Source organism: Papaver somniferum, chromosome 5 (assembly GCF_003573695.1).
Source record: "Papaver somniferum cultivar HN1 chromosome 5, ASM357369v1, whole genome shotgun sequence".
In the NCBI taxonomy this organism is placed as follows: Eukaryota; Viridiplantae; Streptophyta; class Magnoliopsida; order Ranunculales; family Papaveraceae; genus Papaver; species Papaver somniferum.
The window spans coordinates 8,666,259-8,738,347 of record NC_039362.1 but is presented as its reverse complement, the minus strand read 5'-3'; the positions used below and the strand labels follow the sequence as shown (position 1 = coordinate 8,738,347).

General features: G+C 36.8%; 2 protein-coding genes across 2 annotated transcripts in view; one reads left to right on the top strand and one right to left on the bottom strand.

Annotated features, from left to right (window-relative positions):
- Positions 1–49,018: 49,018 nt before the first annotated feature.
- On the bottom strand, positions 49,019–55,441 carry LOC113278727 (cyclin-B2-4-like). The gene is made up of 14 exons (XM_026527487.1): positions 55,283–55,441; positions 52,804–52,861; positions 52,388–52,446; positions 52,208–52,289; positions 51,988–52,104; positions 51,436–51,500; positions 51,164–51,283; positions 50,879–51,055; positions 50,659–50,787; positions 50,242–50,331; positions 49,925–50,152; positions 49,673–49,768; positions 49,393–49,571; positions 49,019–49,115 (listed from the first exon to the last, which is right to left on the bottom strand). The coding sequence occupies exons 1-14, from the start codon at positions 55,439–55,441 to the stop codon at positions 49,019–49,021; spliced, it is 1,656 nt and encodes a 551-aa protein (XP_026383272.1).
- A 15,204-nt stretch (positions 55,442–70,645) lies between these two features.
- LOC113277249 overlaps positions 70,646–72,089 on the top strand; it is a 2,843-nt gene continuing 1,399 nt past the window's right edge. Inside the window, exons 1-2 of the mRNA XM_026526392.1 lie at positions 70,646–71,138; positions 71,231–71,302. Of these exons, the coding sequence (XP_026382177.1) occupies positions 70,833–71,138; positions 71,231–71,302 (378 nt within the window). The 5' untranslated portion in view covers positions 70,646–70,832. The remainder of the gene's footprint in view (positions 71,139–71,230; positions 71,303–72,089) is intronic.

Below are 72,089 nucleotides of genomic sequence, written 5' to 3'. Positions count from 1 at the left end.
GTATTTCCAGACTCTATAACCTGACCTTCAGGATCCTGCCTTTGAGGAAGTCCACCCGATGAAAACCTTTTATCTAGACCCAGTTATAGAACCTGAACCTGAACCACAACTAGATATTGTTGTCTTAAAGTTAAATAATGGTATGTTCGGTATCTTCATGATCTGTTGTGATTATATCTTCTTTTGGGTAACACTTTTTGATTCAGATGACCCGCAATTATTCCGGCTGTTGATATATGATTCTTCGTGGTGACTAATCCTTGATTAGTCTGGCTGAAGACTTTAAAGTTAGCACTTCTTGGGAGGTAACCCAATATTCATGCGACATGGTAAAATATTTTCTTATCTCTTTTGCTTCAATTGGTAACAGTTTCTCCTTGTTCATGCTTTTAATTTCATCTTTAGAACATTGAGGACAATGTTAGATTTAAGTTTGGGGGTATGGGAGAAACTTATTAGTTGCAATAAATAAACTCTAGAGACTAGAAATTTATGCTTATTAAGGTTGGCACTAACTAATCTAAGTGGATGGGAACATCTTGGTTGTAGGAGTTGAGGAACCAATCTGATTAGATGGAAACATCTAGAAGAGTATGTTCATAAAAGCACAGAGCTCAGGTGTTAGAAAAGAAAACATGGTATTTTCGCCATATCCTCGTGATGGAAACATCGAAAGAATCCTGATCACTTATTTATTTTCCTTTTTACTATTGCTAGGGTGACATAGGGTGACTTAGATACAAAACAAAAATTGAGACCAGACCACCAGACCAACCGGGATAAATACAATAAAGTCGACCACTGGTACCCTTGTATATGCCAGCTGAGTTGACCTAGAGTTAGGATTATCGACCACTGGTTCCCTTGTATATGCCAGTGTGTTAATATTAGTCCAGACCAGTATCTTAGTCCATTAGGATAGGTTCACCTTAGTCAACATTATCTACGTTTTTTCTCTACATCCATCTAATTAATCTATCCATGTGATTGGTTGACTCCGGTTTATGATGTCCAGAAACTATCTGAGTAGAGCTCTGTCACTTTATATGAATTTTAGTATGCTTGAGTGCAAACTCGTGTACAACAATTGGAATTTCGCATCAGGGTACTTTCTCCTGTAGTCAATGATATTATGCCAATCAAGGAGATTCTTTAGTGCCGTCCAAGGTTCTGCGTAGATAGCTAGGGTCTGGAGTAAAGGTTTTGTGGGTACACCTCTGGTAAACCCTCCGGAGACAACACTCCTCCACTAGGGCCACCTAGGGGTTCAAATGATTTCTATTTTCTAGAATAAATTTGCTCGAGGACTAGCAAAACGAGAAAAATACTAATCAATCAGTCACATTCAGCTAATAAAGGGTAATGTTGGGGGTATTTGATATACACATTTTTGTGTCTAAGTTGTTCTCAATTTTCTATATTGTTAGCACTCAATTTTGTACTAATTTTGGTATTTTATGTGTTTGTAGGCATTTTTGGGAAATAAGCATTTTTGGAAAATTCGTCTCGAAAAGTTGATTTTGGCACCCGGAGGGCGCATGTTATTCAGACTCTCACTTTTGGATAAGGGCAACTCAATTACCAAGGGGCACCTTAGTTGGGCACCTGCTAATCGCACCCCGTCACTGGTTAAGGGGACTCCATCTTCTTCCTTGATTTGAAAAGAAAACTGGCGGGAAAATCTGGCAGCAACGAACCAGAATTAGGGTTGAGTTTTTAGTAGTGATTTAAAGAAATTCAATCACTGGAATTTACTGTGGTTATTCTATTCAGACAAACAGGGTTGGTAAGAGTGATAGAAACAGTTAAAATTGGCTGGATATTCAGATAAATATAAACAGAGGAGTACGAGATATAATGGTTCAAATTTTCGTGATTTTCTGTGGAAGATTTGTTGGTGATTCCGTGAGATTTTCTCGCGGATTTTAATTGGAGATATCCTGTTACGCTGAAACAGGATTGGTAAGTCAGTTGGATCAAGGAAAGAAGAATATTTTCACGGTTGGAGAAAAACATGACACGAGGATATCTCGAGTCTTCCATGAGTCAGTTGAGATATGTTTGGAGGATTTTTTGTGCTGAGACGACTTATAATGGATAAACATACGTGCAAAATCTTGTTTGGAGTGTGCTGAGCTGTAGAAGACGCGTGAAGATAAAAGAAAAAGAAAATTATTCCCATGCAGCAGCAGAAAAGGAAAGAAGATCAGATAGAGTTATTACGCGTGATCTCTCAGCCCTGTTGAGTATAAATAAAGTGTTGAGGTTCAGAGGAAGAAGATGGAGAGTTTGGGGAGTTGAGGGGACCGATTGGGAAGTTGCAGTGAAGAACAAAAGGAGTTGCAGAGAAGATAACCAGAGAACAGCGGGCAAAGACAATCGCATAAAGTGTTACCTTATCTTTCAAATTCATTATCTTTGTAACAACTTTTGCAAAAATTATTTCGAATTTAGTACTGCTACGGTTTCTCTGTAACAGCTGGTTTTGTAACAGTTATCCCTGTTACAAATTCGCTGCATTATATTATTTCCAATAAAAACACCTTTTGAGCCATGTTTCTATCTTTTGGGTATGTTTGCGACATGAGGAGCTAAACCCCAACACTGGGACGACGGAGGAAGCCATTCTTCATGCGTGTGGTAATTCTATTTAATTCCTTTATGACTATTTGCACTATTATAATTGATTTATGATTTTTTTTTGATTATTTGTGATTTCGTTAGATGTCGCATGCTTAGTCTTAGGTACTTTTGATGCGTCATGCTTGTGATTTACATATAATTCATTACATAATCTACCTTGGCAAAGATTTAGAGTCGATGTTTATTATTTTATGAGCTTTAATTGTCCGGAATTAATATTTGAACCACATGAATGTGAGAATTGGTGGAATCCCGAGTCCCAGTCATCTCTTCATCCCGTCACGATTTTTGTATATAATTTCCTTATTTTTTTTATTAAGTCTTAAAACAAATTCTCAACAAGTCTGAGTGAACGACAACCTTTACCACTATATAAAATTCGATCAATAGACTTTTGAGTGATAGATAAGTTCAAGTCTCCACATACCTTTTTGTTGATGAAGTTCTACGGTTCCTTGAGTAGATCTTCGTCGTTGTATGATGAATCGCCATGAAGTCCTTGAGCTCAACTACACTTTTCTATCCTAGTCCGAGACTTAGCTATGTAGACTAGAAATCAAGACTCATAGTTTTGATCACTAACATTGACAAACATGCTTGAGATAGCAACGCATGCAAGGTCGACCGAGCTATGCTCTAACAGTCTCCCCCTTTGTCAATTTTAGTGACAAAACTATTAATACATATGGAATACAAAAAAGATAAACTTTAGTGGCTCCTATTCCATAGTCTAATCTTCAACGTTCCCTGAAATCTTCGTCCTTCCAAGTACTCCAATGATCCCAAAGGTTGTAAGTTTAGCATCACCCTTGTTGAAGATCCGTAGCTATAACAATGAGAGAAATCGAAATTCTCGATCATCATTATACAGTGACATAGTATTATTAAATAACATCGAAGTCCAATTGCATCACGACTTTAATAATAATACTACGGTGATATGTACCACTCCCCCTTAGTCAATACTCCATCTCACATGGAAACCACTCCCCCTTACACAATGATCCGAAAACCATATGTATATGTAGTAGAACTACACATTAATTCTCCCCCTTTTGTCAAAAAAAATGGCAAAGGTACAAGAACGGGATCCTAATGAAATTTCCTAGAAGAGACGTTTCATTGAATAAAAGAAAAAAATACATACCAACTTAATTTAAATGCAATCATAAAGCCGAAGCTAAATGCATTCATCAAGGAGTTTTAAGATACAAGATAACCCCTATAAAATTCCACAGCCGCACACCCCGCAAGATATTACCATTAAGCACAAGTTCAAAAAAACTCTCCCCCATTTGATGTCATTCCCGAAAGAACAACAAGAGCAACCTTAATTTCGAAAGAAAAGAAGGATTTTTAATTGGACACCAAAAACCATAGAAATGATTTTCTATATCCAAAACTCAATCAAATTAATCACAAGTAAACTCATGATTAATTTAATTGGAATAAGAAACTAAATCAAACCAAAAAAGTGATCAATTTGATTGAAAGTGCTCAATATAAGTAAACTTACGGAGCTACGACTAAGGTAATCATACGGAGATGACTAACTTAATCGTTCACATACTCAACATAAGGAAAACCTTACGGAATATACGACTATATTAACCAATAGAACATGATTAGTATAGCCGTTCATATACTCAACACAAGGACTTGTGGAATATATGGAAACTCAACTAGACTAATTACAAGAGAACTTATAATTAATCTAATTGGAAAACAAACAACCAAACTAATCATGAAAGCAATCAATTTAATTGTCAAAAGTTTTGCTCAACAAAAGAAGACTTTCGAAGCAAATAACTGAATAACCAACCAAGATGATTAATTTAGTTCATAATGCTCAACATATATCATCTTATGGAACAACCAACAAAGTCAATAAGAATAATCGACTTAGTTGTATCGTGCTCAACATAAGACACACAATGGAGCCTTCACGGTAGTACAAAAAGAATGGATCAATGAAGATTAATACCGTGGAATACATACAAGGATCTATTCTATTTTCCATCATAGCGACATAATAGACTTTATCCTTGTCACACAAAAGATTTTATCCTATTTTCCATCAAATACATGACTGCATAGGCATAACATTTGTAATTGTCAAAAGTCCATTCGTCCTTTCATCAATACGAATACCAATTCATGAACGACTTTACTTTTGACAGCATATGGGACCTTCAAGTTCACGGACGTAAACAATACATATCCCATAAAAATATTGCAATATCACAAAATCATAAAGATCAATACTGCAGTAACATCATCCTCCAAATATTTTTAGAATTTAAAACCAACAAACCTAAAAGATAAACAAGACAAGATGAAAACAGAAATAGCTATGTGTAGTCACAATCTTTGCTATTAAAAACGCTAGTTATTCTTCCAACTAACCAAAAGAAGACATACTAGGTAACAAACTAGAACCAAGATCAGACGAAAAAACTAAATCTTGTCTGCAACCAGGGATTGAACAAGAGCGAGTTCCTCAGTTGCCTTCCTTAATTCGCCTTTTAGGTAGTCTAGATTCCGTGTCGCGATACCAAGTTGTTCGCGTACGACCTTAAAGTATCCAAGAAATTTCCTACCAGTTGTGAAGAAATCTGAACTGGCAGTTTGTCTTCATTTTCATGATCAAGAGCATGAAAGCATGAGATATCAATAGGACATAGATCAACATCATCAACCTTGTTGATTCCCTCCATTGTGCACCAAAAAGACTTTTAGAAAATCTTTTTGCACCTCTGGAACACATTATATATATAAAGAAATCCATCAAACCCTAGGAAACAAGACGTTCGTGAGGGTTGGTGCGTGTACTAGAGAATCGGGACTATGATAGAGCAAAGAAGCCCAAAAAGAAAAAGAAATAGATGTTGAGGAGCAAACGGAATAATGTAACATCGAATGTAGTACAATCCTGACAGCTTTCTCAAGATGAAAATCCTGAGAATCATGAGCATCCATTTTTAACAAGACAAAAATTAAAAAGAGATGCAACATGAACATGTCAGGGTGTAATAAGATGAGCATCTTGCTCATCATTATTCACATCTTCTTTTTCCTTTTCATAGGTATTTAACAAACTACCTGGTTTAGTTAAAGAAGCATTATCAAGAGAAGATTTAGAAGTACCTGGGTTAACAGTATTCCATGTTTTCTTGAAATTCTGTTTCAGTCTTTTGTGGATCTTCAGATCAGAGGCTCGATTGTTGACATGTAAGAAGTCTGAATTGGAAGTCTTGGATTCACAGTCCTATTTGAGAAAATTAGAGGAACTTAACTCGTTTTTCTTTCTCATGTTCCTTTTTCTCCTTCCAGACTGATTTACAACACCTGTCACACTTTTGATGTTTTTCCTTCCACCATTGTAGGCATCCTTCGGTTTGAATACATAATTAGGACAAGCCTTATCACAGTGTATCCCTTGAGGCCGAACAGGGTTTATTCCAATTTGTGATATAGGTTTAACAACTTCTTTAGACATCCATGTAAGAATGTTGTGAAGTTTTTCATTCCTTATCCGAAGTCGACACCTTCGCTCAGAGTGTCCTTTGTTTCCGCGGTAATAGCAGTTAAAGGACTTACGATCAGTAGTTCTCTTTTGAGCAGATTTAGAAGAAGTAGAATCCTTGTTTTTGCAAGCTGACACAAGTTCTTCACATGGAGAAATATTAACAGCTTTAACAAACTTAATCTTACCACTGTTAGGAGTGACTATTCCTTTATATCCCATACCACGTTTATCATGGTGTTCTTTATAGGCTCCCAGCATAGAAGACAGTTTTGTAGAGTTAGAACCGAACCTATTTATATTCTCTTCCAGTGATTTTACCTTATTAAGAGCAGCAGTGAGTTTGGTTTCCAAGGATTTATCTTTGGTAAGAAGACTACGTTCTTTCTCATGGAAATATTTCTATTGAGATTCACATCTTGCTTAAGTTTCGGCAAGCCTCTCTTTTAACATACAGAGGTTACGAAGAAGATTATCACATTCAGATTTTTTTTAGTGAACCTCTTCTTCAGGATCTTTAACGGTAGATTATAACAGTTTGTATCCACCATCATAACCTTTGAAGAGTTTTCTCAACTTTCTGTTTTCTTGAAAAAGAGGACCCATGTACTTTCTCAAGCAAGCAGTTATCCTTGTTTCCTTCAATTCACGATTAAACAACCTGATTTATTGAGAAAGTTCCTCATCAAGACTTTGTCCTTCTTCAGAATCACTATCGTCCAAGAGATCATCCAACTGTTCATCAAGATATTTTCTACAGTTGAATGCAGATTGGGCTGAAGGAGACGAGAAGGAGTTTTCCTCAGTGGTTTCAAATCTTTGAAACTTATCTGAGCATCCCTGAACTGATGTTGCGTTGTCAGAGATAGTACTTTTGTCCATAGAGTCAGATCGCTACAAACACAGACTGATGAGGTCTTTAATGTGTTTGCCGGCTCTGACACCAATTGAAAAAGCGGGGGTCTAACAACACCACCCAATATTTCGCTTAGAAATATGTATGGACTAACTCCGAAATACTTTGCTAGAGAATCAACTAGACAGTCAGACTCAATCTAGATAAAAGTATCTCAAGGAGTTAATATCTCTCTCTTGATTTGATATTTACTCAATCTAAAAACAATAGCGAGTTTTTATCAAATACAAGGAATAACTTGGACGGTACCAAAGACCAATGTCCAAGGATCAATCAATATCAATCAACAACCGAAGGTCGGATTTCCAATTGATGATCCCGAACGCGCAACCTGCATTATTTCAATTATATAACAAATATAATGCGGAAAAGAAATAACACAGACACCAGAAATTTTGTTAACAAGGAAAACGCAAATGCATAAAAACCCCGGGACCTAGTCCAGATCGAATACACACTGTATTAAGCCGCTACAAACACTAGCCTACTCCAAGCTAACTTCGGACTAGACTATAGTTGAAGCCCAATCAGTCTCCCACTAATTCAAGGTACGGTTGTACTCCTACGCCTCTGATCCCAGCAGGATACTGCGCACTTGATTCCCTTAGCTGATCTCACCCCACAACCAAGAGTTGTTGCAACCAAAAATCACAGACTTGATAATAAACAAATATGTCTCACACAGAAAAGTCTATCAAAGGATAAATCTGTCTCCCACAGAAAAACCCTAGGTTTGTTCCGTCTTAAGATATAAAAATCAAGGTGAACAGGAACCAATTGATAATTCGGTCTTATATTCCCGAAAAACAGCCTAGATTAATCAATCACCTATCAACAATCTTTCTTGACTACACAGGAAGCTGTCGAGGAATCACAAACAGTGAGACGAATATGTTTGTGACTTCTTTATCTTTCCTATCGGAGAACTCTCACGATCTCAAGCCAATCAATAGATTGTACTCGTACGATAGAAGATGCAAGATCAGATCACACAACTACGATAAAAGTAGTATCGGTCTGGCTTCATAATCCCAAAGAAGTCTTTAAGTCGTTAACCTGGTTTTAGAGAAGAAAACCAAAGGTTAGAAGAGAATCGACTCTAGCGAGCGCACTAGTATCACACAGACGTGTGGGGATTAGTTTTTCCCAATGCTAGATGTCTCCTATATATAGTCTTCAAATCAGGGTTTTGCCTTAGTTACAAACCAATCAATATTCACCGTTAGATGAAAACCTGATTTAGATTCAAGCTAATATTTCTCAACCGTTATATCGAAAACTTAGCTTTTCACACACACTTGAGATATACGTTTACTGGGTTTATGAAAACCGTGCCCAAACGTATACTGTATGTTGGTTTAACATAGTAACCCAAAAGGTTAACCATATGAGCATTTCATATTAACCTTGTTCTTCTTCACCATAACTAGTTCAATTGACTCAAAATAACTAGTTAGAGAGTTGTTCAATTGCTAGATACAATTGAAACAAAGATGATTCGATTCGATTGAACAGGCTCATGAACTTTATAGCCACGGTTTGCATACTGCATTCCTTAGTAATTTAAGTTTCATGTTCAGAGCACATCTTTAGATCATACCCCACTCAAATACGCAAGAAAGTTCGCGGACTTAAGGCAACAGGAAGAGTTTTCCAAACTCAGCAGAAAATATCGGCAAGGTGACTTCCGCCAGTTTGCAGACTAGGTTCGCGGATTGAGTTCACGGACTAAACACGCAAACGAGTTTTTTGGAAAATCCCAGTAGTAATTCTCGGCAAGAGAACTTCCGTCAGTTAGCGGACTGGGTTCGCAAACTGAGTTCGCGGACTTGGCAAAGCCAATTCCTCCGGTTTCTCTCAATCAACAAGGTTCGCAAACTTCGGATTAAGCAACAAGACTTATGCACATATGTGTTACCACATAATGCTTATATCCATCATTGGTTATATTGACATAAACTCTCATTCCAACCATTGAAACATTCTTAGAGGACGTTATATAGTTGTTACACTATTTCTCGTCAAAGCGATTTTCAAAGTGATTGAAATAATATGAATTTCGTCATTAGGTGAAGATAAACCTGATCAAAGCGAAATGCTTTACCAACATATGATTTCGAGATATAGATAGGCGAGATATACTCGGCTCGAAATATCAAATGTGTATGATCCAGTCTATATAGCATACGACTTTTGTCTCATAAGAAGTAGGAGATAGAAGAGATACACTTTTGAGTGATAGATAAGTTCAAGTCTCCACATAAATTTTTGTTGATGAAGTTCCACGTTTCCTTGAGTAGATCTTCGTCGTTGTATGATGAATCGCCATGAAGTCCTTGAGCTCAACTACACTTTTCTATCCTACTCCGAGACTTAGCTATGTAGACTAGAAATCAAGACTCATAGTTTTGATCACTAGCATTGATAAGCATGCTTGAGATAGCAACGCATGCGAGGTCGACCGAGCTATTCTCTAACAATAAAGTATATCTGTGAATGTATCTTCTTCTCCTCAGATTCCTGTGTGTAGCGAGGGCTACACAGTTATCCTACATGCGATTACTAAAACCGTGACACGTGCTCCGCAGAATATTGATATTCACAGTTTGCCCCTTTTCTTTCATATTCTACCGTTTGGTAGGATTGGAAGTAAAAACTTCTATAACACCGCCATTTTTGCACGTACGGGTTGGGTGGTCCCCATGTGTCCTTTCATGCAATAACTTCCCCTTGAATTTCGGGACATTCAAAATTTTGGATTCTCTAGCCACCTACAAGAAGAGAACGAAAGAAGGATATTCATTAACTTTTCCTTCTCTTCACGAACTGTCGCTATCTATCCCTTTCTCAGAGATTTTTTCGTCTATTTCTCTTCTAACTGCCGGTTTTCTCTTCGACTTCCAGAAGTTCTTGCTCGTTCTTCATCAACAGGTTAGTATGTGTTGTTCTTCGGCTTTACTGCAACTCTTCGCATTCTCCACGCTTGGCTCTGTTTTTTATTTCTTTGATTGTTGAAGTCACTGTTAACCTTGCATGTGAGAATTTCGATTCCCATTTGCCTCTTCATGTTGTATGAGAACTTGGGTTTGTTTCCATTTCTCGATTTATCATGATTGCATCGTGATTACTCTTTGCTTGTGAATTTTTGAATGTGGTGATCAACCGTACTCCATTTTTCTTCTTGGAAGGATTAAATCGTTTCCTTTGGTTGGTTTTGTTAAACCCATGCCCAAAGTACTATTATTTTTGCTTCAATCATGATTTTTGAATCGACTGTAATTTTGGTCCGCCATTGTTGAAGGATTGTTCTTTCTGCTGGTGTTAGGAATTATGAGACTTCCGAAGAAGCCTGCGCGTAAAGATCTGAGGCCTAGATCTTCTACTAAGCCACCTCCGCACATGGATCATCCTGATGCTACGCCCTATCCACTCCCTGAGGATACTGAGATACCTGTGGGAGCTGAGGTGGATGTGGAAGCAGAGGTAGAAGAGGTCACTGTTGAGGATCTTCCTCCTCCTACGCCTCACTTTGAGCTCCAAAGGCTGCAACTGCGTGACAAAGATAGATATACTAACTTATCCTTGGATGAGATCCCCAAGTCTTTCCGCCTGCATAAGTTTGAGATTTTCTTTGTGAATGGCCCTGATGTTCATACTGAATCCTTGATCCGAAGCTTCCCCTATGATGAGAACAATCTCTTGATCAGTGTTGGCCAATTGGCTGCAGGTATGCTTATGCCTTTGTTTAGTAGAAAGGATCCCTTCTACTATGATGTTTTGTCTACCAGGGATGACCCCGTGAACAAAACTTAGGTCCGAGGGATCATGAAATACATTGGTAATTATTGGCGTGCCCTTCGTGAGTGTTGGTATCGTAGCAAGGGAAAGACTACTCTGAAGTCTTATGACCCTTTTACTGCTGGGAGATCTAAGCAAGAGAATTACACCCCTACCAACTTCAATTCTACTTATGTTGATTCCATTCAGAAGAGCAACCTTCTCCCTTGGTGTGTTGGTCCCCGCCGTATCCATGTTATTGCTAATCAGATTAGGGAAGGCAATAGCCTTCGGTTGTTGAAGGTGATTGACAAGACTGGGTTGACAGTCATCCCTTATTCTGCTAAGCTTTCTTGCCGAAGTCTGATCACATTCGTATGGACCATGATGATCATTGGCGTGTACTCCTCTTGGTGTTTTGGGTCCCTGAACTATGGTTTTACTACCGCATATTCCAACGTGTCTCGTACAACTTCATCTCTACCTGCTAAGTATGATGGATATTAGCTTTTGGTATTCAACCCTATATAGTTTTCAAATCATGGTTTGCAATCTAAGTTACCTTGGTAATAAAGCATTCAATATTCACCGTTAGATGAAACCTGATTAGATTCAATCTAATATCTTTCAACCGTTAGATCGAACTTAGGTTGTTACATACAAACAAAATGTACCTTCATTTAGGTTTGTGTTGCCGTACCTATACGTGTACACCATGTTGGCTCAACCGTAGTTAACCAAGGTTGGCTATATGAACACTCTCATATCAACCTTATTCATTTCAACCGTAACTAGTTCAAATGACTCAAATGAAACTAGTTAAAGAGTTGTTAAATTTTCTATATTCTCATAGAAGTATACAAGAACACACTTGAAGCAAAGTCGGTTTGATTCACTCGAATCAATCCATGAACATTATAGCCACCGTTTGCAAAGAATGTGTTCCTTATTATATAAATGTATTAGTTCATGTACATAACCGATTTTAGAATTTAACCTTCAAGTATGTAAACGAGTATGCATACTTGAAATACCCCGAATGAGTTTGAGTTTCGCTATTACGCGAACGGGAACGCATACCTCCAATCCCAGCAGAAAATCTCGGACATGAACCTTACGCCGATACGCATACCGGTACGCATACTTAGGTTGCCGGACTTCTCAAACCAACAGGTACGCATACGGGTACACATACTATGGTTCCTGGAAATGGATTACATATGTACAAGAGTACACAACATGTCACAATACAATAATGATAAAGTGTGTTAAACTCTTATTTCAATCATTGAAACTTTGTTAGAGGATGACAATAGCCATTTTCACATAATATTAGCATCAAAGCAATTTTCAAGTTATTCAAATAATCATAACGAAACATTCCAAGTCTACACCAAATGATTGTATCACACAAACCATGTAAGGTGTTACTCGGTAATTTTTACATGATCATATTTTGACTTTCGTCAAGAATATAAGATGAACTTGGTCGAAACGAAAGCTTTCCAACACATATTCCGAGAAATATGTAAGCGAGTTAAACTCGGCTCGAAATCTCAAATGTGTATAATAGAAAACCATATCGTAATACGACTTATGTCTCAATATAGGAGATAGAGTAGAAATAAACTTTCCAGGTGATAGATGAGTTTCAATCTCCACATTCCTTTTTTTTTGATGAAGTTCTCTCCTTGGTAGTTCTTCGTCTTCAATGATGATCACCGTGAAGTCTAATGATCAACTACACAATCTATCCTAGTCCGAGATATCTATAAGTAGACTAGAAATCAAGATTTATAGTTTTGATCACTAACATTGACAAACAAGCTTGAGATAACAACGCTTGCGAGTTCGACCGAGAAGTGCTCTAACAATAGATAATATATATTATCCATATGTCAAAAGGATTATCGAAGGTTCTTTGATAAAAATCAGGTCTCATGAAAAAACTGCATCTCAAGAAATTCTTGAAGTTCATGAACCTCCTAATATGATGGTAATCAAATCTAGTCTATATCACGATGAAAATACAATTTCATTTTCTCTCGAAACTGAATCTTAAGAATCTGACAATGATCAAGTCGGAAAAGATCTATTAGTTAAGACAAGGACATTTGATCCTAATTCGCTGAATCTCTTAACTAATAAAAAACATCTTGATTCTAATATTTTAACCACTTGCAAGAATCAAAAGAGATGTGTTTCAAAGGATAATCCTATGACTAATATCTGGTCAAGTAAAACAGTAATTTATTGTGACAAGGATCTTTGATAATCCGGAATATCTTACTGACTGTGGCAAAGATCACCATAAATGCACTCAAATAAATGATTTCAAATCATGTTGTTTTGTTTTTGATCAATTGTCCAAATCAGAATCAAGGAAACTGTTAGAGCACTGCTCGGTCAAACTCGCATGCGTTGCTATCTCAAGCATGTTTGTCAATGTTAGTGATCAAAACTATAAGTCTTGATTTCTAGCCTCTTATAGCTAAGTCTCGGACTAGGATAGTAAGTGTAATTGAGCTCAAGGACTTCATGGCGATCATCATACAAGTAGAAGATCTACTCAAGGAACCGGTGGAACTTCTCGACAAAAAGGTATGTTGAGACTTGAACTTATCTGTCACTCAAAAGTCTATCTATTATATCTCCTACTCTTTGAGACAAAAGTCGTATGCTATATATATATACTAGATTATACACATTTGGTATTTCGAGCCGAGTATACCTCGCCTATCTATATCTCGAAATATGTGTTGGTAAGCTTTTCGCTTCGACCAAGTTTATCTTTACCTAGTGACGAAAGTCATGAATGTTTCAATCACCTTGAAAATTGCTTTGACGAGAAATAGTGTAACAACTATATAACGTCCTCTAAGAATGTTTCAATGATTGGAATGAGAGTTTAAATTACATGACCAATGGATTCTTTGAACCGAAGTTTTCGAACTTTGTTGATCAAGAGAACCGGAAGTATGGCAAGTGCCAAGTCCGCGAACTCAGTGCGCGAACTGCCGAAGTTCTCAAACCCGAGAATTTTTGCTGGAGTTGAAAAACTACTTGCGTGAGCCAAGTCCACGAACCGGCGAAGTTCTCGAACCCGAGAATTTCTGCTGGAGTTTGTAAACTCTATCCGGTGTCTAAAGTCCGCGAACCTAGTCTGCGAACTTGAGAAGGTTATATATCTAAAGATGATTTCTGAACTTAATCTTATAAGACTAAGGAATGCATTTGCAAACCGTGGCTATTAAAGTTCATGAACCGATTCGAGTGAATCAAATCATCTTTGCTTCAATTGTGTCTTGTGTAGTTACATAAGATTTCCTTGCAATTGAACAACTCTCTTAACTAGTTCATTTATGGTGAAGAAGAACATGGTTGGTATGAAACGCTCATATGGTTAACCTCTTTGGGTAGACTATTGTTGAACCAACAATCTACACGTTTGGGTGTGGTTAAGAAACCTAGAAGCATACAGTCATTTGTGTATGACAAGATAATTTTTCGATCTAACGGTTGAGAAATATTAGCTTGAATCTAAATCAGGTTTTTATCTAACGGTGAATATTGATTGCTTTGTAACTAAGGCAAAACCATGATTTGAAATGCTATATAAATGAGACATCTAGTATTGTGCAAAAATAATCCCCACACCTTACGTGTGATACTAGTTTGCGTACAAGAGTCGTTTCTCCTTTAACCTTGGGTTTTCTTCTTCTAAAACCAGGTTAACGACTTAAAGACTTCATTGGGATTGTGAAGCCAGACTGATACTAATTTTATCGTAGTTGTGTGATCTGATCTTGCATCTTCTATCATAACAGTACAATCATATTGATGGCTTGAGATTGTTTGATTTCTACGATAGGCAAGATATAAAAAGTAATCACAAACATCTTCGTCTCATCGTTTGTGATTCCGCAACATATTGTTTCGCTACCATATGATTAAGATTGTTGTGAGGTGATTGATTAATCTAGGCTGTTCTTCGGGAATATAAGACCGGATTATCAATTGGTTCATGTTCGCTTTGATTATTATCAAAAGACGGAACAAAAACTTTAGGGTTTTTCTGTGGGAGGCAGATTGATCATTTGAATAGACTTGTCTGTGTGAGACAGATTTTTTTATTGTTAAAGCTTGCGATTTTGGGTGAGATCACCTAAGGGAATCAAGTGCGCAGTATCCTGCTGGGATCAGAGGCGTAGGGAGTACAACTATACCTTGGATCAGTGGAAGACTGATTGGGGTTCAACTATAGTCCAGTCCGAAGTTAGCTTGGAGTTTCCTCGTTAACAAAATTTATGGTGTCTGTGTTATTTCAGTTTCCGCATTATATTGTTTATCTTTATAATTGAAATAATACAAGTTGTGCGTTTAGATCATCAATTAGATTAATCCAACCTTTGGTTGTTCATTATCATTGACTGATCCTTGGACATTGGTCTTTGGTACCATCCAAGTTATTCCTTGTGTTTGATTAGGACTCGCGGATTTCTATTAGCTTGAGTAAATCAAAACAAGAGAGAGATATTAACTCCTTAAGATACTTTTACCTAGATTGAGTCTGACTGTCTATTTGATTCTGTAGAAAGTGTTTCGAAGTTAGTCCATACAGATTGCTAAGCGAAATATTGGGTGGTGTTGTTAGACCCCCGCTTTTTCAATTGGTATCAGAGCAGGCAAACACGTTCAAGACCTTATAAGTCTGTGTTGTAGCAATCTGAGTCTGACAGAATCTCTTACGCATACCAAAACGCCTCCTAAAGCTTTCAACTCTGTCAAGTGTCTCGGAAATACCTCAAAGGATTACTCCTTAGTTGATTCTTCCGAATCCCGAGGTAGGAAGACTGTTTCATCTTGTGTTGACCACTCTTCCTCCAATGAGACATTGGACACAATCGCAAAAGCTGAAATGGAGCTCACCAGAATTACAAAAAATTCTATTGAGTTTGTTGATCTTCAGAATCATGAACAACTCATTGATGAATTTGAAAAGTTTATTGATCGTGAACATGTACTCTATAACATCATAGAGTCATTCTCTAAGGATATTGAGAAACTTCTTCAAGTAAATAATCTACAACGTGATAAGATTTGTGATCTTGAAAAGATTGTCAAAGAAGGCTCAATTAGAGAAAAACATTCGATCAAAACGCATTCATCTGATCTTGACAGATTTCGTGTTGAGAAAGAAAAGCTAGATGCATCACATTCACTAGACCATGAACAGTGTATGACCTTGGAAAAGGAAAACTCTGTCTTAAGGAAAATTTCTTATGTTTCAACTGTTCCTCTTGACATACAGTACATGGAGAAATATCCTCCAAGAGAAGGTTGTGTCGAGAAAATTTTATATAACTTACAATCTTCTCACATGGCTGAATAGTTAAAACAGATACCAACTGTTGCGTCTTCTCCATGAACCTGTACCTTCTGGGGAAAAGGAAATCACTATGTTGTCCATTGTTTTGCCAGAAAGAAAAAAATTTATACACTTCGTAATTTGCTTCTATCCACTGTCAATGGAGCAAATAGTCAGTCGACTATTGCAGTGAATAGAATACCCACAGAAAACCAAGAACCTTATAAACATGATGTTCTTCCTAGAAATCATCACAGGGCACAAGTACATTCGAGACAATTTAATTCTTGTATTATTAATGAAAGTGTTCCCTGTGTTTATAAGAATGTTTTTGTTAAATCTAAATCTAGAAAATGGATTCCCATCTATTGTGATCCCCTTGAACCAATTTCAAGAGGTCCTAGATTTAGTCCTCAGAGGAAGGCTTTAGACAGATACGCTGAACAAGCTATGTATTATTGTTCTGAACTGAGTGATAATCAAAGGAAGAAGGATAACCAAAGACGATGGTCATTTAATGAGCTGAACTCTCATACTTGTGTAAATTAATCACAATGTTGATATCTCACCCACCGAAAATCCTAGTTGTGTGAGAATTGAATAGGTACACTCTTGGTAAAGTAACTCTGATTATATAGTATTTTCTTATCGTTCTTAGATGGATGATCTGTCATAAACTTCTACATGAGTATTTTGATTTCTTCTTTTTATATTTTGCTTGTTTTTTTTTTTTTTTGCTGTCAAACTTGGTTTCAAGAACTACAAGTTTTATGGGCTTTTAAGTTATCCATGTTCGGGTACTTATACAAGTTTGGGTTTCATCTCATATACCTGTCTCGTAAACCTTGTTTCTCTCAAATCATTTATATATCATTTTTATTGAGTTAGATATTTCACTCTAGGTTTCTCTTCAATGGCGTCTTCTTCTTGCTCGTGGGATTTACCTGAAGATTTCGTTGACAATGGTATATATGTTGAGTTTGTTAAAGAGAAAGGAACCCTTGTTAAAGTTGAAAGGTCATTTTCCTCAATCTCCTGATTCTTACTCAGATATTGGGGAAAAGATTCCAACTAATCCCTCTCTTGTTGCTCTGCAACTGGTTGGTGTAAAGAAGTTTCTTGGTTTGGTAAGATCTGAGTTGAAAAAGGTAAATCTGGCAAAAGATCGTCCAAACAATGATACTCTCTCTAAGGGTGCACTGGATGCTGTCTTTCATAAGCTCAAAGACCCCATGACTCGTGAAGTTCCTGAACCTTCCATATGATCTTAGTTCGTGTTCGGAAAGTGTACTGGAGTCTGTTTTCCTTTAGCTTGTTGATTTACTATTGTTGCCTAGTATGTCTTCTTTTTGGTATAGTAGGAATAATAACTAGTTCCTTGAATAGCGATGATTGTGACTACACATAGCTATTGTTTTTCATCTTCTTGTTTTTAGGTTTTTGGTTTAAATTCTAAAACTATTTGGAGGATGATGTTTTGCAATATTTTTGAATTTTTATATTGCAACTTGTTATGGGATATTTGTGTTTACGTCTGTGAACTATGTTGTCCCATATTTTGTCAAAAGTAAAGCCGTTCACGATCGATATTCATGTATTGATTTAAGGATGCATGGACTTTTGACATATACAAAAGTTAAGCCTATATTGTCAATCTTTGACGGAAGATAGGTTAAAATCTTTTGTATCCAAGGATTATTGCTATTGTATATGCTTGTGCAAAAGAATGAATCCTTGTGTATTCCACGGTATTGATCTTCATTGATCCATCCTTTTTGTATTACCGTGAGGCTCCGTGATGTATCTTATGTTGAACATGATACAACCAAGTTGATTATTCTTGATTAGCTTTGTTGGTTGTTCCGTGAGGTATGTTATGTTGAGCATTTAGAACTAAATTAATCATCTTCTTGGTTATTTAGTTATTACTCCACAAGTTCTCTTGTGTTGAGTATATGAACGATTAATCCAATCACCCTCTTGTATGGTTATCTTAGTCGTTGCTCCGTAAGTTTACTTATGTTGAGCACAATGAATCAAATTGATCACTTTTGTGTTTAATTTGATTATGTATTCCGATTGAATTATTCATGGGTTTACTTATGAATAATTTGATTGAATTTTGGATATAAAAATCATTCTCATGGTTTTGGTGTCCAATAAAAATCCTTTTTTTCTCTTGAAATTAAGGTCGCTCGTTGTTGTTCTTTCGGGAATGACATCAAATGGGGGAGAGTTCTTTTGAACTTGTGCTTAATGGTGATATCTTGAGGGGTGTGCGGCTGTGGAATTTTAGAGGGGTTATCTTGTATCTTTAAACTCCTTGATGAATGCTGTTAGCTTCGGCTATATGATTGTATCTAAATAAGATGATGTGTGTTTCTTTCTCTCAGTCATGAAATGTCTCTTACAGAAATTTCATTATGATCCTGTTCTCGTACCTTTGCCAATTTTATTGAAAAAAAAGGGGAGAATTAATATGTAGTTCACACTACAAATGCATATGGTTTTCAGATCATTGTGTAAGGGGGAGTGGTTTTCATGTGAGATGGAGTATTAACAAATGGGGAGTGATACATATCACCATAATATTATTGTTGAAGTTGTGATACAATTGGACTTTGGCACTGTGTAATAATACTATGACACTGTATAACAATGATCGAGACCGGTGCTTTCTCATTGTTATAGCTACGGATCTTTAACAATGGTGATGCTAAATTTACAACCTTTGGGATCATTGGAGTACTTGGAAGTGATGAAGATTTCAAGGAATGTTAAAGATCAGACATGTGGAATAGGAGCTACTAAAGTTTCATTATCTTTTTTGTATTCCATATGTATTGATAGTTTTTTCATTAAAATTGACAAAGGGGGAGATTATTAGAGCACTGCTCGGTCAAACTCGCATGCGTTGTTATCTCAAGCATGTTTGTCAATGTTAGTGATCAAAACTATAAGTCTTGATTTCTAGTCTCTTATAGCTAAGTCTTGGACTAGGATAGTAAGTGTAGTTGAGCTCGAGGACTTCATGGCGATTCATCATACAAGTAGAAGATCTACTCAAGGAATCGGTGGAACTTCTCAACAAAAAGGTATGTGGAGACTTGAACTTATCTTTCATCCAAAAGTCTATCTATTCTATCTCCTACTCTTTGAGACAAAAGTCGTATGATATATATATAGACTAGATTATACACATTTGGTATTTTGAGCCGAGTATACCTCGCCTATCTATATCTCGAAATATGTGTTGGTAAGCTTTTCGCTTCGACCAAGTTTATCTTTACCTAGTGACGAAAGTCATGAATGTTTCAATCACCTTGAAAATTGCTTTGACGAAAAATAGCGTAACAACTATATAACGTCCTCTAAGAATGTTTCAATGATTGAAGACTTTAGATTACATAACCAATGGATTCCTTGAACCGAAGTTTTCGAACTTTGTTGATCAAGAGAACCGGAAGTATGGCAAGTGCCAAGTCCGCGAACTGCTGAAGTTCTCAAACCCGAGAGTTTCTGCTGGAGTTGAAAAACTACTTTCGTGAGCCAAGTCCGCGAACCCAGTCCGCGAACCATCGAAGTTCTCGAACCCGAGAATTTCTGTTGGAGTTTGTAAACTCTATCCGGTGTCTTAAGTCCGCGAACCTCGTCTGCGAACTTGAGAAGGTTATATATCTAAAGATGATTTCTGAACTTAATCTTAAAAGACTAAGGAATGCATTTGAAAACCGTGGTTGTTAAGGTTCATGAACCGATTCGAATTAATCAAATCATCTTTGCTTCAATTGTTTCTTGTGTAGTTACATAAGATTTCCTTGCAATTGAACAACTCTCTTAACTAGTTCATTTGAGTCAATTGAACTAGTTATGGTGAAGAAGAACATGGTTGGTATGAAACGCTCATATGGTTAACCTCTTTAGGTATACTATTGTTGAACCAACAATGTACACGTTTGGGTGCGGTTAACAAACCTATAAGCGTACAGTCAATTGTGTATGACAAGCTAAGTTTTCGATCTAACGGTTGAGAAATATTAGCTTGAATCTAAATCAGGTTTTCATCTAACGGCGAATATTGATTGCTTTGTAACTAAGGCAAAATCCTGATTTGAAAGGCTATATATAGGAGACATCTAGTTTTGTGCAAAACTAATCCCCACACCTTACGTGTGATACTAGTTTGCGTACTAGAGTCGTTTCTCCTTTAACCTTGGGTTTTCTTCTTCTAAAACCAGGTTAACGACTTAAAGACTTCATTGGGATTGTGAAGCCAGACCGATACTGCTTTTATCGTAGTTGTGTGATCTGATCTTGCATCTTCTATCGTAACAATACAATCATATTGATTGGATTAAGATTGTTTGATTTCTACGATAGGCAAGATATAAAAAGTAATCACAAACATCTTCGTCTCATCGTTTGTGATTCCGCAACATCTTGTTTCGCTACCATACGATTAAGATTGTTGTGAGGTGATTGATTAATCTAGGCTGTTCTTCGGGAATATAAGACCGGATTATTAATTGGTTCCTGTTCGCCTTGATTATTATCAAAATACGGAACAAAAACTTTAGGGTTTTTCTGTAGGAGACAGATTGATCCTTTGATAGACTTGTCTGTGTGAGACAGATTTGTTTATTGTTAAAGCCTGCGATTTTGGGTCGTAGCAACTCTTAGTTGTGGGTGAGATCAGCTAAGGGAATCAAGTGCGCAGTATCCTGCTGGGATCAGAGGCGTAGGGAGTACAACTGTACCTTGGATCAGTGGGAGACTGATTGGGGTTCAACTATAATCCAGTCCGAAGTTAGCTTGGAGTAGGCTAGTGTCTGTAGAGGCTTAATACAGTGTGTATTCAATCTGGACTAGGTCCCGGGATTTTCTGCATTTGCGGTTTCCTCGTTAACAAAATTTCTGGTGTCTGTGTTATTTCAGTTTTCGCATTATATTGTTTATCTTTATAATTGAAATAATATAGGTTTTGCATTTAGATCATCAATTAGATTAATCCAACCTTTGGTTGTTGATTATCAGTGATTGATCCTTGGACATTGGTCTTTGGTACCGTCCAAGTTATTCCTTATGTTTGATTAGGACTCGCTGATTTCTATTAGCTTTAGTAAATCAAAACAAGAGAGAGAAATTAACTCCTTGAGAAACTTTTACCTAGATTGAGTCTGACTGTCTAGTTGATTCTCTAGAAAGTGTTTCGGAGTTAGTCCATACAAATTGCTAAGCGAAATATTGGGTGGTGTCGTTAGACCCCTGCTTTTTCAAAAAAAATCTCATCAAAAGATGTTGTCATATTCCAAGAATTTTTGGGGTCGATATAAGAGTTTTGCTCAATTCGTGACTCAAAAGAATTCTTGTCACACTTATGATCTTGTTCGTCGAACTGATCCTTCTGTTGAATCAGATCGCTCAAGTTGTGACTTAATGAAATAAGCTTAGAATACTTTGAAAAGGGAAGATGTCCGAAAATATCTTGGTGGATCATATTCCACAAGCAAAGATGAGCCATCAAGTGCTCACATCAACAACTAGGTTTGCTGATCGGAATTTCCGAATTTTGTGCTCGATTTAAATAAATTGGAAGTTCTTAAAAGAGCACTGGAATATGAGAAAAGTATAATACTATACTCAAGATATCTATATCATGAACATCTAAAAGTATTTTTCTAGCTATGAATTACTTTTTCTATTTATTAAAAAATACTTTCGATCTTCAGAAAATGATAATATTGTTCAAGGAATATTTGGACTCTCTTGACAATAATGTTTCGGAAAAATTCTTCCTGATTTTATTTCCGAATATATATATTTTCACAAAAAATTGTTCAAATAAAATACCCTATTAGGTATTATAAAACTTGGAAACCAAGTTCTATTTGAAATATAAAAACATCTTTTGAATCGATTCTTTTTCTACTTCTAGTCTGTGGTTCAAGATGGGTGAAAATAATATTGATATTCATTCACATTTATAGAAGCTTGAAACATGTCTTCCTACTGAGATTAATTGCTAATTCTCAAGGGAACATAAGAGGAATCAAATATCACTTGAGCTTATGTTCTTTTTAATAAGAGATTTCAAAATTGCTCAAGAACAATTGGAAAATTCTGTAAAGACTGAGAAGTGGCTCGAGTCAAAACTTTTAAAGTTGATTGTGGAGGTGAATCTCTTGAAGAGGTGACTCAATCATCTGAAAGAAAAGAGAAGACTCAAGAACTTGAACGCTGAAGAAACTTCAGTAAACAATCAAAGCACTTCTAAGGATTAAGTTATATGCTATAATACTTATTCCAAGAAAAATAAACATCAATATTTGATTTATTTCGATTATTTTATAAGGTCTATTTTTGAATAAAACTATCAATTATTTATGAATAAAATTATTATTTTATAATTTTTCTTCTGATAGTCAATTACATAGCATGTGCTTGAGTTTTATATTATTACTATGTGTTTTCGGTTTATGGGATGTCTGATTTTGGTTTTCATAACCTTAATATTCGATCTCATATGATGTGAACCCTTATGGTTTTGTGTGAATTTTTTATTTAGAGAGATTAAGTTCTAGCCCATGTTGGTAGGCTTTATCAAAGGATCATAAGGTGTTCCGATTGAAACTCATATGTAAAAAGTCACAATGCGTTGAGTCAATTTGTGTTTACATGAGTTTTGTTTATCATAAACATATGTGTTTCGGGTTTTCAACTTTTTCTATTGGCACACATTAGTTAAAACCGATTCAACCTTTCTTTGGTAAAGGTTGCTCTTGTTGTTGTTCTTTTGTTCTTGCGAGAGGATGACAAACATACTGGAGGAGAGTTCTAACTTGAACTTGCACTTAATAATAGATATTTCTGGGGAGAACAGGATGCGGAATCTGAGGTAACAAATTTTTTAGTTAATCATTTTCTTGTTTAAGAAAAGCCTGCTTATATTGCATATATTTTTCTTTTGCTTAACAAAATTTCGGTACAATTGATATATATTCCATTATGTGTGTATGGATGTGTGTGTGTGATTCAATTATTTCCGGTTAAGAAAAACTGTGTCAATTTATTTTTCTTATTGTTTGGTACCTTCTTTTTTATTTGGTATCAAGTGTTTTTTCTTCACAAAATTTCGGTGCAATTGCGGTGCTATAAAGTTTATGTTTGCTTCAATTGCTTCCGATTAAGAAAATAATTGTGCAAGTCGATTTATTTTGGTTTGTATGTATTGTTTATTGCTTACCAAAACACGGGATCATTTGTTTAGTCCAATTTGATTCTGGATAAGAGAAACTGAGTTAATTCTGATCTTAGTTAGACTTATCAAATTAAAGGATTCGATTATTCAAGTCTAATCGAATGCCTTGACAAGAAATACTAGTTAACTAAACTAGTACTTGTCTTGTCTAAAGTGAAAGGTCTAAGTTATTGTCTGAATAATTAGAACCTGATAAGAGAAATAAAGTTAATTCTGATCTTTATTTTGGTCTTATCGGAGTAGGAGATTGTATGTTTACGATCGGTTTAACAAGGAAACTAAGTTTCTTAGTCACTTTGTTAAACTATTAGGGAAAATTGCTTCGGGCAATTGTTTTCTTGATAACATATTAAAAATAAATTACTTGTATTTTCGGTTTTAATATTGGTTATCCAAAGTGGTATGTGAAACCTTCGTTCTTAACAACTATAGGTTGTACAAGTATTTTAGATTTGTAAAATCCTTTCGGTTTAACCTTTATTTGCTCGAACATTTGTCATTTTATGACAAAAAGGGAGAGAAATATATGAAGTAAACAAGTAATTTGCAATCACCAAGGATAGGATAAATGTGCTTAAACGTTATATCTAACGAAAGATTAAAGCATTGACTAAGGGGGAGAATAACTACACAACATACCTTATGTGATTTTTGCAGTTATCTTGACTACAAAAGGGGAATGACAAAGATGTTAGGATTGAATATCTATCCATCTTACCTTTAGGGGGAGTATAAGCTTTGTTATTCAGATGTGAACAACAACATTTATTAATTGAATATATGCAAGTTATTGTGTTGTTGAATTTTGGAATCAAGCTTATGTATAATGAATTCTTGTAATTTGTTTATCCATATGTATTAAGAGTTTTGTCACTAAAATTGACAAAGGGGGAAATTGTTAGAGCATAGTTCGATTGAACCCACCAAGGCATCACCAAAAGAATTCTTGTCACCAAGAAATCGCAATGCCCATGGTGAGTTCTAAACACTGTTTTTTCTACGTCACTGGGATGCATCTTCACTTGACGATAACCAGAATGTAGATCTAATTTCGTAAAAAATTGAGCGCCGTTTAATTCATCCAAAAGCTCGTCAGTCACTGGTATATGAAATTTATCCTTAACTTTGATGTGATTTAGAGCCTTATAGTCGACACACATCCGCCAAGAACCATCAGGCTTCTTAACCAAGATCACTGGTGATGAGTATGAACTGTTGCTTAAGCATATAACCCCTGTAGAAAACATCTCATTCACCAACTTCTCTATTTCAGCTTTCTGGAAATAAGGATAACGATATGGTCTGGTGGAGACAGTACCATGTCCATGGTACAATGGGATCTTATTTCGTAAAAAATTGAGCGCCATTTAATTCATCCAAAAGCTCGCCAGTCACTGGTATATGAAATTTATCCTTAACTTTGATGTGATTTAGAACCTTATAGTCGACACACATCCGCCAAGAACCATCGGGCTCCCTAACCAAGATCACTGGTGATGAGTATGAACTGTTGCTTAAGCATATAACCCCGGTAGACAGCATCTCATTCACCAACTTCTCTATTTCAGCTTTATGGAAATAAGGATAACGATACGGTCTGGTGGAGACAGTACCATGTCCATGGTACAATTGGATCTTATGGTCTTGTTCACGTTTTGGAGAAATCTCTTGAAACTCAGCCAACACAATCTGATATTTAGCAAGGATCTCCTTTACTTGTGCATTAAGTTGGTGGGAAGAGTTAGTGGAAGCGGCAGTTAATGAATACAGCTTCCGAAATATTCCTTCCTTATTAGTCTGGCGGTTTACAGCGTGCAACGCGCCATCACAAGAACGTGTCAGGAAGACACGGACGGTTAGTAATGATGGGAGAAGTGGGTTTATACCTGATCGTGACACACTAACACGACTCCACTACTCCATCACTCCACTTCCTCTACTTCCCACGAGAGACGAGGGATAGGCTCAATGACTTGTATAAATAGGGTCTCCTCCCTATTTCCAAAACAATAAACAAGACAGAAACCAAGTGTTGATACAACGTATTCAAACACCTAGAGATGATTGCTTACATTATTGCAAGCCAGTTCGGTATTCTGATACAAGTCATAAACAACCAACACCTCCACAATCTCAACACCTTCTTCGCGTCCCTCCCTAAGATCAACCCCATCTCCTTCACTTTGTGACCGAAGCAAGTCTGGAATGGCCATTTTTTGGTTTAGGCCAGAATTGTACAGATTGATCTCTCGAATCAAAAGCACTCCCGTGCAGTGCATTTGTTTAGGGTTTAGATTCATTTCTCATCCACACACCCCAAATTACCAAAACCAGCAGAAATAGTTTTCACCCATAAACAATTGACGACCACATTGGGAGATTAATCTCTCGGTTGTGAAGTCAATTCCTTCAATACCAATTCAATTTTACTGATTTCGAAAATGGTGGATCTTAGGTCTGGATCGACAACCAATCCTGACGGGACTAGCACTGACAACACTCTCGGTGTTAATATCCCAATCAGTGGTGTCACCGTGCATCCAGTCAATACCATCAATGTATCTCATAGAATTAATTCCTCTACTACCAGCACCAGCGGAGCAAGAGGATATATTTCATTGGGCGTGACACCTCCTATCACCAGAGAAGAGCAGCCGCAAACCCTGGCATCTCTTCAAGTGTAACGCCTCCAGCCGTCACCAGAGAAACTGCCACTCCTCCATCGGGACGAGGAGCTGGAGAAGACAGAAGAGGACAACCCCTATTACCATGGTGGATTTGATGGAGAGACAAGAAGTTATCGCTAGGGCCCAAACGTACATGGCTACAACTCATAAATAGGTACTCACTTTTCTTAAGACATTAACTGATCGATTGCCACAAGAGCCGCGACATCCCCTGGAGCCAACAAGGAACGCATTCAACGCACCCGGAGAAGGTACTTCAGCGACGCGGGCATACATGGACCTGATCAAAGAAGCGATGAGCGGCATACTCGATCTCCTCATCAAGATAACATCATATATGAGCGGTCCTGTCATCGAGACTCCTAAACTGGGGACTGATCCTCACAATGATCCTCCTCAATTCAATAGTTTCACTATGAACTAGAGGCCGGTGGATCAGGAATCGGCTTCAGTGGAAGGCTTATGCGAACTCTTACACCTCTCGAAGAATCAGCGGGCGGAGACATTTGATGCAATCAACCAGAGGAAGGTCACAATCGTGCCCTACATGTTACCGCACGCATCAAGGATTCAGAGTTCAAGAGGGCCCTTATCGACACAGGAGCGTCTTCGAATGTTATTACTCTTAAGACTCTCAGGACAGCCAAGGTTCGCCCAGAAAAGATCGTACGGAAGCCTACTACAATGACAGACTTCGAGGGAAACTAAAGCAACACGTACGGGTGTCAACCTAAATTTATCTATAGGGCTCGTCCAGTCAAAGGTGAAATTCGAAGTCATAGAAAAAGATCCAGACTACCACATGATATTGGGGAGACTGTGGCTTCATGACAGTAGGATTGTCCCTTCGACATATCACCAGTGTCTGAAGACTATGCTGAATAAAGAAGTCGTTCGTATCCCTGCATCGCTGTCTCCCTATGCACCGATATGGGAGTGGAATTGTTTGAACCAATAGAATCTCCACAAGAAGGATTATACAAAGTTCATTGCATCCCACTCCCCACGTGGGGCGTCAATTCAGGAGGAGGACCGACTCGCATCATTGAGGGCTAAGCCCCACGATGCATCTTTGCTAACAAGGCATTCTTCTTCATCCGGTGAAGCCGCAACCCACACTCACTTTAAGAGGGAACGAACTTTTGTGGAAAGTCTGACCAGAAAAAGAAAACCGTATACAGACGCCGCTGTTAGCAATGAGCAAGAGAGACTGTTACCTAGTCTCCCCGCCCAACGGAATGCTACAACAACGACGATCCACAGGAAGAGATGCTGGATGCTCCACCACAGCTGCAAGACGGCACCAACTCCACAACTGATGAGCTCAAAATCGTTAACATCGGGAATGAGGAATCTCCTAGGCCTATCTCCACCAGCTCAACCTTGTGTACAGATGAACGCACGAAGCTTGTACAACTTCTCAAAGAATACCAGGACATATTCGCTTGGACGTATGAAGAAATGCCCGGTCCAGAAAAATTGGTCACCCACCATATACATGTCATACCTGGAGCCAAGCTGATCAAGCAATCTCCAAGGAAATTCAGACACCAGTCAGAAGAGCAAATCAAGACTGAGATTCAGAAGTTTCTTGCTGCTGGCTTCATTAAGCTCATCCATCACCCGACCTGGTTGGCTAATGTGGTCCCGGTGAAAAGAAAGACTGAAAAATCAGGTGTTGCGTGGATTTCAAAGACTTGAACAAATGCTGCCCCAAAGACGATTTTCCTCTACCTAACATTGCATGTTAGTAGACTCCATCAGCGGACACGACATGTTCTTCTTCATGGATGGATGTAGCGGGTACAATCAGATAAAAATGTACGAGCATGACACAAGTAAGACAGCTTTTCTAACTCCTCTTGGAAATTTTTATTATACTGTAATGCCATTTGGTTTAAAGAATGTCGGTGCAACGTATCAACGCTCTGTGACGGCAATCTTCTACTGGAGCCGATACCTCAAGGGAGCAGCCTCAAGAAGATAACGATGTTTACACGTCATGTCGAGAAAGATCCGGGCGAATCACTCTATCAAACGATGTTGCATCTATATCGTGCTATGTTGGGGAATCTGCGCTTTTGGTCATCCTATGGACTTCGTGAAGCTATTGAATGCTCATATACAACAGCATCTGCCCTGCTAGAAAGAACCAGTTTCGCTGAAGCAACAAGAGGAAATCCACCGAGATACAAACATCCTGCGCGTCCAAAATTGCCAACTTTAACTCTAGTACCACATGCGCGACTGCCACAATAATGAAACAACGTCCAAGATATTCCATATCTGGATCGACAGTAACTACATCAGTGAGAGACGCTTTCAGAATTTGTCTCCCGTGGAAGAAGTAGTTGCGTTACCAAAGGAGATTGCACCTGGGACTTAAGAGGGTGCCAAGTTCGTGCAAGTTTCCACCACGTCTCTCCCTGCCAGTCTCTTCTGATCATAGCTGCTGCCAAGAACCCTCGTCGATTGATACCATCCAGGGATACACCATATCAACGACCACTACGTACAAAAGACCCATCGGGCATACAAGATGGAGCTACGTAGACCACGCTTGGGGACTGAGGCTCAGCATGAAATTCCTTCGCCCGTCAGCCAAGAACTTCTTCAACATAAGAGAAATGGTCAATCAAGAAGCATGTAATTCGCAAGGGGAAACCAAATTGAAGAAGAGGCCGCTTCAACACTCTCTCCAACAGAAGCCGCTTCAACGCTCCCTCCAACAGAAGCCGCTTCAACGCTCTTCAGGACCTGCTCACTCCAGAAGCTGCTTGAACGCTCTCCAGGACCTGCTCGCTCCAGAAGCTGTTTCAACGCTCTCCGGGACCTGCTCTCTCCAGAAGCTGCTTCAACACTCTCTGCAAAGAAAGCACGCGGTGGGTCCCACGTTCGAGCGAAGCAGACAACAAGGCCAGTGTTTGGTCAAGGCAGCAAGGCCGGTGTTTGGTCGAAGTAGCAAGGATGACACTCGAGCAAGCACATCCACCGTACGAGCAAACCAAGCACGCGGTGGGTCCCAAGTTCGACCGAAGCAGGCACGCAGTGGACCCACGTTTAACCGAAGCATGCACAGCAAGTCCACGTTCGATCAAGCAGGAACATAATGAGTCCCACGGTTGAGCGAAGTAGGCGGGCCCACATGCCTATCAAACAGGTGCAACATGGCCGACTCTTGACCGAAGCAAGCTCGACTGAAGCAGGCATAGCAAGGACGGTCGAAGCAGGCAAGACCGACATTTGAGCGGAGCAAGCCTGAAGTATGATCTCGACCGAAGCAGGCATAGCAAGGTCGATCGAAGCAGGAAAGACCGACACAATGCTAGGGGAACGCTCGCCTGGACGCCTCTTAAACGTGACATGCTCCAAGGACAGGACGACCTGTCTCTCCTGGTAATATCTAACTTTGTCTCATAAGTTTTATCTTTATTTGTCACCATCTAATGCCTACCCCAGAATAGTGTAACCATTATGTGCTAGGCAGGGGACTTAATGTTGATGGTGGATTTTTATTTAAGGCTAAAATTGTAAAAGCCAAGTTTAATATGCTGACATCATGTAAAGGATAAAGCTATTTTGAGTGATGAATACTTCTTCACTTTATTCATTCATCTAGAATGGAGCATGTGGCAACAATCCCTGTGAATTAAGTACACCCAGAACGGAGAATGTAGCAACATTCCTGATTTTCTGTGGATTTATAGCATTATTAATTAATGATTCATTAGCCTTGTATTTCCTGTGTTGTTCCCGGGAACCCTCACTATTGGTGCGGCATGACGACTGAGTGTTGCTCCTAACAGAGTAACATGAATATCCAAGTGTCAATAGTAAGGCATGCACGAAATACCCGTACAGGCTATCTCTCGGTGTGTTATACTAGCCCGATTGAGCAAAGTCTCCCGGTGTGTTATACTAGCCCGATTGAGCATTCCTCTCGGTGTGTTATACTAGACCCATTGAGTATAAATCTGGACTGCCCGTATCGGTCTCAGAAATAATCACGACCACGCAGGTTGGCCGCATGATTTAACCAGCCTAGACGATCCTCAGCAGGAGCAGGATACCACCACAGTGACCACCAGCGGGTCCGGTTATGCCCTGGCTGGTCGAACGCATGCATTTCCCCCAAATATCCACCAAACGCCATCCCTGAAGAGGGATGGTCGAGCAGGTGTGGAGTGGTTAACATGCGCAGGACTGTCAAAACACATTCTCAGAGAGGTCGTGACCGTCCAACTTCGCAAGCACGGTTGGACGGCTTGGATCGCCCCGCGATCGATCGGTGAAGTGTTGGTACGCACATTGGCGGGCCCGCTTTCCACCTACCTGATCGGTTCTCTCACGGCCAAGCCATGGAGCAATAAATGATTTCCCAAACATGGATGGCGTGATGCTTTAAGAAACCCTGGAAATCCAAATTGATCACAACCATCCAACTTCGCAAGCATGGTTGGATGGCTTAGATCAAGCCCATGACCGGGGAGTAAGCATACACATGCTCACCGTCGGCCCAATGTGGGCCCCACAAAATCAGTCTCCCCAAGGGAGGAGCGCAACTCATGAAACCGATCGGTTGAAGTTGCCAGCTCACGACCGATCCAAAACCCTAATTAGGGTTTGCGACACTACATAACTATCGCAGTTCGATCACAACCATCCATCTTCGCAAGCTTGGATGGATGGTGTATATATGGACTTAAAAGGTCCCAAACATGTCAACACGGTCACCGTGGGCCCTCCTTTGCATGGAGCCGGTCGACCTAGACAAACTAGGACTCGACAGACTCGAAAGCGTGCCCAAAAGTGGCATGTCGTGCGCTTCCAAATCCTTTGCGGCATGGGATTTCTGTTGCAAATCAATCTCAGCCGCTCCTCTTTGCCTGTCAAATTGAGTGGCTTAGATCATATCTTCATGTGACAGTGAGGTATGGACGTGTAAACCGGCAAGCCGTCTACACGCATGCCTGGTCGGTCCTGCCTAAAACACCTCCCATGCTTGGTTTCGACCAAGCTAAAGAGTGATGCTTGCGCACCTCTTCAAAACCCTAAAAATTCATCAACGGTCGTAGATGAGCGTCATAAGATCATCTCGTCCGTCCAAGTTTACCAGCTTAGTTGGGAAGCCCTGGCTAGGAGTTAAACGACCAATGAAGCATCCCCATGATCACCGTTCGCCACTCTTCCACATAGAGTGATCGGTCAAAGCATGGCTCGCCCATGCAGCCTTCAAACGATCACTCGAAGATGGTTAGACGTGATGCTATTTTAAGACGCTTAATCGTGACTTACTCCGTTAATCTTTAAAAACAGTGATGCTTCATACATGATGGATATATTCGATGCATAGAATACACACGATATTTCATAAATATCGATTTCCCAAATAACTTAGTTATTTAACCTAGCATTGTATGCTATCTTCTGTGGGTCCCACGATCCACACAATCGAGACATCAAGTATGTCACAAACTGGGGGATACTTACTGGGGGTATTGGTCTGGCGGTTTACAGCGTGCAGCGTGCAACGCGCCATCACAAGAACGTGTCAAGAAGACACGGACGGTTAGTGATGATGGGAGAAGTGGGTTTATACCTGATCGTAACACACTAACACGACTCCACTGCTCCATCACTCCACTTCCTCCACTTCCCACGAGAGACGAGGGATAGGCACAATGACTTGTATAAATAGGTTCTCCTCCCTATTTCCAAAACAACAAACAAGATAGAAACCAAGTGTTGGTACAACGTATTTGATAGACACATTTTTGTGTCTGAAATTGTCCTCAATGTCTGTATTGTTAAAACTCGATTTTTGTACTCATTATGGTGTTTTATGTGTTTGTAGGTATTTTTGGAGAAATAAACTTGTGTGGAAAAAGTTGCTCGAAAAGTGCTATTTGGACCCTTAGAAGAGATTTGCTATTCGGACCCCTACTTTGGATAAGGGGCACCTCAACTGATAAGGGGCACCCACATGATATTCACACCCAAGCAGCTGGATAAGGGGCAACCCTATCTTCTTCGTTTGAATTCATTTTTTGGTGGGAAACTAGTTTTTGAAACCCGAGAATTTCCAGTAAAGATTTTTGCGAGTTTGAAGGAGATTCAATCGATGGAGTTAGTTGTGAATATCCTGTTTTGACTAAACAGGATTGGTGTGTGTGTTAGAATAGCAAAAGTTGGGCTGTGTGCGTGGGAATGAAGTGAAACAGAATTGGAGAGACACACGGGATTCTGTTGGAGTTTTTTCGGAAAGTTCGAGCGTGTCTACAACATGTTGGCTCACCATTGGACGTGTAACAGAGTGTATTGGAGTGTGTCTGCATCAATAGAATGTATGAGAAGGCAAGAATGAAAAGAATATTATCCCGAATTATTTTTATTTACTGCCGAATGATGGAAAGATTTTCGTCAGTAATGAGGTGTTATTCTTGGACCTGTTGAGTATAAATAAGAGGTTGGAGTAGCAGAGAGGGGGGATGGAGAGTCTGGGGGATTGAACAGAGGCTTAGAATCGAGTTGCAGACAATCACCATTGTTGCAACGAAGAAGAAGAGGAAGAACACAAAACAGCACATATAGACAGTCGCAGAAACCGTTGTTTTTACTTTCAAATTTGATATCTTTGTAACAATTTTTGTAACACTTAGTCCAGTTCGCAACAGTCTGTTAGTGTTTCTTTGTAACAGTGAGTTCTGTAACAGTTATAATTGTTACAAACACACTGCTTTATACCTTTTCTCCTTGCAAACACCTTTTTGAGCAATGAAGAATTCCTTTGAGAGTGTTTTCACCATATGGAGCTAGAACCCATCACTGGGACGACGGAGGAAGCTGTTTTTCACCCATGTGGTAATTCTATTTAATTCCTTTATGACTGTTTGCAATATTATAATTGATTTATGATTTTTCTTGATTATTTGTGATTTCGTTTGATGTCACATGCTTAGTCTTAGGTAATTTTGATGTGTCATGCTTGTGATTTACATATAATTCTCTATAAAATCTACCTTGGCAAAGATTTAGAGTCGATGTTTGTTATTTTATGAGCTTTAATTGTCCGGAATTAATAGTTGAACTGCATGAATGTGAGGATTGGTGGAATCCCGAGTCCCAGTCATCTCTTCATCCCATCATGATTTTTGTATATATTTTCCTTATTTTTGTTATGAAGTTTTAAAACAAATTATCAACAAGTCTGAGTGAACGAATCATCTTACTACAACATCATTGAAAATAATCATCAATTTTTGGCGCCGCCGACGCGGATTTGTTTATAGATTTGTTTTTAGGTTTTATTTTCTTTATTCTTTTTTACGCGTTTTGGTATTTTTGTTTGCTTTTCAGATTTGGAGCTAAGCTAAAGAAAAAGAAAAAGTGTTGAAAAGCCCAAAAAGGAAAGAAAAGAGAAATCCAAAAGGAGTGAAGAAGAAGATTTTGTATATTATTTTATTTTTATTTATTTTTTTAGAAATTGTAATTAAGGTTTTTATTTTTGTAATCTTTTATTTTTGGACATTTTTTTTTCGGACATTGAACATTGGACTTTATTTTTAAAACCCTAAGGAAGGGTTGGTTTAAATATAAACTGCACAGGGAAGGACAACAGTTACGATACTATCTCGGCCCCTCGGGTTCGTACACTGACATCGGAGTCGGTGGCCCGAGTCGAATTCAATGGTTCATCCCCCGTCTGGAACGGGAGGTAAGAATTCTAAATAGCCGTGAATCCCCTGTCAGCGGGTTTACTGGATGATTTTGTATGTATATATGTTGAGGACCTGAAATCGGATTTAATTTTCTAGTAAAGGGTAAGGCCTGGACAAATCAAGATAAGGACTCGGATTTCATCACCGTTTCCTTCTTGCCCGCCTTAGGAAAACGTAACCTACGCGAACCTAAGCCTTAAAATTTGGACTAGAACGAGACCGATAGGGTAACGAGCTTAATAGGAAAGTCGTTCGAAAAATATTGGTTGCTCTATTGAGCATACTTCGAAGTTCATGATGGTTTCTGTGAGTTGAATACGCCTCCTTGTAACGCCGATGGGGCCTTGGGTATCAAATCTCCATGCAGCTTCCCTCGTCTCAATTCAACTTACTTTAACTCGGATTGATTCCAGAAAGGTTTGCTCAGATTGTAACGAATTTCTTTTCAAAAGAATAGAAGATGGTCTAGAAACAATCTAAGGGAGCCATCATGCTTTTTGTTTGCTAGATAAAATAGGCTTGTTGTGGTCGAGTCAGCCTTCTTTGTGCTTGTTTAGAATTCCCTTGCAGTTAGGATGCCAAACTGGTATTATAATAGCCTTCAGAATGAATATGATTATCCAACTGAACAATATGGACATTATTCTTTTTATGACCATAATGTGAATAGTGGTTGGGAACGCCAACCTTTTGAAGGTTATGGGTCATACCATGGTGATCCCAATTACTATCCACACGTGCATCAGTCATACGAGCAAGAAGATTATAGTACTAGTTCTTCGTCTCTAGGGGATACAATCAAACTTTTGAAAAGTAGTCCTTTTTATGATCCATCTGTTCCTATTCCTTCTTTAGAAGAGTCCCTCAGGGGTTTAGCTGAGTCGACATGTAAGTTAGCTTAATCGACATGTAAGTTATTTGAGGTGAATAACGTTGTTATGGACGAAAGAACTAAAACAACGACTGAATCCTCTTTAGAAGATATCCTCAATAGGTTAACTGAAAACTTAGATCCAACACTAATGGATCTTTCTTTGGAAGAGACCCTTGAGAGGATAGATGAGTCGACACTTAGACTTGAGTTAGAGATGAACGAAAGTATTGCTCGAAATAACTTGAATTGCCAATATAGTGTATCCAATAATACCCTTGAGAATGAAAATAGTTATTCACATAATCAAGATAAAGAGGTTAGAATTGGTAACACTACTTGTTTAGATGAGGTTCGATCATTTTCATTTTATTATGACGATGATTGTAATGAGGATAGTATTGATGAAGAATCTGTAATATTTAGGCATAGTGATAAGGAATCTGTTACTCCCAATGAGCTTTATAATGATAATGTTAATTCTAGTACAAATCCAAATAATTTTAATAATTATTCACCTATTCAAAAGGACGAGGATTTGACTAAAAATATCCCCGTTTTAGACAATGCAGTATTTCCTTTTCACGAAGCCAACGAAGGTTTAGAGGAACGAGTTTATTTTGAGTCTAGCGATTTAAAAACAATAGTGTTAGACAAAGAAAATGAACCCGTAGAGATGAGTGAGGATGAACCAGACTTAGAAGAATCAATTGACTATTTTCAGGGATCTGATGACCAAGAAATTAGGGAAGTTGTGACTAGTCTTTCTAGAGACACAGAAAACTCTAAGTTTGGGGGTGATTATCATTCTCCCTGTGCTTTAACTCTTAGAAAGTTCCCTCGTGTAGGAATTGACATTTGTGCCTCAACCATCTTACAATATTATCTTCATACACGTTTTCCCGAACCTAATGATGTCCAGAAAGAAGCTCAGTTGTTAGAAACCCATCCTATGGTTGATGTGGTTAACCCAGGCTATGAATACCAAGATTGACTTTGTTTTCCCACCAAAAACTTTCCTTCCAATTGTGGGAACTTATGATTTTCAGATGTGTCGGTTATTAAGTTTTGAGACTAACCTTAATTACTTTAGGAGAATAGGGTCGACATATTTGCTTAAGGAAGACCACCATCTCATTGTGGTCAGCTGTGTGATTCAAATATGATTGACTTAGAGGATCCCCAATTAGTCAGGTTATTATTTTCTTCTAAGTTTTTACTTGAGTTTTTCCAGACTCTAATACCTGAATCGGATCTTAGCTACGAGGAAATGCAGTCCACGAAAATATTTTATCTAGACCCAGTTATAGAACCTGAACCTGAACCACAGCTAAATGTAGTTGTATTAAACAGGAAACTAGACAAGGGTGTGCTTTATTCGTTAATTTTCTTGGCATGTTGCAGTTTCCTTTTACTTGTGATAGCCTTATTTGGTTTTGGTGATCCGCAGTTATTCCGGCTATTACTTTATGATTCTATAAGGTAACTAATCCTTTCTTAGTCTGGCTGAAGACTTTAAACTTAGCACTTCTTAGGAGGTAACCCATGCTCATGCAACACGGTAATATCTTTCCTGAACTCTTTTGCTTCAAGTGGTAACAGTTTCTCCTTGTTCATGCTTTTAATTTTATCTTTAGAACATTGAGGACAATGTTAGATTTAAGTTTGGGGGTGAGGAACAACTTTTTAGTCGCATTTATGAAACTTCTAGCGTCACATAGTATCCGGTTAGATAAGTTTACATACTATTTCTCACCGAAAAGATAGAAATTGGAATGCTAGAGATAACAATCTTTTGAGACATTAGAGAAAAAGACATTGAGATCTTTAAAATTTTGGAGAGAACTTGTTCCTTTTAGAGGGTAACCGTGATAGACCTAACCATCCATGATGGAAAGGCGAGTAGGTCAGGAAATTCCAGAAAGACAAAGCAACCTCACAATGTAGTCTTAGTTACTGGAATACGACTCTCTCTCAGTAGAAACTTATCATCATCAACAAGCGGAGCGACATCAAAATCTATGAAGAAATTTGAAGACGTTTAAGGTTTAGAAGCAACAATAGAAAATAATAATTCAAAAATCAAAGTTGAAGACTTAGTTACAAGAAGTTATAAGAGCAAATGATATAAGTTGTTGGAATTCATGTTAGCAAGACATTACAAGTGAGAAGATCCAAGATATAAAGTCATTCTCTCATGTCCATGTAAATTTTGTCTCGTTTTTTTTGTTCAAAAAAAAATGAAAAAAAGAAAAAAAGAAAAGAAAGAAAAGTCATCATTACATTCTTTTTGTTCTATAATTAGGTTTTTCTTCAATAAGGCCATAGGGAAGTAGAAATCTATAAGGAAGTTTCAAGCAAGAAATTAAGGAGAAAAGTTAAATTGTCAAGGTTCGAGAGTTTATCATCAACAGTTGAAGCCGAAGAAGACGTTGTTTCTACTGAGCATTATGAGAGAGTCGAAGAAAGATGCATATTGGTTGCTTTGTTAATCCGCTTTCCATCTGGCACAAGATCTTTCTAGCACTGGTTCAACTCATCACACGTAATTAGTCCAGCTGTGTAGCAGATGTCCCTCTCATCTTTATCTCTCTCATAATCTTATCCAGCTGTAAAGCGGATGTATCTTACAATGTTTATCTAGCTGTGTAGCGGATATCTCTTTATCTAGCAGTGTTGCGGATGTGTCTCCCCTTTTCTTTAGTCAGCTTTAGAGCTGGCACCTTTAATTTCTCTGGCAATTCTAGTTACGTGGAGATAGGTTGAGAATATGTATGTTCTCATAGCTCTTTGGATACTTGTGACCAATTAGAAGTCATGGTTTTGTGGGTACACCTCTGGTAAACCCTCCGGAGACAACACTCCGCCGCTAGGGCCACCTAGCGGTTTAACGGCTTGCTGCACGTGCTAAGTGTAGTAATTTTATTTTCTTGATTAGATTTGCTCGAGGACTAGCAAATAATAAGTTTGGGGGTATTTGATAGACACATTTTTGTATCTGAAATTGTCCTCAATGTTTGTATTGTTAGAACTCGATTTTTGTACTTATTATGGTGTTTTATGTGTTTGTAGGTATTTTTGTAGAAATAAACTTGTGTGGAAAAAGTTGCTCAAAAATTGCTATTTGGACCCTCAGAGGAAATTTGCTATTCGGACCCTGTAGGATCAGAATCTCGCAACGACAATATTTCAGCGAAATTATCAACAACAAAACACAACAACGTCGCAGCACAATTTCAGAAATGATATAATAAACGACGTCAGCTAAAATCATGAGAAAGATGTGATGATCCTGCGAAAATTAGAGAGTTTGCGAGATTAACATTTGTAAGATTGCGAGAATGTCGCAAGCCATATCCGAAAATAAAGGACAGATTAGCTGTCATCCACTATGTATTTCCCTATAAATAGTCGTTCAAGTTGTAAAGAAAAGAGAGAGGGATCTTTTTGAGTAAGAAACAAGTAAATAGGAGAGAGAAAGTCTAGAACAGAGGTCATTCTTGATTCCTTTATCTTTTCTTGTAAGAACATTCAAAGATTGATCAATAAAATTAAGAGTGTAAATCTAAAAATGATTTGAGTAACAATGAAATCATATGAGGGGTGTAGTGTAGGATCTCCTGCAACTACATAATGACGCTAGAAACAGGGACGCATCGAAGATTATTCTAGAAAAAATTGAAGATTAATATTGAGATTTGTAAAGATTCGGAGTGATTGATTAAGAATTTTACATAATTTCTTGCAATCCGTTAACATTGAAGAAATGGCTAGGAGAAGAAATACATCAGAACAACCAACCACTGTTAGAAGAAGCAAGAGAATTGCTGGAAGAGAAAGAAGTGAAATGGGAGAATCTACTAGAATGGAGAAAATAAAATTCAACCACCAATTCAACAAACACTAGTACAAGGGAGGAATACATATTATGATAGGGTGAGTATACACACTTGGCAATCAAATTCGGCAGAAGAAGTAGACGAAGAGCAACAAACCAGAAACTATAGACATGCAGAGAGAAATCAAGAAGCATATGAAGGAATAACTCATGGAGATGAAGAAATTGGAGCATTAGAAACGTTGAGACGAAGAATACATGAAGAAAGAAGAGATGAGGCAGAAGAACGTGCAAATCTAACAAGGCAAAATGACGAATTGAGGATGGAAAATATGAGACTACAGAATAGAAGATCGAGAAGCATTACAAAATCATATTCAATATCGACTAGAAGAGAAATGAGGAGAAACTCACCCACAATCAATGCTGGAAACAATATTCAAGAAGAAATATCAAATCCTAATGAAGAAAACCACGAAAATAGAGAAAGAGCTGATGATCGTTGCGTTCCATAAAATGAAACTTTTGATGATAGGCAAAATGATAGAAATCAAGAGAATGGACAATGTCAGGGACGAAATGATCAAGATGGCGAAGGAAATCGAGAGGAAGGAAGAAGAATTTTACATGAAAGAGAAACTCAAAGAAATCAACAAACGATTGAAGAAGAAATTGAAAGACATTATGCTGAACAAGCGCGTTTAATTTGCGAACGTGAAAGATTGAGAGCGGAAATGGAAGAACAAGAGCTTCAGGAGACAATTCGCCAGAACAATCACGACAATCAAGAAAGAAGGCGTACACAAAACCGGAATAACGGTAATATCAATGAAGATTACAATAGAATAAAGAGAATGGATGAAAGGCAGCGAATGGAATTAATAAGGAATGAACAAAATCATGAAGGGGAAATGAGAGACATAATCATTTGCGAATTCAAGATAGAGATGAAGAACAAACTCGCAGAAGAAGACGAGATGAGAATAATGAAGAAGAAATGCAAAATTTCGCGAGAGAAGAAAGACATGAACGCAGAAGAAGAGAGGCGAAATTAAAAAGACCAATGGATCAAAATTCAGGTGTAAATAAACAAATCCTTAAAGAATTAGAAGAAATTAGAGGAATGCTAAATAATAGAGGAGAAGTAGGCAGAAGACAATTGGATGAAGCAATAGAAGAAGCTGCGAAAACTCCATTTACAAGGGAAGTACAATTAGGAGGAATACCACCGAAATGCAATTTGCCCGCATTAACCAGCATTTTTGATGGAACAACTTGTGCAATTCAACACATTAAAGCCTATGTGAGGTGCATGTTGCAATGGGAAAATCATGATGTCGTATTGTGCAAATATTTCGCATCCATCTTAACAGGAGAGGCGTTAAAATGGTTTGAAGGTCTACCAAAGAATACAATAACATCCTTCAATCATTTGAAGACTACATTCCTAGGGGCATATATAAGTAATAATTCTTCGCGACCTGGTATAGAAGATGTGTTTGGATTAAACCAGAGGATTGGTGAAAGTTTGAAACACCTGACTAAAAGATGGAGAACAATGTGTAGCGAAATGGCTGGCCGTGTAGATGAGAGATATCTTATATTATCAGTTATCAATGCTATGTTTGCAACAAACCTATTGTATGTCCAAATTTTTAGAGTCAAGAATACGATCATAATGACTGAATTGCGAGAACTTCAAGAAGAATACATTGCTCTAGAGGAAAGGCAAAATTAAATGGAATCATATCCAGTTGCGAACACCAACTCACAAACAGAGAATGCAAGCTTATTACCCAAGCTAATAAACACAGTAGCGAATACTTCACAAGTACAACAGAAGAAGGTGACGGGTAACAATCAACAGAAACTGGTGGCTATGGGAAGCCGAGATCAAGAGGAGTATGAAAGAGAAAGAAATTTATACAATCGTGGTGGAAATAACAAGATTCAAAGACTCGATCAACCACAAGAAACTTATGGAGGTGAAAGACAAAATAATAATAGAGGACAAGGAGGTTACAAGGTTGTATGGGAAGAAATCAAGATGCCGCCTCTAAATGCAAGTGTGGAGAAAATATGGGAAGCTATAATTTTGATGGAGAATATACCAACACCATGGAACATGGGAACGGAACCACCTTCAAACCACAGAAGTCATGAGTTCTGTTCTGATCATAATTTTCATGGACATACAACAAATGATTGCAGAAATGTAAAAAGAATTATTCTGAGAATGATAGATCAAGGAAAACTAAACCACTTTTTGGTAGGGCCCCCATAATCTCAACCATTGCCACCACCACCACCAGAGCATCACAGAGTAAACACGGTGAAAAAGAAGGAAACATTCTTCATAGAAGTTGGTGCAAAAGCAAAGAATCTATTCTGTCACTCTATCGTACATTCGCACAAGATAATTGAAGATTTTCATGACAATGTTTTAAGTAGAGTGTTCGCAAGAGATAATGATGGAAGAGAAGTTATGAATATCGCGAAAATCTCACCACTAGAGGAATGGCAGAAACAGATCATTTCTTTTACCGCAGAAGAAATCCCCGAAGGTGAAGAGGTACATGATAATCCATTGGTAGTAAAATTAGAAATTAATCCAAAACCGAAAGAAGATGAGGATGATGAAGTTGAAGATTCATGGGCAATAAATAGAATTCTAATCGATACTTGAAGCTCTGTGAACATCTTATTTTATCATACTTATAAAACTATGGGAGGAAGAGATGATGATCTTATACCATCAACATATAAGATATATGGTTTTAATGGTACTGCTAACAAGCCTAAAGGAGAGGTTACTATGTGAATTCCATTGAAGGGAATATCTTCCGAAATCTTATTTTGTGTCGTTGACGTAGAATCACCCTACAATGTGTTAATTGGTCGACCTTGGTTACATGGGATTCTAGGTGTAGCTTCAACTTTCCACCAATGCATCAAATTACCTCACCCCCAGTGGTGTAGGAATCATAAAGGGAGATTGGATTGAAGGAAAGAGCTGTTACGAAACTGAGATAGAATCTTGCGAAGGAAGAGCAAACAAGAAGGAAAACTGGTGACACAAAACCAAAGATACACATAGAAGTGAGAGGTTGATGGTGGATGCAATCGAAAGAAAAGAAGAAAAGATGTTGTGAAACTAATGCTAGCTCTGAATAAAAATTATGAACATACCACTACCAAGGAAGCAGTAGCAGAAAATAATAAAGAAGCAGAGGATGGCAAAGGTAATAAATACAAGAAATGTATGAATGATTAAGTTGTTGCGACACTCTCGCAACAAGTAAAATTCTCAAAAATACATTTTATTGAATGACAAAATTGAGATTGCGAAATCCAAATACAATATGATGATGTGCGAGACTCTCGCAGAGATAATGAATTTTACAGAAGACAATCAGAGAAAAATGACAAAAGAGAAAGGGGCAAACCTTTATGGCGTACACCCTAGTTCGCGAATGCAATTTCGCAAGAGGCAAATGTAAGACCTAAAGTACGTCATATAAGGGGGTACATGTTGCATGGCTCGGGGAAAGGCTACATCGCCACCGGAACCTGAGTCATGGAGATTTGGGGTCAATAAAGCCCATCAGGGAGAGGCACCTTGGATTCTCATCTTAAGCATATGACTTAGGTTAGGTGACTAAGGTAATAAGGACTCTCCCAAGGAGTGCAGATCTGATCAAGGCACCGAGGTACACGGTTGAGTCAAGAGTGCCAGGGACGTTTGAAGTGTACTTTTCCATTCTTGACAAGTCTTGACTTATACTGCACTCGGCCTGAAGAAAACCCCACTTAGGGTGCAGTCTCGTAACCATAAGCCCTATAGGTAGAAGGGATAAGAGGCTGCAAAAACAACTGGTTGTTTTTAAGACTGGATGGGAGGAGGTAACCTTGTATGGTAGAAGTACGCCTCCTTGAAGGGGCAACCAGGGGGGAGATAAGGGCGGCACCCTCCATTAGGGAGCTGATAAGTGTCTTAAGACTCAAATGTCATGAGGCTTTTTATTCGCAAGGGTATTAAGTCTTGTCATATTTGTGCAACAATCCTGAAGAGGCAATAATACAAAAGAAAAAGATAAGACGAGATCAATGGGTTTTCGCGAAATCGCAAGACGGCAATGTCATGGGGCTTTATTTTCGCAAGAATATTTAGGCCTGTCATATTGTCGCAACATTCCTGAAGAGGACACAATACAAAAGAAAAAGTTAAGGCAAGATCAATGGGTTTTTGCATGAAAGTGCAAGGATGTCCTGCGATTTTGTCGCAATGATAAGAGGTGGCATAATAAGACCTTTAATTAGAAAGGCAAAATAAGACCACACAGGAATGAGATTTTGAAAAGAATCAAAATTCACTTCGCATAAGATTGCGAAGTTATACATAATTAACTGCGAAATTGAGGCATAAAATAAGAAAAATTTATAAAATCTCTCATTTAGATACAAATAACAGAGGCAAGTATGGGAATGAATGAAATTAGAAAATGTCATTTGTTTCCATATGATATATTTACACAAAGATTCAAAAATTAATGATTATATTGATTAAATGTGTTTCAAGGAAGAATTGTTCTAATGAATGCAGGTCAAAATGAAAGAAACACAAATATACAGAAAGAAGGAATAAAAGTACAAGTATTACAGAGAATCAAAGAAAGAAACAAAGACTACTTCTTAGTTGATCCTTCATTATCTTCACCAGACTTGTTCCCTTCTTCGTCTGCGTCAGAATCTTCATCACCATCAAAACCTTCATCACCATCAGATTCTTCATCATCAGCTTCGCTATCAGAAATAATCAGACTGGGAGTATTCTGTGGGATCTCTTCCAAGAGACAAGGATAATCAGAATGAGGGTTATTATGATCGTCACAAACCATTTGGATAGTTTGATTGCGAAAATGCGTTGCATCATTCTTAAAATTTGCAACAGTGATCTTGATTTGATTCTTTAATCTAGAATACTTGTCGTTGCGAGAAGAAAGATTCTTTGCGAGCTCCTCCTTTTTAGCTTCGAGTTCCTCAATCTTTTCACGATATCTACTTTCAGAATCTGCGAGCAAAATACAATCAACTATTAACTTGATGAAAATTCATAAGAAGCAAAAGATTAGTAAAGAAGAGCAGTTAGTAACCTTCTCTGTCAGAAATCATATCTCTAATCAAGGTTGTATGCTCAACTTGGAGACTAACATTTACACCTAAATCTTTTCTGGCATCATCTAAGATTTTAGCAGCCCAAACAAATTCATCCTCATTACTTATAAGAAGACGAGAACGAATTTGATTTTCTCTTTCGCAGAGTTTGATGTTCTTTCGGCTAGCTTCATCTCGTTCAAGTTGAAATTCAAGAAGAGTCTCTTGGAATTTCGCCAAAGCCTTAGCACCTTGATCAGAGATGCGATCCTTATCATCTATGAGACCGCTAATTTTGGTTCTTAACTCATTGGTTTTCTCTTTAGAATCAAGAAAGAGACGCTTAAATCTGTTGGCTAAGCCTAAACTAGATCTACGGTCAATTTCTAAGAGGAAAAATTTAGATCTAAGCTCATTTAGAGAAAGAGATGAAAATCTATCATTTGAGAAACTATTTAAGGAATTGTTAAGACGCTCAAGAAGGGTATCATTATCCAAGGCATTAGGAAATGAACGAAGAAGGGTAGCTTCATCAGAAAGACCATAAATGTCTGCAAAAAGGATCATTTAAATAAGATAAAACAACAGGATGAATGAATGAAGGGAAAAGAGAAAAATAATATACCGTAAACCTGATTATTAGCTTGTTGAAGACTAGAGATTTTGTTCTTATACGAAGAAGAATCAATTTCTAGTTGTCTATTTTTCTCGCGAAGACCTTTAACTTCAGCTTCCAATTCTTCATTCTTTGTGCGAAATTGAAGATTCTTCTTTTCAAGATTTTGGCGTCTCCTCTCTAGATCCGAGGAAACAGCGAAAGAAGCTTTTCCAGCCTGCGAGAAAATATAAAAAATATTAATATAGAAAGAAATTTTGAGTTATGGCAATGAAGAAATAAAAGGATAAAAGTATACCAGACTATTGAGGGAATGCAAGAAGTCGGGAGTCACTGATATAGAAATTCCACGAAGAGAACCATCACCATCCAACAAAGGGACATCGCAAATTGTAGCGAGAGATTTGCAGGTATTAGCGCTTGCAGAGAATCAGAAAAGAGGCCAGAGAGCTTAGCCATAGAAGATTCAGGTGGAAAATCTTCATTTGCGGCAAGATCATCATTGTCCTCATCATCCTTGTCACTTTCGGAATTTTCATGAGGAGGAATATTTGAAGGAGAAGAAGAACGGACTTTCCTTTTCTTTGAAGGAGGAGCAGTTGATTTTTCTCTGCGAAGAGCACCTTTTCCTTTATCACCAGTCTTCGCAACATCAGCAAGTTCTTCTATTTCAGCAATAATCTTCACACACAGATAGAAATAAGAAATGGAAGCAACAGTATATTGTTTAAAATCATAAGAGAAAATTTCTTACCTCATCTGTGTATGAGCGAAGAGATAACATAGTACTAGCTTTCCCAGTCCTGCTATAACTATCTTTCAGTTTTTGGATCTGCAGAATGTCGCAAGAGTTAGCGAACAAAATAATAAAGACAAATAAAGAAATATAAAGTGAGCTAAACGGGAAGAAACATACCTCTTTCTCCTTCTCGGGCCAAGAGAAAACCCAAGGTTGATAAGCAGCGAGATTCGCAAGAAGAACATTTGACCCAGCAATGTAAGGTCCTTTTAGCATTAAAGGAAAAACACACTATTTATCATTTTTGGATTGGCGAGGAGTTGTGTTCTTACCAGAATGCCAGTCAATGTCTTGCATGAGAATTTTAACTTCATCAATGTTATCTTTCCTTTTTAAGCGAATACCCCAGCGAGTATTCTCTTTCTTCATGGAGATCAGTTCATAGTTCTCAAAGAAACTCGCTACTGTGTATTTCTCAGCAATTATCTCTAGGTCTGCGAATTTAAGATCCCTTAGTTCTTTGGAATATAGAGATCCTTTACCAGCACCACGGTTAGCGAACTCTAGCATTAGACAGATGCAGTCCCCACTCAGTTGGAATATAGCTCACGAAAATCCCGAGTGAGCGAGAATTTCATAGAATAGAGGAATATCTGGATCATAAAGAGGAATGGGGAGACCTGCGAGAATCTGACCTAGCGAAATTATGATTGATTGATCATCACAATATTGATCAGAGAAAAGTTTGACAGAAAGAATTGACTTGGCACTTTCACCAGGAATGGTAGAAAGTGTGAAACCTTTTTTAGCAAGGTCTTTTTGGACATCTTTTAAATTCTGCTCATGTCTATGACCACTTGGAGGCATATTTGAATATAGAATATGGGAATGAATGAAGAATAAGAAGATTGAAGGTGGGAAAATTACAGTAGCAGAACTTGCAGAAGAATAACAGAGTTGCAGAGATGAGAAAATAAAAAGAAAAGAGAAAGTAAAAAGAAAGTGGAAAGAAGAGTAAAAAGAGTATATAAAGGAGATTTGTTACTCGAAGAAATAAACACCATTAAGACGAAAAGACTTGAGCGGTTGAAAAGCAGCGGTTACAGAAGACGTGTCAAGAAACGGATGGAAGAAAGAATACGTGTGATAAATGCAGAATATGAAGAAATGAACAGCTGCGGCGTTTCTCACATCATTCTCTACTTTGCAGAGAAGATATGAGAAGAGGCAAGATGTAGGATCAGAATCTCGCAACGACAATATTTCAGCGAAATTATCAACAACACAACACAACAGCGTCGTAGAACAATTTTAGAAATGATATAATAAACGACGTCAGCTAAAATCATGAGAAAGATGTGATGATCCTGCGAAAATTAGATAGTTTGCGAGATTAACATTTGTAAGATTGCGAGAATGTCACAAGCCATATCCGAAAATAAAGGACATATTAGCTGTCATCCACTATGTATTTCCCTATAAATAGTCGTTCAAGTTGTAAAGAAAAGAGAGAGATACTTTTGAGTAAGAAGCAAGTAAATAGGAGAGAGAAAGTCTAGAGAAGAGGTCATTCTTGATTCCTTTATCTTTTCTTGTAAGAACATTCAAAGGTTGATCAATAAAATTAAGAGTGTAAATCTAAAAATGAGTTGAGTAACAATGAAATCATATGAGGGGTGTAGTGTAGGATTTCCTGCAACTACTTTGGATAAGGGGCACCTCAACTGATAAGGGGCACCCACATGATATTCACACCCAAGCAGCTGGATAAGGGGCAACCCTTTTTTTCTTCGTTTGAATTCATTTTTTGGCGGGAAACTAGTTTTTGAAAACCCGAGAATTTGCAGTAAAGATTTTTGCGAGTTTAAAGGAGATTCAATCGATGGAGTTAGTTGTGAATATCCTGTTTTGACTAAACAAGATTGGTGTGTGTGTTAGAATCGCTAAAGTTGGGTTGTGTGCGTGGGAATGAAGTTAAACAGAATTTGAGAGACACACGGGATTCTGTTGGAGTTGTTTCGGAAAGTTAGAGCGTGTCTACAGCATGTTGGCTCACCCTTGGACGTGTAACAGAGTGTATTGGAGTGTGTCTGCATCAATATAACGTATGAGAAGGCAAGAATGGAAAGAATATTATCCCGAATTATTTTTATTTACTGCCGAATGATGGAAAGATTTTCGTAAGTAATGAGGTGTTATTCTTGGACATGTTGAGTATAAATAAGAGGTTGGAGTAGCAGAGAGGGGGATGGAGAGTTTGGGGGATTGAACAGAGGCTTAGAATCGAGTTGCAGACAATCACCATTGTTGCAACGAATAAGAAGAGGAAGAACACGAAACAGCACATATAGACAGTCGCAGAAACCGTTGCTTTTACTTTCAAATTTTATATCTTTGTAACAATTTATGTAACACTTAGTCCAGTTCCCAACAGTCTGTTAGTGTTTCTTTGTAACAGTGAGTTCTGTAACAATTATAACTGTTACAAACACACTGCTTTATACCTTTTCTCCTTGCAAACACCTTTTTGAGCAATAAAGAATTCCTTTGAGAGTGTTTTCACCATGTGGAGCTAGAACCCATCATTGGGACGACGGAGGAAGCTGTTTTTCACCCATGTGTAATTATATTTAATTCCTTTATGACTATTTGCAATATTATAATTGATTTATGATTTTTCTTGATTATTTGTGATTTCGTTTGATGTCGCATGCTTAGTCTTAGGTACTTTTGATGCGTCATGCTTGTGATTTACATATAATTCTCTATAAAATCTACCTTGGAAAAGATTTAGAGTCGATGTTTGTTATTTTATGAGCTTTAATTGTCCGGAAATAATAGTTGAACTGCATGAATGTGATGATTGGTGGAATCCCAAGTCCCAGTCATCTCTTCATCCCGTCATGATTTTTGTATATATTTTTCTTATTTTTGTTATGAAGTTTTAAAACAAATTATCAACAAGTCTGATTGAACAAATCATCTTACTACAACACCATTGAAAATAACCATCAGTATTCAAACACCTAGAGCTGATTGCTTACATTATTGCAAGCCAGTTCGGTATTCTGATACAAGTCATAAACAACCAACACCTCCACAATCTCAACACCTTCTTCTCTTCCCTCCCTAAGATCAACTCCATCTCCTTCACTTTGTGACCGAAGCAAGTCTGGAACGACCATTTCTTGGTATAGGCCAGAATTGTACAGATTGATCTCTCGAATCAAAAGCACTCCCATGTAGTGCATTTGTTTAGGGTTTAGATTCATTTCTCATCCACACACTCTAAATTACCAAAACCAGCAGAAATAGTTTTCACCCATAAACAGATATCAACTGGTGTTCCCAAATATTTTTCTTCTAGATTAAGAGAGGTAATGTTTTAGGATTTTAGCTAACATTTTCTTATGCCTTGGATGGACTCTTGAACTAAAAAATAATCCTGACATATTGAAATTGATCTCTTGACTACTTGCATTGCAATATTTTGTAGGTAATTTCTAATCGCATGAAAGTCAGGGATAATTTCCTTAATGAAGAGAAGGTTGTCATTTCACTAGTGAAAAATGGAAGTTAAACTACTGTCAGGACATGAAGTAATATTACTAAAAACGACTGTGTCCATCAGCTGCATTCTAGAAGTGGTTTTTTCCAAAACGATTGTGTCTGGCAAAAGTTGAATTCTTTAAAAAAAACTATTTTCTTTAACAGTAGATCGACAAAAACTAACAGAAACAGTAGTTTTTTTAATGATATTTCATAAAAAAATCATACCCAGAATGACCACCACCACTAGCACCATCTCTCCCACCACCAGGCGGAGAACAGAAAGACCCATTATCAATTCCCCCCGCCGTCTCCTTCAACACCCCAGTCAGTAGGTTGCTGCGAAGCCTTAGGAATTTCATTTACTTTCCCACTGAACATGACTAAATTCTCCCAATCCCACTACAAGGGAGTCTTTGTGTTCCACTCCATCACTGTTCCGAGTCCAGAACCACCTGCAACCAAACTTTGATAAAAAAAAATGTATATATTTAGTGGGGAGTACAAATGGTTTCTCAATTAGGAGAAAAATACGAATCTGATATCTGGACGATGTCTACCATGAGATAAACCCCAATATATTAAAATTAAGAACATTTAACTAGCTTCTCGTAAAAAATAACAATCATAAATGTCGTCTAAATGTGTACATTCATAACAATGGCACTACATGTCGAATGTCCAAAGAAAAAACAAGGAATTCGGTGTGTTCAGGAAGAAGTTATCACTTACTGTAATTGATCTTCTGAGTAATATGAATGCCACTTTGTGGTCTTACTCCAATGTCTAGTCCTGTTAAGAGTAAACTGAGCAGTGTAGATGGTTGCAGCAGCTAACAGAGATGGTGGTAACCTAAGCATATCATGATCAACCAAGGATAGCTCGATCAAGAAAAAAGAGAGAAGCTCAAGATGGTTCAAAATGCATAAAATATGTTAGTATCCAAGCTATAAAAAGTTATAAAATACTATGGATCAATAGTTTAATCTGATGGAAGACTAACTATACAAACCTTCTTATCAGACTGAGCCGTTTTAAGGAATCTTTTCATAAATACATATGAAGTTGGAACTGACATATTGAATTGCAATGTATTTACTATCGATTTCTCTTGCAAACATGTTTATGCAGTGTTGGAATCACAATGTCGAAACTGGGTAAAACTAAGGATGCTAAACATGTTTCTACAGTGTTAGAATCACAATGTCGAAACTGGGAAAAACTAAACACACTTGATAATAGATATATGACTTAGAAGTGAAACATTTACCATAGCAAGAACTTGCTTCCTTGTATAAGCCTTGTCAGAAATTAGAATAAGATCATCTACAACCGGTACTGAAACTTCCTCATACTTGCATGCTAAAAGCATGGCTGTAATTCCGACCAACTGAAGTTTCTTTCGTTCCACAGTTTGGTGGGCTAAGAATCTGTCTATAATGTTAACCATAAGGAATAATGTCTCATCCATGAGCTCAAATTTATAATGCACCTGTCAAGATTCAAACCAAGAAGGATGCTTAGCATATGTTTTGTTTACCCTTTCTAGGAGATAGAAAATCATGTCAAAATTTCGTATACCTCGATTAACCAATCAACTAGGATGATCCTCATTTTCTCATTGATGTCATATTGCTGAACCATATAGTTGGTAGATACACAGCTAGAATTCTGCAAAACATGCAAGGTTCAGTCAAGTTACCTCAGGCTTTACAAGTCTACCCTATCTTACTTTTGCATTCTTACTTTTGAAGTTTTGGGGATTTCAGCAATAAAGAAAGTAAAGGAAAAGTACACTCTCAATTGGAACAGCTAGGCAAAGCATTTGAAGGTATTCAGATTGAAGAATGTCACTAAAGCAAGTAAGACTAGCACTTGATTCTCAAATGTGCACTTTGAGTAAATGGAGTATGTGCACTTTGAGTAAATGGAGTAGGAAAATCAGACAATGCTACACCAAAATTGAAACAACTAAGAGTTGAAAACAGTGAGACTAACCTCAGTTTTCTTGTAGTGAGCATATATATCATCGATATAATTTAAAACTTCAAGTGTGTTCTTTGAGTCGCAACTATCAATATCCAAAATGAGTTCTTCAACAATATCCTCCATCTCAACTTCCTCTTCCTACAACATTACATTATAGAACTGTTAACACTGTTGCCACTACAAGAAAATAAGGAACAAACCCTTAACACAAAACACAAAGTCATCATACCATTAAGTCAATATCCTCGAAGATTTCGACTTCATCAAGAATTTCTTCAGTGTGCTTCACAAACATTGGATCGGAGAAGGAACTATCTGCTCTATATTCATCTACATCTATAATGACCTTATTTGATACTTTTTCAATCATAATTGATGATGAATTCTGTACTGGCTTCTTAGTTTCCTGCAAACATTTGAATAAACCTAAGGAAAACCAATCTATTTCGTATATCACATCTAAACAAAGATATTATTGGGCAACATTTTGGTTCTAAGAGAAACGAATTACCACTTGACAAGGTTGGTTTTGGTTAGAAATTTGAGTAGCAATCTTTCTTGTAGTTGGTCTATGCACAGCAACGGAAGGATTTTTGTCACAGATCCCATGATTTCTATACAAAAAAATTATTTTCTGCTAACATCTTCTTAATGAAGGCTTTCTGTTATTTAACAGACAACAAAAAACACAAATCAATTATTACTTTTTCAAGCAATTTTCTTTAAATGAATCACAAGGAGCAAGATAAAATTCTCGTTTATTTTCAGCGTTCATGTGAAACATACCAAGTCATTGACTGCAGCATCAAGGGAATACATGTATCCATGGACGCCATCACTTCCACCATGTCCTGATTTTTTTTTAAAAAGTACATAATACATCAGAAATGACTAAATTATGACATGAAACCTCTTCAAAACTATAAATCTAAAGAAATTGAGTGCTCCCACGTGATTACCAGCATCTACTTCATCTATGTACACAACGTGGCCAACTGATATTTGGATAACAAGACAACAGGGTGAGGTGTTCTTCTCTAGTTCCAACAGGGATGATGTCAAATAGTTAATTGCTTTATCAGGCTAATGGACCACCTGCAGCACATCAAGAGAGGAATCTCCCTCAAATGAGCAGTATGCAAATTACAGTATATGCACCACACTGCCACCACCCCTCTGGTGAACAGGATGCAAACTTCAAACATAACAGAGAAATATGCCAAGAAAGCTTCAGTCCTACTGCACGAAGCGTGCGCTTTTAAAACCCCTGCATACTGCAATTTAGAGCAAGTTTTATATTTTTTCCATCATTCAGTCATGCAGAAAGCACCTGCTAACCCATCGGTACACCAGACAAACAACATAATAATAATAAAAGCTTTAAAAGCATCCACAGTTCCACAAAATGAGATTTTAGCATTGTGATGACAAACACAGATGCAATTAACGTCCATCCTAATAAGAAATTATAAAGAAACTACATATAAAGAATTCTTAATATTATACACCCAAAAATCAAGCTAGCAAACTGAAATAGGATTGTAAAGGCTTTGCTTACCCATGAAATGATCAAAAGCAAGGCGTTTTCGCCAATTTAAATGACTCATTAATGCTAATGCACACTTTATCATATTGATGTCCTGTATCAAGAATCCCATTACACAAATTTTCAAAACTATAACAAAAAATGCATCAAAAGCAAACTTTATACTTTTTTTTGATTTGATACGAGACTCACAGTGGTGAATATGTCAACCACGAAACAATTGGAAAGCGGTGAACTAAGGATTGCGATAACTGATGCACCACAGAAACCATTTTAATCAAAGATGTAACAACACAAATTCCCAGCACAAGGATCCTAATTTCGAAACATAAGAAAACCCATATTTTTCAAATGGTATAATATGCATAATATTTCATAAACTAGTTGAAGTAATAATCTTACAAAGCAAAACCACAGATTAAATCCTATCTTTATCAAACATGAGCATGTTGTTAACCTTCTCATTTTGCTTTCATTATCTCCACTTCTGTAGAAATCACACAAAACAAAAACAAATCAATAAAAAGTACAGTAAAAGACCTAAATCCAACATAAAAGAAGAACCAATTGTAGATTTCATCATGAATTGATATTCTTCTTTTGTTTACCTCCATTAGTTTTAGTTGGATTTGAAGATGGTGGTGGAGTTTTATACTTCTTCAGTGCCTGAATACAAAGAGAATACACACCATCAAGAGAACAAAACTAAGAAAAAGAAACCAATGGATTAAAAGTATGAAAAAATGCACAAACTGATAACGAATCAGAAAAGAGAACTGAGATGAAATCAAGCTTTTAGGTTTACTGAGATCGATTTCTTTTTCTTCTGAAATTTCAATTTGGAGATGGATAAGTTAATCGATTGAACTGAAACGATAAATAAAGATGATACTTACCTTTCAATTCAGTTTGCTTAGATGAATCTTGGTTTTCAGTTGGTGTTGATAAGCATCATCACCTCTTTTCACCGATTCAGAATAAATCCTCAAGATCTAATGTTGTTATGATAGAGACGAAGAGGACGCAAAACCTAATACTAAAGTTTTGATACAGAAAAAAATGAAGCGAAACAAACAGAGATAAGTGATGGAAGATGATAGATGCAGATGAGATAAAAGAGATAAGGTTTGATTTCTTTTTCTCTTTCCACAGAATAATCCAGCCCTCACAGTAGTTCTTGAATCTCAGAATTTTTACAAAAATACCCCTCTAAAGAACAACTTTGTGAGAAACAGGTTTAAGTTTTCCATTTTTTTTCCTAGAAAAACTACTGGGAGTCACGGCACCGTACATAACTACAACCCAACAACAATAGTTTCTGTAAAACCGAGGAAGTGGTTAAAAATCCATTTTTCACTAGTGTTTGCAAACAAAATACGGCTAATTGAAGAACCAGTCTTAGAACATTTTATGTCATGTACCAGGTTAGTATCTTCCAGATGTTTTATATATGAATTAAGGGATTCAGTACATATTATATATAGATCAGGGGACATAGGGTCCCCTTGTCTTAGGCCTCTTTCTGGTTTAAAATGCCAATGTGACTTCAATTTAGAAGAATATAGTATGAGACTGGTACTTATGCAATTCATAATTAGTATAATTCATTTTGGGTTGAACCCCAATTTTGCCATTGCTTTAGCCAAAAAAGACCATTCTGGTTTATCATAAGCCTTGGACATGTCCAGCTTAATGACTGCACTTCCGGTTTTCCTTTTGTTCTTTTTTATATAATCTATAAGCTCATGTGCTAAGATAACATTATCATATATTTTCCTCTTGGGATTGAAGGCACTTTGATTGGATGAAATCATTTTGTCCATCAAAGGATTTATCATATTAGAAAGAGTCTTGGATATCACTTTATAGACAAAATTGCATAAACCGATAGGTCTAAATTGATCTGCAGAGTCAGCCATAGGGTTCTTTGGTATCAAAGTTAAGTTAGTATGATTGAATTGAGTAAGGAGATGTTCAGTCTCAAAGAACTGTTTGACCATTTGAATTCCACTATCCCCCAAAATATCCCAATAATACTGGTAAAAAAGACCAGTGAAGCCATCTGACCCTGGTTTTTTTTTTTTTTGCTCCCATTTGGAAAGCATCCACGCTAATTTCATCATCAGAAAGAGGTGTTTCCAGTATGTCATTATCTAGACTCGATAATTTAGGTTTGATATTATCTACTAACACATCTTGATCACTAGGATCAGAAGTTTTATATAGTTTATTGAAGTATGAGATGAGTTCATCTCAAATGGCTTCTTTTGTAGTCAACCAGTTACCATTTCTGGCTTTTAACCAGGATATATTATTCCTCTTCCTTTTAAATAAAATGCATTTATGAAAATAAGGCATGTTCTTATCCCCTTTATTTAGCCATAATACCGAGACTTATCTTTCCACAAGATTTGTTCCAGAGAATACAAGTATGATAACTTATCAGTCGGGTCAGCAATCTTCCTTGTATCCCCTGGATTGTTTGTTTGAACCAATTGAATTTCAGATTTAGTATCCTGAAGTTTCCAAAAGAAAATTTATTCCATAATCTCAATTTGGTTTTAGCATGATTCAACTTTTGGTTGAGTTGGAAGGATTTTGATCATCTAACTTGTAGTCACCAGGCTTTTTTTATGACTATTTTGCAGGAATTATCCTTAACCCACACTGACATAAAATGGTATGGGTTTATGCAAGTTGTCAGCCTCATCACTTAAAGAGACTAGAATAGGAGCATGATTTGAACTAATTATAGGGAAATGCAGAGTGTGGATATGTGGGAAAGCATCTTCCCAAATCCCATTCACTAGAGCTCTGTCAATATGCTCCATAACTAGATTGCCTCATATTTGTTTATTAGTCCATGTAAAGTATGGGCCAGAGAATGGTAAATCTCTCAAGTCTTTTTGTATCTTGCTCAGTAACAGGTCTTCTCCCCCACTTATCTTGGGCTAAAAGAATACAATTCAAATCTCCTACTATAATAGTAGGAATATGTGGATCATAAGGTTGAGACATAAACGTCTCCCAAAAAAGGTTTCTTAAGTTTCTATTTGGCTCACCATAAACAAAGTACAAGTTACATACCTTATCAGTTTTAATAGATTTGGTTGAGCATATAAATCCTTGTTGGCTGGAATAGCATATAACAATATTGAATCCATCATTCCAAGCCAGTGCTACACCCCTTTTCTTTCTCATAGAGGGTACCACGGCAGAATTATGGTAGCCAAGTGATACACACATTTTTGTGTCTAATATGATCTCAATTGTATGTATTATTAGTGCTCGATTACGTATTTATTATGGTTTTTATGTCTTTGTAGGTGTTTTTGGAGAAATACAGTTTTGCGGAGAAATTGGCTCGAAAAGTGGTCCCAGTAGACGTACTACAGGCACCCCGGAAGTATGTTGGAGACGCCCCCAAAAAAGTTATATTTACACTACGGAGGAATTGTTATCTACATCCCAAATGGATAAGGGGTACCCTATTTACTATTTACACCCCAGTGATATGGGCAGCCAACAGTTGGATAAGGGCCACCCTTTTCTTCATGGTTTAAACAAGTGATTTGGAGGGAAAATTAGTTTACAAAAACGTAACTTTCTGGTTACGATTTGTGCGAGTTATGGGGAGATTCAGTCGGAGATTTCAGTTGGATTGGACTTCATTTAGTTAAACAGGATGGATATGGTAGTTTTACTCGACTGAGTTGGGCTGGATATCGAATTTGGTGACGAAACAGAGAAAATGCTGTTGAAAGTACGAAAAGTTCAGGGAAAGATTTGAGTGAGAATTACTCGGATTTACTCATGTATTTGATTTGGTACGAGTAGTTACCATCTAAACAGTGGAACTGCTTGAGTTAGAATTGTAAAAAGAGGAAAGTTTCTTTTGATTATCGGAAACATGGAAGAATAGTTTATTTACAAAAATAGGGGAAGAATCTCGGCTCTACATGGAATTTACGTGGGATTAAAGGGAAGATATATGTTCCATAGAATTTTATTACGTTACAGATATAATTTGGGAGGTTTTAAACAACCCAGAAAGTGTAGAGGTGAACCAACAAAGGAACGAAAGTTTGTGACTTGTGGGAGAAGAAAAAGAGGATTTGCTTGAGTTACAATAGGCATGTGAGAATATAAATAGTTGTGGAGAGTCCCAGAGGGGGTTATCAAGAGTTTGGGGTAGTTTTGGAGCATTTAAGGATCGCTGAGTAGCAGGAAGAAGGAGATGAAGAAGTTGCAGATGACAAAACATAGAGTCGGTTATTTAACCGCACAAAACAAGTATCGTTGTTCATTTGTAATTGTGAAAGGCCTTTAGTGACTAAATCTGACACTCTAGATTAGGCTTATGCTACTGTTTCTTGTAATATTCAATTCTTTCTCGTATATTTCTTCAAAAAAACATTTTTTTGGTCTATGAATTATTATTTTGAGCGAGTGTTTGATATCATGGGCTAAAACCCATCGTTGGGATAACGGAGAAAGCCCTTTTTCATCATCGTGGTAATTCTATTAATTCTTTATATAACTTTTTTCCATTAAAATTGAATTAATTTATGATTTCTATTGAATGGTTGTGATTTCAACTGATGGGTCATTCTTAGCTTATTTGTTTTAATGTTCCATGCTTTAGATTTACATTCTTTTCTTTCAAGATCTATCTTGGCAAAGAATTAAAGCCAGTGAATCTTTATCACATGACCTATAGTTGTGTAGAATTGATTTTTGAACCAAATGTTTATGAGAATTGGTGGAATCCTGAGTCTCAGTACCTCTCGATATCGTGACAATCTTGTGTTAATATTATCTTTGTTTTTAGTGTTTTCTATTTTTAAGTCTTAGATCAAATCTTTACGAGTCCGAGTGAATGACAACCTTATTTACCACTATATAAAATCACATCACCTAGAGACCTCAGTTTATAGGTTGAGGTATGATGCGTGTCGTTAATGCAACAAATTAATCAATACATTTTCCACTAATTAACTAGTAATATAGCGATAGTAGGAGATCGTTCCCACAGAGAGCTGTGTAATTGATAGGTTATTTGAAATAGCAAAATAAAGTAAATAACAAAGGGGGTTTTGTTGTGAGATAGATAAAAAGACAATAAAGAAGAAAAGGATGATTAAGGAATCCTTCGTTGTTACCAAGCGATAGCTGGATTAATATACTTACCTATTGTTCGTAAGAACCATTCATCACCAACCGTAGAGTAACAACTAGAGCAGTGTTATCCCCAAAGCTCCTTGTGTAACCGGATACCAAGCGCTCGCATATCAATTTCTATCCAACCGAACCGCCAAGTAGTAGCGCACTCAAGGTGTAATCCAGCGGAAGCTTTAAGTTGTGTGGACTTAGGTTGATCCTAGCAGTTAGACTCTTAGCGAAAGGTCCACTTACTAATGTTGTCTTCACACACGATTGCTCTACAAAATCCCTCTGCAAGGTCTCATGTTCTCTACTTGTGTAAGGATTATTCAACAATTACACGGATATCCTTACCCTTTACTAGCAATAGATCAATAGATTAATCTAGCGTGCACTCCGAACAATCTAACTAATCAATCATAAACCCTAGAAATAGTGAAAACACACGATGATGATAAAAACTCTCAATATATTTGTATTAATAATAAAGCTTCATGCTTAGAACATTGAATTCATCCTTAATCAACAAAGGATTTAGCTACTCATATTACAAAGAAGATGATAATGGTGGTTCCCCTAAAGGGGTAAACCCTAGGTTTTGATGCAGAACTTGTGATATGAGATTCGATGATATTTTACATAACCTAATACCTTTTCATAGGTTTACATTGCTTGGCCTTCACGTATTTAGTTTGGTTTAGGAACCCGACCCAAAAATATGACCTAACGACTCCAAACGTTCCCTTAGGCCTTCCAATTATAAATACAAGTCTCCTACTACCTAAGTTCGCGAACCCAGTCCGCAAACTTCAAAATCCAGCAGAAATTTTCGGAATTAAGTCTGCGAACCCGGTATGCGAACCTAGTTCGCAGACTGCACTGTCTTCGGTATTCGATAAAAACTATTTTGGCCACAACTTCTTCATCCGAACTCGGAATGACCTCATTCTTTTTGAATTCTTTTTATATTTAGATTCTCTTAAAGATGATGATGAGAAATCCTTAATTTGAATGAGTTAAGATCGGTCTTTGGCCCTGTTAGAGCACTGCTCAGTCAAACTCGCATGCGTTGCTATCTCAAGCATGTTTGTCAATGTTAGTGATCAAAACTATGAGTCTTGATTTCTAGTCTCTTATATCTAAGTCTCGTACTAGGTTAGTAAGTGTACTTGAGCTCAGGGACTTCATGGCGATTCATCATACAAGTAGAAGATCTACTCAAGGAACTAGTGAAACTTCTCGACAAAAAGGTATGTGGATACTTGAACTTATCTGTCACTCAAAAGTATATCTATTCTATCTCCTACTCTTTGAGACAAAAGTCGTATGCTATATATATAGACTAGATCATACACATTTGGTATTTCGAGCCGAGTATACCTCGCCTATCTATATCTCGAAATATGCGTTGGTAAGCTTTTCGCTTCGACCAAGTTTATCTTTACCTAGTGACGAAAGTCATAAATGTTTCAATCACTTTGAAAATTTCTTTGACGAGAAATAGTGTAACAACTATATAACGTCCTCTAATAATGTTTCAATGATTGGAATGAGAGTTTAGATTACATAACCAATGGATTCCTTGAACCGAAGTTTTCGAACTTTGTTGATCAAGAGAACCGGAAGTATGCCAAGTGCCAAGTCCGCGAACTCAGTCCGCGAACTGCCGAAATTCTCAAACCCGAGAATTTATGCTGGAGTTGACAAACTACTTACGTGAGCCAAGTACGCTAACCCAGTCCGCGAACCGGCGAAGTTCTCGAACCCGAGAATTTATGTTGGAGTTTGTAAACTCTATCCAGTGTCTTAAGTCCGCGAACCTAGTCTGCGAACTTGAGAAGGTTATATATCTAAAGATGATTTCTGAACTTAATCTTAAAAGACTAAGGAAAGCATTTGCAAACCGTGGCTGTTAAAGTTCATGAACCGATTCGAGTGAATAAATCATCTTTGCTTCAATTGTGTCTTGTGTAGTTACATAAGATTTCATTGCAATTTAACAACTCTATTAACTAGTTCATTTGAGTCAATTGAACTTGTTATGGTGAAGAAGAACATGGTTGGTTTGAAAAAGCTCATATAGTTAACCTCTTTAGGTAAACTATAGTTGAACCAACAATGTACACGTTTGGGTGTGGTTAACAAACCTAGAAGCATACAGTCATTTGTGTATGACAAACTAAGTTTTCGATCTAACGGTTGAGAAATATTAGCTTGAATCTAAATCAGGTTTTCATCTAACGGTGAATATTGATTGCTTTGTAACTAAGGCAAAACCCTGATTTGAAAGGCTATATAAAGGAGACATCTAGTATTGTGCAAAACTAATCCTCACACCTTACATGTGATACTAGTTTGCGTACTAGAGTCGTTTCTCCTTTAACCTTGGGCTTTCTTCTTCTAAAACCAGGTTAATGACTTAAAGACTTCATTGGGATTGTGAAGCCAGACCGATACTACTTTTATCGTAGTTGTGTGATATGATCTTGCATCTTCTATCGTAACAGTACAATCATATTGATTGGCTTGAGATCATGAGAGTTCTCCGATAGGCAAGATATAAAAAGTAATCACAAACATCTTTGTCTCATCGTTTGTGATTCCGCAACATTTTGTTTCGCTACCATACAATTAAGATTGTTGTGAGGTGATTGATTAATCTAGGATGTTCTTCGGGAATATAAAACCGGATTATCAATTGGTTCCTGTTCGCCTTGATTATTATCAAAAGATGAAACAAAAATGTTAGGGTTTTTCTGTGGGAGACAGATTGATCCTTTGATAGACTTGTCTGTGTGAGACAGATTTGTTTATTTTTAAAGCCCGCGATTTTGGGTCGTAGCAACTCTTAGTTATGGGTGAGATCAGCTAAGGGAATCAAGTGTGCAGTATCCTGCTGGGATCAGAGGTGTGGGGAGTACAACTGTACCTTGGATCAGTGGGAGACTGATTGGGGTTCAATTATAGTCCAGTCCGAAGTTAGCTTGGAGTAGGCTAGTGTCTGTAGCGGCTTAATACAGTGTGTATTCAATATGGACTAGGTCCCGGGGTTTTTCTGCATTTGCGGTTTCCTCGTTAACAAAATTTCTGGTGTCTGTGTTATTTCAGTTTCCGCATTATATTGTTTATCTTTATAATTGAAATAATACAGGTTGTGCCTTTAGATCATCAATTAGATTAATCCAACCTTTGGTTGTTGATTATCATTGATAGATCCTTGGACATTGGTCTTTGGTACCGTCCAAGTTATTCCTTGTGTTTGATTAGGACTCGCTGATTTCTATTAGCTTGAGTAAATCAAAACAAGAGAGAGATATTAACTCCTTGAGATACTTTTACCTAGATTGAGTCTAACTGTCTAGTTGATTCTCTAGAAAGTGTTTCGTAATTAGTCCATACAGATTGCTAAGCGAAATATTGGGTGGTGTTGTTAGACCCCCGCTTTTTCAGGCCCTTCTCTTGATTTTGAGCGTTTTGCTCCTTTTTCGTCGCACTTCTTCCACTTCTCTTGGACTTGGGCACCTGGATACTTGGGATACTTCTCTTTTTAGCTCTTTTCAGCACTTTGTAGCTCTTTTTTGGATGATTCTCCTACTAGAGAAAAATAAGAGAAAACCAAAGTAATAATACGAATACATGCAAGAATAATAGCTAAAACAAGTATGATATGTACACTAAAATCATATGAATTATGCACTTGTCAAATTACCCCACACTTAGCTTTTGCTAGTCCTCGAGCAAACTAAATAAAATTAATCCTAAATACAGCAACTCCATGTCGCGAGGATACGGTTACTCTTAGCATGAATAACATGCCTTTAAACCTCTAAGTGTCCCTAGTGGACGGATTATAGTCTCGTGAGGGTTTGCAAGAGATATACGCACAAAACCTATTCCAATCTCTCTCCTTGGAAGAACCACTAAGGATAGACACAAAGCAAAAAGCCAAATAATTTGCTTGCATAAGCTCTTTAGTTGCAAACATCCCACATACATTCCAATCATCACACATAAGCAATTACTTACTGTGACATTCAACCTGATTGCAAAACTCTACTAAGATAGTCATCGTACTTGTTGCAACGTTTTTCACAACACTCGCATACTGAAATCACATGGATAGATAAGAAAATGGAAATAGAAAAGTGAAGTGTGCAAATGTTGACTTAAGTGAAAGATGTTACCCGCAATACTTGCATGAATGTCGTCAAAGGATTCTTATTTATATCATAATAGTTGAGAGAAGCACCCATTTAACTCGACCATATGATTAGATACTCTAAGCGCATGTTCATTTTCAGCAAGTACATGATAGTTGCCTTGGATCATGTGTTCCACGCTTGCTTAGGCGACGGAGATGTAGGATCAGAATCTCGCAATGACGATGTTTCAGCGAAATTATCAGTGATATAATACAACAGCGTCGCAGAACAATTTCAGAAATGATAAAATAAATGACATCAGCTAAGATCACGAGAAAGATATGATAATCCTCCGAAAATTAGAGAGTTTGCGAAATTAACATCTGTAAGGTTGCGAGAATGTCGCAAACCATATCCGAAAATAAAGGACAGATTAGATGTCATCCACTATGTATTTCCTTATAAATAGTCATTCGAGTTGTAAAGAAAGGGGGGATCTTTTCTGAGGAAGAAATAAGTAAAGAGGAGAGAGAAAGTTTAGAGTAGAGATCATTCTTGAGTTCTTTATCTTTTCTTGTAAGAACATCCAAAGATTAATCAATAAAATTAAGAATATAAACCTAAAATGAGTTGATTAATAATGAAATTACATGAAGAGTGTAGTGTAGGATTTCATGCAACTACAGGAGACAGGGACAACGTTTCACACATATTGCTATCCAAGTGTCAAGAACCTCATCAATAGTCTTTTTGACTTGATATATAATGATGATATGGTTTTTGTTTTCATCGACTATGATTAATCCGCAATTCCGGACCTATCATTTATTAGTGTCGTTAAATGAAGATGAGCCTTATATATATATATAAAAAAATATTCTTTTTTTCGGCTCACTCTTTACTCTTTAAGAGTGTAAGGAAATTGTCTTATGGGGCTTTTATATGCTCAACCAATTATTACCTTGCGACAACATCCACGGCAGTATCAGGATCCCACCAAATCACTTTAGAGAAACATAAAACTGCAAAAATAAGAAGAAAGTGATTCAATAATGATTAGTTGCGAGGATGAATCTTTAAAACGACTACCATATATTAGTTTCGCATTCAATTATGAACGTATATATTTAAGGATTGAAATAAATGGAACTTAATCTATAGCTTTAAGAACTGTTTCAACCTAAAAAAGGTTTAGAGTGTCATCCTAAATAGCTCATAATTAACTCCAAAAGATGAAGTCTCAAGAATGCAAGAAATCAAAGAGTATTATTATTTATTTTATATGCAAACCAAACATGCTTAACTACTCCCCCACACTTAAACTCAACATTATCCTCAATGTTCAAAACCGAAAATTATGATTTCTGACATAACAGCCCTGAAAAACTCGAAAACTGTACAAATGTCTAGGGAACTAGGAAAAACATCCTAAACGAAAGTTGTTTGCCTACGTCTTTTATATAAGGTGTCAAAAGGGCACAGTGTTTAGATAAATGGTATGACTTTTATGGTCTCCGGACTGGCTGACATGCAATCTGAAAAGTTCTGGAAAAATACAGAAACTCAAATGTCCAGGCCAATATCTCCAACTTAACAAACTTCAAATTGAGATATTATTTTTGAAAAAAAAAAATATAATTCTGTCCTTTTTAAAAGTTGGGGTCAATCACTCAAATCGGACTTCGTACGAAGTCTCGAGAGTTATTTTCGTGACTAGTGTGCAGTCAGAATTTTTCTGACGAGAATTCGTCAAAACTTTCATTATAGATATAGGATTTGTAAAACCTAAGATGGGAATGCAATATATGATATGAAAAACTAAGAAAACTAAAAATAAAAGGGATAGTGATACAAAACCGATGGGTCGCCTCCCAAATAACAATCTGCAATTCAAATAATAGCTTCACAAAAACATTAGCACAAGATATAAATATTGAAGCTATCACTTTATTGAAGTTTCCCCCACACTTAGTCCTTTCTACACTCGGAATTGGATAGAGAACATAGAATTCGGTAACTTCAAAAGTTTCCTCGGCTTGGTGAACCTGCACAATAATCGGATCAAACACATAAAGTGGTGGATACTTAGAAGCAAAATAATCCGTTAAAATTTTAGAAGCACACAACTCCAATCCTAAGTGAGGTATTTTCTTAAAAGTTGGGTTAACAACTCTAGAATATACTTCGATTAGAGGAAAAGGATCAATAGATATAGAATTATGCAAAGGATTATACAAACCTTGTTTCGTATCCTCATTCGTAATTAACAGTGAATTATTTACCTCAAGTATATCGTGGTCCTCTATAGAACTATTATTATCTAGCTCAATTTGGTCTTCCACGACTTCAATCAATTTGGTTTCATTCTAAATCTCAATTTCTTCAACACTCTCATCATCTGAATCAAATTCCGCTCTCAAGAACTCTTCTTCAGTATAAATTTTGGGGTATTCTATATGAGTATCCGTTGAGGGAATAATCGGATCTACTTCTTGCAAATCAACCGGCCTAAAAACATTGTAATATGGATGTTCGTTGTAACGTTGATATGCATTTGAGTATGTCACACCGTTCATAACAATGGTTCGGTCATACCAAGGCTCCTCCTTTTGAATAGGCGAATGATCATTATTACGATCTGGAGATGGAATAACTTCATCATTATTATATGGAATTTCAAAAGGTTGCTCATCTTAAAAATATTCATTATCATCCTTAGGAATTTCAAAATTGTTTCAGTTTTGAGGCCAAACTTCTTCTTTATTCCTTGTCTCCCTGAATTGAGCTATTTGTTCGTATATTTTCTCTGAATTCCTTTGAATTTCTTGGTGTGATTCTTCAGTCTTTTTGTTGATCTCGTCGATCATTTGACGAAACTATTTCATTGTTTGGTTATCTCGATCCAACTTATCCATAAATTGGTGCATTAGATCTGCCAGACTAGAAGAATTATCATTAGAAGCACAACTATCCCCCCATCCTTGTGGTTGTTCACTTACATGCTCGTTATAAGGTTGTTGACATGTATGAGAATATCCGTAAGGTTCCTGGGATATTGATCAAAACCAAAAGATTGATTTTGATTATACCCATAGGATGGTTGGTAGTTGTCATATAAATGAAATTGAAAACCATATTGATTACCACTGTTGTATTCGTAATCTTGTGCCCCGTACATGATATTTCCGTAAGGAAACATGACGACTCACAAGAACAGAAAACAAAATAAAAAAAAAATCTAAAAACAAGCTAAACAAATAACAAATCAATTAGCGACTGCTCCCCGGCAACGGCGCCAAAATTTGATGTGTGTCGTTAATGCAACAAATTAATCAATATATTTCCTACTAATTAACTGGTAATATAGCGGTAGTAAGAGATCGTTCCCACAGAGAGCTGTGTAATTGATAGGTTATTTGAAATAGCAAAATAAAGTAAATAACAAAGGGGATTTTGTTGTGAGATAGATAAAAAGACAATAAAGAAGAAAAGGATGATTAAGGAATCCTTCGATGTTACCAAGCGATAGCTGGATTAATATACTTATCTATTGTTCGTAAGAACCATTCATCACCAACCATAGAATAACAGCTAGAGCAGTGTTATCCCCAAAGCTCATTGTGTAACCGGATACCGAAGCGCTCGCATATCAAGTTCTATCCAACCGAACCACCAAGTAGTAGCGCACTCAAGGTGTAATCCAGCGGAACTTAGCTTGATCCTAGCAGTTAGACTCTTAGCGCAAGGTCCACTTACTAGTGTTGTCTTCACACACGATTTCTCTACAAAATCTCTCTGCGAGGTCTCATGTTCTCTACTTGTGTAAGGATTATTCAACAATTACACGGATATCCTAACCCTTTACTAAAATAGAATGATCAATAGATTAATCTAGCATGCACTCCAAACAATCTAATTAATCAATCATAAACCCTATAAATAATGAAAACATACGATGATGATAAAAACTCTCAATATATTTTTGTTAATAATAAAGCTTCACGCTTAGAACATTGAATTCATCCTTAATCAACAAAGGATTTAGCTACTCATATTACATAGCAGATGATAATGGTGGTTTCTCCCTAACGGGGTAAACCCTAGGTTTTGATGTAGAAATTGTGATATGAGATTCGATGATATTTTATATAACCTAATACCTTTTTATAGGTTTACATTGCTTGGCATTCACGTATTTAGTTTGGTTTAGGAACCCGACACAAAAATATGACCTAACGACTCCAAACGTGCCCTTAGGCCTTCCAATTATAAATACAAGTCTCCTACTACCTAAGTTCGCGAACCCAGTCCGCAAACTTCAAAATACAGAAGAAATTTAAGAATTAAGTCTGTGAACCCGGTATGCGAACCTAGTTCGCGGACTGCACTGTCTTTGGTATTCGATAAAAACTGTTTTGGCCACAACTTCTTCATCCGAACTCGGAATGACCTCATTCTTTTTGAATTCTTTTTATCTTTCAATTATCTTCAAGATGATGATGAGAAATCCTTAATTTGAATGAGTTAATATCGGTATTTGGCCCTTCTCTTGATTTTGAGCGTTTTGGTCCTTTTTCGTCGCACTTCTTCCACTTCTCTTGGACTTGGGCACCTGGATACTTGGGATACTTATCTTCTTATCTATTTTCAGCACTTTGTATCTCCTTTTTGGATGATTCACCTATTAGAGACAAATAAGAGAAAACCAAAGTAATAATACGAATACATGCAAGAATAATAGCTAAAACAAGTATGGAATGGACACTAAAATCATATGAATTATGCACTTATCAAGGTATTGATACTCATAGTTTCAAATAAGAAGATGCTTCTGGTTTTCCAAATCCACGACAGTTCCAGCTCAAGATGCTCATGAATCATTGAGCCAAAAACATGAGTAATCTTTAGGTCTAGTCTTGGACAAAACAACAGACAGAAGACTGGCAGTACAGGAAATAAATTTAAAAGCCAAATAGAAGAATTTAAGTACTAGATTTTATGTTAGCCAAACTAGAGACCAAAATTTTAATTGGGTTAAGGCGATTCACAATCACTAAACAAAGAGACAAAAATAACATCAACAATAAACAATAAATTCAGAGAAGAAGTAGAGACGATGCAGATAAACCAATTTGAACAGTATGGGTTAACTTTACAGAATATGAATTTAGGATTTTGATGTCTTCAAAAAAAAAATAGCTTAGAAATCTTCCGAGTAATATAAAGTCTTCGGTGTCTTTAGTATCTTTGTAACCTTTTTTTTCTTTAGTATCTTTTATGTCTTTGTAAAACTTAGAGTCTTCGGTGTATTAGAACCAAGGTGTCTTAGAACCAGCATCAAAAGATAACAGAGTCTTAGAACCTTACAAAATCAGGATATTCAATCAAAACTTATAGAAAGAGAGACAGAAACAAGGAACAAACTACATGGGTTATAGTTAGATATATAAATTTCTTGATTATTAGATTTTCCGTTCATGGGATGGTGGTATCCGGTGAATAACGATAAAATAACGACTATAAAAGAGGTATTGAGGGATGTATTGTGGGAAGAACCACCGTTAGGGTGGTTTCAGATGCTTTTGAAATTGGAGAGAACAATAACAGTCATACATAAGAGACACAGAGAGAGCACTTCTGTTTTTGGTTGATTTCTTTACACCTCCATATCTTGGTTATTACAAAAAATTTATTGTTTACGTTGTTGTTTTGAATTTCAAAGCCGGAAAGCTCGATCTCATTTTACTTCATTTCATTTTGATCAATTTTCTTTTTGTTGTTTGTTTCGTTATAGACATTTGAATTCAGCGTATTTGAAGTGAAACAAACAACAAAAAGAGTTCTTGGACGGTACCAAAGACCAATATCCAAGGGTCAGTCAAGTCTTATCCAACAAACAAGGTTGTACCTATTTACTGTGATTGATCAACGCACAACTTGTGATATTTTAATTATAAAGATAAACAATATAATGCGGAAAAAGAAATAACATCGTCGTTTGAAAAAGAAATATAATGTGGTAGAGTGCTCGTGCGTTGCACGTCGGTAAACATAGTTTTTTCGTCCACATTTTTTCCATTTTGAAAAACAGACAACAATAATACGCCGACAATCGTCTCAAGGATGGAAAGGTGAATATAACTTGAGAAAAAGGTGGTTCAGTCTTCACTTACCTTTTGTTGATGAAGTTCTCTAAAAGGTTCGGTTGATCTTCGCCTTCAAACGGTAGAACGCAAATGATGATTGGTTCGTTTATCAACTACCTCAATCTTAGACCAAGACTTAACTAATTGTAGACTAGAAATCAAGATATAGTTTTGAAAACTAAATTTGACAACAAGGTTGATATAGCAACACATGTAAGTTTGACCGAGCAATGCTCTAACTTATTGTCCATCTGCTAGACCCAACGTGGCTACATATGAGGAGGCGTATTGAATTATTTGTCTCACATAGTATGAAGTTTAAGATCATGCAGTTTATAAGTCTTGGGAAACTCTAACATTGAAATTCAATTTTCGAGGTTAGTTAGGCCCATCGACTTTAATAATCATGATTAATTCAGGTTTGATTTTTATCTTGTTTTACCTTTATTACATATCTTAATTATTAATGTTTATTAATAAAAATGGTTTGGATTTTTGTCCGAAACCGAAATTTCTAGTGGAAAATTGTCGGAGAAATTAGGTTTGGTGAAAAAAACAAAATACCATCAATTGTTTGGCCTGATGATCTTTTTGATGAGGATTAGATCCATGAAAGTTTTCTTTGATAGGAAGATTAAATTTACAGAAAATTAAATTCTTTGATGTTGCTGTAATTTTTCGAAAACAATGAAAATTGGTTGGTGATTATAAACTGATTCCTTCAAGAAGGTTTTTTTTTTCACAATTCAATTAGATAATGAGGTGGATCATAAGCATATCATATCTGGTTTATTGGAGATAACCAATTATATTTGAAGGATCAAAAAATGGTTTTTAGACCTTCGTCTTGCACATTAAAGAAGTTCAAAAGCATTAGTATGGATCCGCTTTCCTGGGATAAATCTGGAGTTTTGGAAGGAAAAAATATTGTTTACAATTTGTGAGGAAATTGGTAATCTTATCAAAATTGATGATGCTACTTTAAAATGTGAAGTCGGATATGATGCAAATGTTCTAGTGGAAGTTGATTTTGCGCAATCAAAACCTAGTAAAGTTTGGATTGCTACTAAATTTGGAGGTTTCTATCAAGGTATTTTGATCCCTAATTTTCCTATATTTTGAAATACTAGTAGAATTGTAGGACATTTAGAAACTGAATGTCGTTTGGAGAAAAACGAAACAAGAAATGGATCGCCATTCTGATACTAATTTTTAAAGTCATAAACAGAGTAAAGGTAAGGGAGATGTTAGGGAATATACTAGATCTTATATTCCCATTCCTTTTGATATTTATGATAGATCAAAAGTGGAGGGTGAATATTTGGTTTTTAATTTCATTCAGGAGGAAGCACAATTAAAAACAACCAGTGAGGAAAGGTTGTCGGAAATCGGAATATTCGGTCCTCTTGAACATGAAGACAGTGAGATTGAAACAAATTATAGTGAAAATCTTGAATCAGTAATATTGGAAGTACTTAAATTTTTGAAGTAGCAAAATTCTTTGTAATCTTGACAGAGTTGTCTTTAATCAGCAATAGCTGCAGCTAGACGAATATTGTGGTTACAAAACTGGATTGAGAGTAGTGTCAGATCATGCTCATTTATTGTAAGGGTGAGCTAACATTCCTAAGAACAAAAATGTTCATAAAAAGTTTCAAATGATGTGGCTATCTCATCAGAAGTTCTTGTAAGTTATAACTGATTGTTGGTCCAACCAATGGTCGGAGACCCTGCTTTTATTTTCATGAAAAGATTGAAAAATCTTTAACAAGTTTTGAATGATTGGAACCAAAATGTTTTTGTCAATGTGCAAGTTAAAATAAAGAAGGCAGAATATAAGGTTAAGAATGCAATGTTGATATCTGATAATAATCACATCAATGAGATTTAGATCTTTAATTAATTGAGTTTTCCATTTTGCCTCAACCATCAGAGAAGTTGTATCAAAATCAATAATCTAATATACCAAAATTCGTCCATCATTAACCTGAATAACCTTCCAGATAAATAATTGAATCTATTGTAGGAAGCTTGAGATTATCCAAAACTTCTTTGAAAGAAAATCACTGATATCCGAAGTTGTTGCAATTGTTTGAGAGAATACTGGAAAAATAATTCGTCCAACATGAGATTGTTAAGACAATATTTGGTGAAAAAATCCGCTTCAACAAATCCACATCTTTGGTTCTAACATCACACGACTTGAAACTTCCAGAAACGAATTCCTCTTAGGTCGGAATAACATTCACATCAGAGTCGAAGATTTCAGAGATTAGTTGAAGAAGTAGCCATGGCCAATATTTATTCAAAGTAAATAAAAAAACAAAAATCTAAAATCTAATATTGTCTTATTGAAATCCAAATTCACTAATTACAGAAACCCACATCTACTCGGCAAATCTGAAATCTCAGATCAAATCCTACTGCATCTAGATTTAAAGATGCAAAAGTCTTTAAAAGAGAAAACTTTTATAATTAAAAGGAAAAAACGTTTTTGGTGAAAAAGAGAAAGGAACCTCCACAAAAACTGTTTGTATTTATCAGATCCATATGCATAATCTGTAACAATCTTTTCTCTATTTAACAAACATGAACTGTTATAAACTGAAATCCTACTGTTGGTTTGGGAATCAATAATCCGAATTTATCGTTTTCGGTTCTGGTTGTATAAAAAATTGTGGAACTGTACAAAAAAAATAAGTTAATAATGAGGTGTTTGGATAAACACCGAGAAGTAGCTTTTGATTTCTAGAAGTAAAAAACCAAAAAATCAATTGGGTAAATATTATTTTGAAACGACTTTTGAAAGTAGAAAAATTATTTATTTTATGAAGCAAAATAATTTGGCTACTGACATCTGAAACCGACTTTTACTTCTGATACTGAAACATGCCACGAAGGAGGTAGGCCCCAAACTAAAAGAAGGGTGCCCAAGTTATGTTGTTTGTGAAAATAAATATAGACCGAAACGAAAAGGAAAAGTGAAAAATCGGGTCTTCTTCTTCCTCCTTTGTTCAGTTTGTTTCTCTACATTCTTCTTATTCTTTCAATCAACCGGCCTGAGTTTCCTTGTCTTAATAAATAGATCCCGATGCTTATAAATACTCATCATCTCTCTCTACTCTTCGTTATTTCAACAAAAAGAAAGACGACTAGAAAAGAAACACTAAAACCAAGATAAGAAAAATGCTTAATAATTCTAAGGAATTTGTTCTAAGATCTGTTGCTAGGTCTAATGGTGGAACTGGAACCATATCTGAAGCTATTGCTTCCATTTCTCAATATGGACAAGTTATGGCTAATGTAAGGAGTTATGAAGGAGATTTGGTATTGTCTAAATCATATGTAAACCAAACATCATCAACAAAAGCAATTAACGCAAGAATTATCTCCAAGAAGAAGGTTATGGCTATGGCTACTGTCTATCGTGATGGTGCTAGGGAAGTTGTAGCAAAAGAAGTTGGTGATGATGAGGAGGATAAAGAAAACCAGGTATGTTTTACAGATTTCGTTTGATTGTTGAAATTTGATGTTTAATCTCTTTGTTTGCATAACAATAGGATTTTCATTGTCGTAATAATTAGGGTTTTCCAAGGCTGTTATTGCGAAAGAAATCATACTTCCGAGAACATCTTGAAAGGGGGAAAGAAAGCCAGGTACATTTGATTTAGGGTTTTCATTCGATTCTTGAAATTCAATATTTAATATCTTTGTTTGCATAATTATTAGGATTTTCATTTGATTCTTGAAATATATATAATGTTTAATTTTGTTGTTTTTATAATAATTAGGGTTTTCATTTGATTCTTGAAAAATGTTTGATCTTTTGTAGACATAAATAATATTTGAAATTTCATCTGATTCTTGAAATACAATGCATAATCTCTTTCTTTACATCAATTCCATTTGATTCCTGCAATACAATGTTTAATCTTGATGTTTTAGAGGAGTATCATTATGATATCCTAATGTTTTACTTTAGGATGAAGTTAAGATAGGAAGGTCTAAGCTGTACAATCATTGTCCTAATCCTTTATCTGAGGATGATTTTTTACGTATTTGTCAAATCCCTCCGAAAAAGATTAGTGACTGGCTAGAGAGGGAAGGAACTACTTCGTGTTTGGTTCTTTTGGTATATCGTACATGTTCAACTTAGAAGGGGCGAGCTTTAAGGACCTCCCTGGTATAATTGTAGGATCTGACAATGTTACTACCTTGGATCCAATAATGGAGCGAATACTATTAGTATCGGGGAAGCCATTGGTGAGGGACTTGGTTTTACTTTTGTAGACTTTCGGTTCTCATGTTTTGTGTCCCATGATACTGTACACTACAAATACTGTATGTTTTAGTTCTGATCCCTACAATATTGTATTTGTCTTCTATTTTATGGTTAATTTAATTTTTCTACAAAAGCACCTACCACATTCTATTTGAACAGTG

Bases quoted from the DNA above. Each gene is read 5' to 3' on its own strand.
- LOC113278727 (XM_026527487.1), bottom strand. From the start codon at position 55,441: ATGTGTGTATCACTTGGCTACCATAATTCTGCCGTGGTACCCTCTATG. The intron at 50,332-50,658 runs GTTAGTCTCACT...CATGTTTTGCAG, and splicing joins CTCACTACAAGAAAACTGAG to AATTCTAGCTGTGTATCTAC. The intron at 49,572-49,672 runs GTTTGTATAGTT...ATTTTGAACCAT, and splicing joins CGGCTCAGTCTGATAAGAAG to CTTGAGCTTCTCTCTTTTTT.